The sequence below is a fragment of the Fringilla coelebs genome, assembly GCF_963513975.1.
Source record: "Fringilla coelebs genome assembly, chromosome: 13".
NCBI classification, from domain to species: Eukaryota; Metazoa; Chordata; class Aves; order Passeriformes; family Fringillidae; genus Fringilla; species Fringilla coelebs.
In genome coordinates, this window is record NC_140039.1 from 691,526 (window position 1) to 752,473 (window position 60,948).

The 60,948-nt window shown below is 42.0% G+C and overlaps 1 protein-coding gene across 3 annotated transcripts; it reads left to right on the forward strand.

Moving 5' to 3' along the window:
* The first annotated feature begins 4,462 nt into the window (after positions 1-4,462).
* Positions 4,463-57,419, forward strand: BICD2 (BICD cargo adaptor 2). Of its 3 annotated transcripts, none has more exons than XM_084214602.1 (8): positions 4,463-4,887; positions 35,977-36,189; positions 39,035-39,187; positions 42,016-42,468; positions 43,445-44,464; positions 45,528-45,679; positions 51,966-52,176; positions 55,294-57,419. In XM_084214602.1, exons 1-8 carry the CDS (start codon positions 4,648-4,650, stop codon positions 55,297-55,299), a joined length of 2,448 nt encoding a protein of 815 aa, XP_084070728.1. In that variant the 5' UTR covers positions 4,463-4,647; the 3' UTR covers positions 55,300-57,419. The 3 variants fall into 3 exon arrangements, with proteins under 3 accessions (XP_084070728.1, XP_084070729.1, XP_084070727.1); XM_084214603.1 differs by having other exon boundaries at positions 51,966-52,131; XM_084214601.1 differs by lacking the exon at positions 55,294-57,419 and having other exon boundaries at positions 51,966-53,553.
* The last annotated feature ends 3,529 nt before the right edge of the window (positions 57,420-60,948 follow it).

The window sequence follows — 60,948 nt, forward strand, 5'->3', positions numbered from 1 at the left end:
ATGCTTTCCTGAAGGTAAAATAAGAAGCTCTTAAACTCCATGTTCAAGGCGACAGTAACTTACCAGACAATCATCACACATACCAGAGAAAAAAGGGCCAGGAATTCCAGTGGATTCTATTAATTCTTTGCCATCACTATTTACCTCAGTTTAGCCTTTTTCCTGGTGGTTTTGTTTTGTTTTGTATTGTTTTGGGGTTTTTTCTGTTCAGCCCATGTGTGAACTAGTAGCATGCTTATTTTACCTGGCAGCTAGAATTACAGCCCCATATACCATATCACCTTCCACCAGCTCAGACCCACGTCCCTGGTTCATACAGCTCTCTTGGAATATTTCCTCGGCTACAGCTTATTTTAGCTTCACTTTTGCTACCCACTCCCAACGGTCTGTAGTGGGACTGCGGTTCCTGTGAATCTGTGCTTGTGGAAGTGGGTTGTGTCTGATGTTTTCAAGGTATTTTTCCCCAGACCTAAAGGCAGCATCATGTGGAATGGCAGAGAGATGGATGGAGGTACAGCAGTTCTGCCATGGAAGCCTGGGACCAAGGGCTCTTGCCACTGGAGGTGACAGTTTGCCACCTGGAAGTTGCCTTTCCTTTCTCACGCTGTTGGCAAGAGCAACTGCTGTCTGTGAAGGGAAGAGCAGCATTTCAACTGGCAGTGAGCAAAACTGAAGGCAGTAGCAGCTCTAGCAACTGTAATTTAGAGGGCAACACAGATGGACTTGAATACCAGAGTAAAGCTGAATCTGAAGATATCTCTCTCTCATTTCTCCCTCTCCCTCAGCCAGAGCAATCTGATCACTTGAGCTAATTCATCAGCTGATTCAGCTCTTTGCTTGGAAATTTTGTTGTAGATGACAGAGGTTGCCTTAAGTCAACAATTGGAGTCCCTGTGATAATAGCCTGAGGATGGAGATATCAGTTCCCTTTCAGTACTGGGATCTGGTTTCCTTCATGCTACTTGTCTTTTGGCAGGGTAGATTTTTATTTTGGTGGGTTTTTGTGTTTTGGGATTTTTAAAAATTTCTTTGACCATCTATGTATGAAGACCTCAACCAAAGAGAAATACATACTGCACTGAACAATAGTATGTTAAATGTCAATCCTCACAGCTGTGATAAACAGGGAAAGAGCATTCAAGTCATTACACCAATCTTCATTAAGTATCTTGGTCCTGACAGACTATTTCTTTGGAATTTACTTGTTGTGTAAAAGAGAAGGAAAAAACTTTTCTTGTCTTAAATCCCCCTTTGAGTATTTCCAAGGTGATTATGCAGTTCCTTTTTTTCCCTCCAGAATGACTTTTAATACTTTGAAAAATAAAGGGGTATTTTTATCTGACATAGGCTACATATACTGAACAGTCTAGAGGATTTTAATTTCATTTTCACCTTGGGTCATTACCATACCTTTACCAAACATGTAAGCAGTCCCAAAGTCTTATGCCTAAAGTTGGTTTTTTTCCTGTAGAAAATAAGATGAGAAATTTGGAACAGCTTGCTAGGGTTTCTTATGGCTGTTTCAGGGCCAACTTAAAGACTTTATTGTTCGGGTGTTTGCTATAGCTAAGCTGTACACAAATGCAGTGGATAAAAAAAGAGACTGAAATTTTGACGTGCTAATTGTGGTACACTTGGAACTTATCCAAAGTAATGTATGAAAAGAAAGACATCTAGAAGGAGTTTCCTGTCTGTAGTGACCCCAGTTTTAACCACAGGTTAGATTGGTTTACACATTCAAATACCTGAATGTTTTCCAGCATTGGATTATAGTGCCTACCTGCTCTGGGATTTGGACTGAGGTTAAATAAAATTAGCATTGCAGGGCTTTGCCTTTGCTGTGACTTTTCTACTAGGGAAAATTTTTTTCTGCAGGTTAATTTCCACAAGAAACACTACCCAAATTTATTTTAGCATTCAAGATGGTTTTTGTATAATTCTACTGCTTTGTTCTCAGCGGATAGCTTTGAAATCTCAACAGAAAAAAGAAGAGCAACAATCTCCAGCTGTCGTGTAAGTCTGTATCACCAAAGTACATTTGGCCATGACACCTTGAATCAATGGGGTGGCAGCTAAGCCTTTGCATTGATGGAGTTTGGGGACAGTGACCTGGGGAAATGGGCAATGGTCTCTGGCTTTGCTCAGGAGCAGGTGATGGGGACTAGCCAGGCTGTACTCCTCCACTCATTATACAAGCTTTTACTATCCTGCATCATTACTTTGAAGGATAATGGGAACCTTAATTTTGACAAGTTACTCCAGTTTTCTGAAAATGGGCAGGAATGCTTTCAAATCAGCTATTGCAGTATTTATAATTTCTTCCTTTTCATCTTGGGAGTTTATAAAATAATAAAGTTTGAAACCTAGAAAAAAGCAATAGTTCTAGATATGACTAGAAAACAAATTACCCAGTGAATTTGTGCTATGATGAGTCGATCAGCTCATCTCTATTAACCACTCAAACTAGTCAGATCTCACAATTCACTTGTAATCCCAGAAATATTCAGGATGTGAACAGAAGCTCTGTGTCCTGAGAGCAAGTCATTACATGTAGGCTTCAGTTTAGGAGAGGGAGGAGCACTGAAGGGTAGCTAATAAGCTTGAGCACAGAGCTGCAGAGAAAACCTGGAATGAAGGCTCAGAAAATATGAGGTACAAGGAAACAAGCCAGTATTTTTTATTAAAAAGATCTTAATGATGAATCAGTTGTGAATGGGTGGGACTAGCAATGCTACCTGCTTGGGCAGACAGAAGAAAAACATAAAAGGCCATCAAGAAATCCTAATCTGAAAAACAGTGTGTGGAGGAGAGGTAATGCTGTTATTTTCCTCACTTGTCTTTATCAAAGAATCAGAATGTTTAAACCCCTAAAAACATTCTGTGACAGTCATGATGGGACAGAGGCACACAAGAGTGAAAATGCCTTCTACTGAGAAAGTAAAAAACTTAAGGAATTTCACATGCACACTCTAAGCTGAGGACATTGATTTACTGCTTCTGAGGTCTGGGTGACTGAGTGTCACATCAGTGCTCACAGACAAATGCATACCTGCACTTGATGCACAGGGAGCTCCAGACAGTGTCAGGACCCTGACACTGGGTCAGAAAAATTGACCAAGGCAGCTTCATGACTAACAGGTAGCATTCAGCCATGACACAGCTTATTAAAGGAATAAGCTCACAGGCAGAAGTTCAAAGTAGCTTGAAAAACCCCTGCAGCTGTGAGTAATACATTGCTTTATGTTTGAGACCTTGTGGAGTGCTCAAACATGTTATTGTTTTTATTATGCTTGCTATTTGCTCACCAGTTCATTACCGATTGTTTTTGACACTGGAAGAAAATCCAAGCCGCAGTTGCTCTATGAAGGGATGATGAAGCTGTAGGGCTCCTGACAATGAGAGTGAAGCATCTCCCCACCTCACAGGGACACACACACATCACCTTTATGGGGCTGCTTAGGAATTGCAATGGTCTAACTAATAGAGGTTTCTCTCTGTTCAGTCATCACTGTGCTTCAGAAATTAGTTCTACCCGTGGTGCCCCAATGAGTGTCCCAATCCCTGTGCTTTTGCCACCAAACATGCCCAATGAGTGTAACCTGGGGCAAAGACTGATGCCCTTTTCCTCACAAGCTGGCAAATCCTTTTCAGGCAGCACATTACAGCTGCCCTAGCGTCACTATCCCATGGCTGGTCGCGGCACTGGCTCTTGATGCAACCTATCCCTCCTTTCATCAGGTAGCTCGGCCATAGGGGAACACCTAGTCCCGTGGTCGTGGTTATCCTCCGGATGACTCGGGGGACACGGTTTGGCCCCGGTCGGTGAACAGAGAACGCCTTGTAGCAGACATTCCACCTCTAGACGCAGAACACTGGGAACAGTGAGATGCTGGAAGCTGTCGTGTGGGGCCGGCTGGTATGGGGCTGGCGCCAGTCTTCTGTGATCCTCTGTCTTCTCCGTGCTGCTGTGGCACCGCCCGCCGCACCGGAACGTCTTCCCCCACGCACACATTGTGGTGCACCGGCCTCATCTTTCATACCCAGCCGATCCCGAAGCTTTCTCAAACCCGCCATGAAAGCCCTCCTGAGCGTGGTCCGGGCCTGTGCACGGGGTATGTGCCCGTGGTCCTGGGCCCGTGCCCGTGCCCGAATTTGTATCCTGGGTCACTAGGGGGGCCCGGGGTGCGTTCGCTGTCCGGCCAGGCCGTCGCCGGGTACCGCCGGCCCTACGCTCTCTCCGTCGCGCTACCCCGCGCCGCCCGGCAGAGGTCGCTCTCCTCGCCCCCACCCCCCTCCACCACCCTCGCTTGTCGCGGTGCTTAACGGGAGCTGTAGTCCGGCGAGCCTCGTGGTGCGCGGCGCGGCGAGTACTGAGGACTCTCACTCCCAACGTCCCGCGGGGCGCCTGCCCGGCCGTGCCTTTTGAATGATTTCACTGCGTTCGGCGCTTGCGGCGAATGCAGCCGCGGCGGGCGGGATCCAGGGAGGATCCGCGGCGGGTGCGGCGCCCCCCTGGCCCGTCGATGGCGGCCCAAGCGGGCCCTGCCGTGGCCGCCTGCGAGCCGTGCCGCTGTTAGGAGTGGTAAACGGGCTGCGCGTTCACCACTTCGCCCATCCGCCTCGGCGGCCGGCGGTCCCTCCGCCGACATGTCGCTGGCCATGGAGGAGGAGGAATACGCCCGGCTGGTGATGGAGTCGGAGCCCGAGTGGCTGCGGAGCGAGATCAAGCGTCTTTTCCAGGAGCTGGGCGAGACCACCCGGGAGAAGATCCAGGCGGCGGAGTACGGGCTGGCAGTGCTGGAAGAGAAGCAGCAGTTGAAGCAGCAGTATGAGGAGCTGGAGCTGGAGTACGAGACCATCCGCGCCGAGATGGAGCAGCTGAAGGAGGTGAGGCAGATGGGCGGCCTGGTCCTGAGCGCGGCCGTGGCGGGTGGAAGGGCGAAGGCAGCGCGGAGCGGTAGGAGCAGGGCCGCTTTAGAATCGGGGGGCGGCAGGTTGAGGGTCCGCGGGGCTGCTGTGGGGCGACTGGCGGGTTCCCAAGCTTCGGCCGGCTCCGGCAGGGCGGTTGCCCCTTCCCCAAAATGACAGTTCCGAGGTGCCTTGCTGCAGGCCGGCCCAGAAGAGGGAAGGGATGGGACAAAAAGGCCTTTCTGCTCTAACCCCTGCTCCTGTGGAAGGGGAGGGAAGCGGGTAGACGCTTTTCTTTCTCTTTCCGTCCCATTCCGCCTCGGTATCCGGTAGGTCGGCCGCCCCCAGGGCTGCTGTAGGGCGAGAAGCCAGGTTGGGGTTGCCCCTCCCCGGGGTTGGAGCTGCCGCCACCGCGCCCCCGGGCAAAACCCAAGCAGGCGGCGGGGGGCGAGGGCCGGGGCCAAGGTGCGGTGGCGATGCTGTCATATTCCTGCTTTTGTGTGGAAGTAGAAATCTTACGTTGGTGTTAGTCAATTACTCAGTGGGGACCACCACGAAAATAATACAGCAGACTTCAGTTCGTATAGCTTTGTTTTGGTGCAGGTCCTGCCGTTGGCATATTTTTTATTACTTTCTATTTTAAGGGAAATTCCAGACCTAATCTGTACAGGAGAGTAAAGTTTGTCAGTAGAAATGCTGTATTAGGCAATTTGCACAATAAGTTTTTCTCATGCATGATCTCCTCTAAGTATGTAATGTAGGAAAAGTACTGTCCGGGGAACAGTCAGAGAATGCATAGTGGTGGTTTGTGCTCCTTATGAGCTGATCCTGTCAACTCACTGTACAGCATGGCCCATGGGAACTTGTCTGCATATAGCTTTGTTTGGTTCAGTGATTTGGCATGCAGGCAAACCTTGTGCTGCTTTTCAGCTGATTTAGGCCTTGCCTTGTGATACAGCCTAAGAGGTGAATATAGGTGGATTTGACCTGTACAAATTTTGCATCCAATGGGGCTTAGCTTTAGTTTATTCAGTTGGAGATGGATTTAAAGTAAAATCAGAATACAGTATTTCAAAGGAAAAATAAATGCTTGTAACAGACTGGTACAAAATCAGCTGAATTGGTGAATGCCCTCCCTTCCTGCTTACTATATATCTCTTGGTCTTGTAAATAAAGCTTTATTTTGCTTTTATTGCATTAAACAACTATAAGCAAAGAGGCTAATTGCTTTGAATTATATGACTATAAACTTGTTAACTAAATATGCAAGCTGAACAGATATGCTGCTGTTCCTAAAGCCACTTGAGACCAGCACAGTTACAGCAGCATACAAGAGCAGAAACTTGGAAGTCAAGGGCAGAGGCAGATGTAGAGTTGAGCTCAAGGGAGAGAAAAGTCTTTAAACCCAGTTGGTAGGTGGAATGCGAGACATAGTGTGGAGAGGTTACGGGACTGGCCCAACCTCATTCAGCAAGGCAGTGCCTGACGCCAGTGGGAGCCAGGATGCTTCCATCCCAGGTAGTGCTTTAGTCACTGGGCTGTGCTGTGTGTGTTTGAGCATTACATGTTTTGACTTGCAGATGGAAAAAAGCTTGATGATACTGTCTTTTCATTCATTTAGGGCTGTACCAATTGAGAAGCTTGTAAAAGAGTTTAAAAAGAAGAGAAAAAAAAAGGCAGAATCAGCAATGATTCACTCTTTTTTGCTTTTAACGTTTTGAAGGATTTGCTTGGTGTGTTCATGTCCTGCTCTAATTAAGTCAAAACCTGGGAAGCAGACAATTCTGGGAGCAGCTTGAGGACTCTGATAGCCTGCTCAGAGAAAGAGCATTGCTCCTCTAGCTTTCTTGTGATGCTGTGCAGGAATCTGGTTTGCTGTAGATTTTGTAAACTTTTAGCAGATGTATGAAGCATATGCTTGGAGAAGGAATTTATCATCTTTGCTGTTTTATGCAACTTCTTGTTTTTCCCCACACTCAGAGAGCGCTGCGTACGAGACTTACTACCTGTCACGCTCCAGCCTAAAGGGACTCCACCTTGGGTTACTTAAGTTATTCTTGGGGAATGTGGGAGATTGATGAGCAACTAGAACAGTATTGCTTTCCATCTCTTTCTTCTTAACTGTGACTTCATGCAGCCTTTTAAGATACAGCCCTTTGAGTCTCTATAGAGCTTACTTTGTTCATCTGTGTTGAGAGCGCTAAGAGCATAAGGCCATGTTAGGCAGGGTGCGGAGCAAGCATGTGGTGGTTTTCTGTCCTGCTGGGTATTGTAGATTTGGATATGCTTTAATTAGCTTAATATTATGAATTACTCCTATATCATGGCCCTATTCATACCATAGGTAAATGGGTTCAGAGTGTAGGAACTTTATGATGCAGTTTATTGAAAATACAGGCTTTTCTGCTATAGTCATCAGATCCTTCTGGCCAGATTCTCCTCCCTGCCACCCAGTCCCCAGTGTGTCAGAAATTCAGAGCCTTAACCTCCACTGTTGTATCCCTTTGGTGAGTGTGAATGGCATTGTCAGAGCGGTATCTCGTTTGGGAAAGGTGCCAGTTTAATAGTAATACTTACTCTCAGTATTTGCAATCCAAGTTGTCCTGGTGAAAATGGGGAGCTGCTCTGTCCTTGCACTGCTGAGTCTTCACACCAACCCCTTTTTAACTGGGGTCAGGTTTTCTCTAAGTTCTTTTACTTGTATGTGTGCTGACTTGATTTCATATATCTTTTAAGGTACTTTCTGCTGCATTTCTTCTGTCATTTTTTTTGACAGAACAAAACTGAAATACAAACTGTCTTCCCAGGAAGACTTTCTGTTATTTGCAGTACCACCTTTGCTTTTGTAAAAAGGAATTCATTTTAAACTGTAGTTAAGATTATGATAAATGTTTTCCCTAGTTCAGAGAAATAATATACTGGGCTTTCTTGTAGTAAAATACTACATTGTGTTGTGAACATATAATTTTATTCATTTTTTTACTCCCTCTAGGAGGTGAAGTAACTAAGTTTTTTCTGTAGGCTTTGTTTCAGCTGGTAAGTCACCCTGCAAGCCTTTGTGATATTACCAATTATATAAATGACAGGGCTGACTACATGCCTGAGCTGGGACACTTTTCTTACATGGATAATACATATGATCACGCCTTTGTGCACTCCAGCTCACAAAGTGATTGTCTGAGAATTCAGTTATTGTCTTCCTGATGATTTGTGGGAGAATGTGGCGTGGAAGGTTTGCTTGAAAAAGAGGTTATCTGCTTTACTCAGTACTTCAGGGTTGCTTTGAGATGTTAGATTCATAACCAGCTACTAGCTCAGCCATGAAACTGGCTGCTGTCCAAAGCACCTTTCTGATTAAGAGGTTATGTTGTATTGGTGATTGTAGAATTGTGTTTAAACCCTTGGAAAACATGGGTGTTATGATTAATTGTTTCTGTAACAATGCAAAAATTCATAAGTGGACTATGTCTATCCCTAAAGTCTAAAAGCACATGTCAGTATGTCACAGTTAGTGTAATGTGGATGGTTTGTGGTTTTTAAGGGGGGAACAAGCTTACGAGAGTACTGGCAATGATCTCCACAGGGCTCTTAATTTCTTTGTATGGTAACGGTGGCCCTTGTTTCCGTTTTTTGCCTTTAAGAATCATGTATTGACTTTAACGCCATTTTATGACTTCTGTGTAGATGATTGCTGGGTAATCTTGCAAGCTGACTTTGAAAGAAACACTCAGATAACACCTTGCTGCTTCATTTCCCATGAAGCCCAAGTGAGGTGTATGATTCAGCTGAGGTGATGTGTCCCAGGATGTAATATTTCTGCTGTTTGAGTTTATATTGAGGTGGGGTGTAGAAGATCTTGATTGCTGACAGAAGTTTTGCTTAATTGACTTATATATGTACTAATTAATTTGGTACGTTATATTTCATCCAGGCTGGTTTAACATTGCATTATGTTACATTTTATTAATGTAACGTTTAACTGTGCTTCTTCAGAAGTGAAGGAGAAATCATTGCCTTTCCTGTCTACCTCATGTAGTGCTGTGTACCTTGTAGATGGACATTGTAAACTGCTTGCTGAAGTAGCAGTGATTTTCCTCACTGGATTTATCAGAGCGTTTTGCCAGTTTGTACTGCTGTGCTCATTTAGTGTGTAAGAACATAAAGGCAAGGAGGGAAGAAACAGCTAGGCTAAAGGTACCTAACAAACCCATGACAGGCTGGGATTAGACCCTCTGTGCACATGAATCAATGCTGGATTGACCAAGTCTTTGTATTTAATCGTGGTAAATAATGATGTTCTGTTTCAGTACTTTTAAGGCTTCAGGTACACATTTGCAGCCTCTTCCAATTAAATATTCAGGTGATATATTGATTCCTGCTGAAAGGAAAGGATGTTAATATTTTTGAGATGACCTCTAACTTTGCAGCACTGTTAAAATCAAAGGATTTAATGCATAAAATAAATGTTTATTTAAATGGACCAGCTTAGGTGAAATTTAATTCTGGTTATACAGATATAAATCTGGAGTAGGAAACGTACCACTGCAAATTTAATTTAGGAAACTGATAGCGATTTTTCACATGCTAAGTGAAAATCATTATGCTTTGGTGAATCTGTCTTGGGGACTTAGTGGTGATTGTTACTTGGACTTCAACACCTGCCACACTTGAAATGTTAGAACACAATTGCTGTCTCTACTGTTCAATCAGACTGAAAGCTGTGGGTGGGGTAAGCAAAATATTCCTGTGTAAATTAAGCCTCTTATATTTTGATAAATCATAGTTGCTTTATATGAAGAATAGAGGCACCCCTGATATTAATCTGATGTTTGCAGTGATATAGACACTTAGCACCATGTTTTGGAAAAGCTACTTTTCTCGCATATTCTTATTTAGGAAAAAGCAAAATGTGAAAAATTAAATGTTCGAATTCTTCCTGGTGTACTAGAAATAGTAACCTGTAATGTTTCATGTTACTAAATTAATTTACTTTTCCAGTGTTCCTTGAACTGTCTTTCTTAAAAATAATAAAAAAATATTCTTGAAATGATGATTTCAGATTATTTAATGAAATTGCTGGATGTTCTTCTTGGTCTTTTTCTGAAAAAATTAACTATACCTTATGTATTAGAACAACCATAAGTATTTGGATGAATAGTAAGGAACTTCAGGTGGAATTATTTTAAAAACCCCCATGTTTCTGCAGAAGTGGTTTTCCCTAAATTGCTGTAGTCTCAGCTGAGAGCTGGGTCTTGGGGAAAAGTCATGTTTTAGTTTTGTGTTGCGGTGCTTGTCTGTGCCTCGGCCCAAAATTAGGTCTGTCCCCCACTACTAGCAAACATTAGATAATTTGTTTCTAAGTTTCTTCTTTAAGTTTAACCCAAGGTTTCCATGTTTGGCAGCAGTAGTGCAACTTGCTATCTATTTTTTCCCTGGAGGTGTGGCAGCATTGAGTGTTTGCTGTCCTGTGGAGGGGATACAGTAAAATTACACTGTGTTGTTATTTTTCTTTCTTTTGGTTTTATTCTTAAATTAGGTCAGTACCCCAGTTTGGGTCACAGGCATGTTGTATATGGCTGTGCAGGAACCACCTCACCTAGAGTGTGTTAAAGCAGCAGCAAACGAGGAATGAGAAGAGCAGCTTCAGCTAGTCTTTCTGCTGAGCTTGGCAGTGAAGCTGCTGCCTTAACAGCACAGACAGCAGCTGCACAGTGAGTGGGATCTGTCTGGCCTGGCTGCTGGAAATTAGCAGTCCTGGGGATGCTGCAGTGGCAGTGCTGTTCAGGCTGGTGGCTTTGGTTGAGGTCTGTCCTGGAATGTAGTCTCTCTTGTAGCATTTCTTGTATTTGAACAAATAAATTGCTCATTAGAGCCTTGCATTTGATGTCCTTCAATGTGCAGTCCGATGAGGGTACCTGGGAGCTGGGGCTTGAAGGCAGGATGGGAGGCTGCCCAGGTATTCAGAGAACAGGGGCAGACCATCTTCACATGAGAAACACTAGACCAAATGCTGCACGTTTGTGGCTTCTTTGCACAGGCGCTGCAGGGGAAGATTCCTTCCAAACAGTATTGCTGAGGACTGGAGTGAACTCAGAGGGCTTCAGAGTGGGGGATATCCATGTGTTCTCATACCCCTGAAGCAGAAGTTTGTGCAACCCCTGATGTGGCAGGCGTCCTGCCTGGAAACTGAAAGTCTTAGACCTAGAGTCACTGATGTTTCGTCACATGGGCTGTTGTGGTTTCCTCATTTCAAATCTTGATTCATCCTTTCAAAATCTGTAGAAACATGCTTGCTAGTTTCAGGGGTATTAATACCCAATATATCCCTTTGACTTAATACCCAAAATATCCCTTTGACCAGGCTTTCTTCTAGTCTGCAAGAGAATTCTAATGATTTGGAAAATTGCCTGATTTTACTAGGAGGAGGTAGGAGGGTGGGAACAGCAGTTCTCAAGTCTATGCACTGCCCCCAGACTGAATAAGGTTCACCATTTCCTCTTTCACTCTATGGTATGTGAGCTTGTGACTAATCTGTAGCAGCTTCGGGCTGTAAGATGGCTTCCAGAGGGTGATGCATACTCCAGGCATTCATTTGCTTTCTTTCTCTGCTTTTGGCAGACTGCAGAGAATTGTTTGTTCAGATTTGGTAACCCAGCAACAGAGGAATATAGTGTGGGTTTGAAATATGGTCTACAAAACCTCAGCAGAGGGAAATGACATAGATCAACTTTGCCATCCAAATGATTGGAGGACCCTCCATTTCAGGGAAGAGGCAAAGTTTTAGGTATAATAGCTGTAAACTTTGGCTTTTTTTCTTAGTTTCCCCATTCTCCACCTCATCTTCCTTCCTTCTACCTCCTACTTTCCTCCCCCTCCTCTCTCTTCAGCTGTTTTCTGGCTGAAATGTACACCAGGCAGCTAATGTCAGGCTCAGCTCACTTGGGAGTGGGGACTTACCTGAGGAGTCTTCTAAAGGGTGTGGTCTGTCTTGTCCACAGACGTGTTTGCCACTGGGGCTCTGAGCAAGCAGGAAAATGGGGCTAATTTGGAGTGTTTGGCCCCAGCGTAGTTGAAGCTCAGTGTGGGAATGGATATGGATTCTCTGCAGTCCTGTGTCCATGTTTGGAAAGCAGCTGTGCCATACGAGGCCCTGTACAGGTCTTGCTGAAACAAGTGGTATGTTTGGTGGGGTGCTGAGTCGTGCTGGATGGCCCAGACTCTGCAGCATGCTGCAGTCCTTGGTCTCCTTAAATGATTTTTTTTCACCCCTCAGTCATTGCCAATGTGCAGCGTGGGGCTTGGCAAGCTCCCAGCATGGTGCAGAGTGCTATGCTGTAGGCAGTGAGACAGTATTTAGTAAGTTCATTAGGAAGTTCTGCATGTTTGCTGTCAGTGCTGTACAGACCTGGGCCTGTAGTTCAGCTCTGGCTCCAAGGCAGAGAAGTATACTGACCTAATACCATAACTGGGATCCAACCTGCCCAAACCAAACAAGATTCATTGCTTCCTGTGCACAGAGAATTTGCTACATCTGATTTTCCAAGGTCAGAATCCACTGTATTTTCTGATGATGAAGATTAGCATTTGTTTGGAGCTTGTTCTGTTGTATGAATGGGTAATTCTAAACCAGAAGGGATTTTTTTTGCATCTTGCTGCACAAGGCTGTGCGTGTTTTGAGGTAGAAATTTGGTTGTGATGCCCAAAGTGGCTGAGTAGCATGACATATCTGTAGTCCACTCAGCCCTCTAGCTCTTGGCAGCTGTGGGTGAAGCTTCTCAACAATGTGATACTAGGAAGGAAATGAAAAAATGCATTTTCAAGCAGTCAGTATATAATTATTTAGTGGTTTTCTACGATGTCATTTGGAGAGAGCATTTGGCCTTTGAAATAGGAATTGGCTATTGTTGGATGAGTGTGACTGTCTCAAACAGGTCACAAGCAGTAACAAGCGTGTCATGTAGCATGTGCCCTCACCTTTGGTACATACTATCAAAAGAAGACAGGTCATCTTGCCAAAACACACTTCCCTAATAAATGCAGGTCTCCGATTCAGCAGAAATCATCCAGCAGCAGTCTGGATTTGAATTTTTCTCTGGCTCAGTTTAATACAGTAGCTTTATGAGACTTGTATCCATGTGAATAAAAGCTTCTGTCTAACTTGTATCTTGGTTCACTGTGGTCAACAGCTGTGCAAAGCAATTCACTTGGCTCCCTTTTGGGGATGCTTTCAGAAAGTATATGGCTTTAACCAAGAAATGGCTAGCCAGCCTCACATGAAAGTTTGATTTTGCAGACAGATAAGTCAAGTCTGTCAGTGGTGGAGAGCTGATGTTGGTCTTACACTGGATTTGCTTGTTAATAGCTTGGTGTTCTCCTGCTCAAGGTGGTTTACTTGGGCAAGCATGCTAGGTGCTGTGACAGTAAGCAGCACGTTCCCTGGGACATTCCCTGGGAAGGTGCCACACTGCAGCATGTAGCTGACTTAGAAAGTGATGAAAGATCGTATTTTTTGGGTGAGATTCATGTTACAGTGGTTGGCATAGATGAAAAGGGCTCAGGATGTGCTGATGAGGAGCATCTGCTGGTAAGAAGGTTCATATGGATGCACTAGACACTTCTGGCTCTTGGTGTAGTTTACAGGGTTGCTTCCACCTGAAGCTCTGTCAGGTTGCCTTTCAGACACCTTTGACTCAGAGACAAAATGCAAAATAGAGGGCATTTTTGCAAGTTTCTTCTTTTGGGGTTATTGATACCTCCTTTTTTTGCATGTATGTTTTACACTAATTTAGTCCAATTCAGGAAGCTACTTAAAGGTGGGCTGAAGCCAAGATATCCAAACTATTGCCTGGGAAACAAGACCACTTGCACTTAATGGCTAAATTAGAGCAGTGTTTGGGAAGTAGGATTGTTTTAAAACATTTCCCCCTCCCCACAGTGGATACAACAAAGTCTTTTTCTAAGATCATTCAGTAATCATAGAAATATTTTAAGACCAGATTTGAGTCACTTGGAAGAAATCAAGCTGAGGATTTGTTCAGCTCTAGCCTCCAGTATTATTTGTGTTGCTGCAGGGCAGTCCATAAAAACTAAAGACTGAGTCTTAGCACATACATAAGTGACTAAAACAGAATGTGCCATATGTAATTTATTTTCTATTCTTTGCCCATAGGCTATGAGGCCTTCTTCTTGGGAGTCCCTGAAATCCCAGCTAGACAATGTCCTGAGCATGTTTTTAGTGGTGACCCTGATTTTAAGCAGGAAGGTTGGAGTATATAACCTTCAAGAGCTCCCTTCCAGTCTTCAGTATCTACAATTCTGCTACTTTGTTGCTTACATATGTATGTTTTTTACATACTGTGCTTTAAAATATGCCCCATAATACAAATTCTGAAGTTTGAACTAATTTTTGTGGTTCATCCCTTCCTGCTCTATTTAGTCAGTGAATACACACTGAAGGATTGAGTAGCTGAATCTACATTTTACCAAGTGGGGCACGTGAGATATATTAGTTGTGTGTCTGGACTTCAAGAGGGCTGACGGAATGCTGTCTACTGTGATACTTGCAGTATTACCCCTTAGGAAAGGAATGCAGAGAAGAGTTAATCATCTGTCATTGTCAGGCATTTCATGGGTTTTATATTTTTATTCCTGCATGTAGATTTCTGCAGTGATCCTGTTAATCACTCTGATGTTTGGCAGTTTTGAAGCCGTCCTCTCACCTCTGCATGTATTCTGCATCATTCAATTCTTTACACTTGTAAACTGCTAATGTAACTCCTTAAACAATGTGAATGAATTGTGGTTACCTTTAACTTCTATGAGGGTCTGGGGTGGGAAAAATCCTGTATTTCAGGACTAATTTTCACTCTTGTGAGCTGTATCACTTTTCTGTCCTTTAGGGTTCACAGTGGAGGTAAGCATAGTAGTGAATTGGAGTGAAACCATAGCTAGGACTCTTCATGGCTTGACTGAGGCTTAAGTACATACCTTGTGATCTCTTCTTTCTGAAATCTGGGAGGGTTTTAGGAAGTAGAGAGGGCCTCTGAGGGCTGAGTTGTAGACTTTTTGTCAAGGCTGCTGGGATAGTGGACTTGAGCATTGTCTGTCCTGGAAGTTTGGAGGAAAACTTTCCCATTGAAATATTCTGTTTTCGAGGCACGCATGGAAAGGAAGAGTGCAGCTTTCCCGGCAGTGTTATGTTTCAGACAGCTTTTCCATCTGGGCACTTAATAATAAGTCAGCTTACTCTTATTTTCTCTCTGTAGAAGGAGACAGGGAGAAATGCCTACTCATTTCACTTGGGAAACAGGTAGAAGCCAAACAATAAGAGTACAGTAAAGAAATGTTGTGGGATAGAGTGACTATTATATTCAGACTCTCTCTCTCTCACACACACACACACACATATATACCTACATACATATAAGAAATAGCTACTCCACTGGTTTGTAGCTGGTTGTTCTAATGTAGCCTGTGTGGCCAGGTGCCCTAAAATATTAATGCCTTATTGGGACTGAAGCAAATGGACCCTTTTAATGTGACACAGAGTCCCTTAACATTAAAATTGATCTGATGTTCCCTTTTACCTCCCTTTTGTTAGGGTTTTTGGGAAGGATAGTAAATCATAAATTCCTTTCATGCTCCTCAGTGTGAGAGACTACAGCTGGGGAGCATCTTGGAATCTGGCTCATCCAGGGAGGCTTTTGGGGCTGGCGAAGCCTCTGTGAGGCATCTGTTTGCTTTTAAGGTTCTTGGCTCTGGGAGTTGTGAGAACAGGCCTCAAAGAGCATTTATCAGCCCTGTGATCTGCTGCTCTCAATGTAGCTGTGTATGCTCTTTTTCCCATAATAGACCTGAAAGAGCATTAAGGTTGGCACTGTATTTCTATGTGTACTTTATAAGAAATGTATTTCCTTGTTTTATTATCACTGTTCTCTGTGGCAGGGGTCATCTCCATAGAAAATGATTAATCTGATGAAAGTATTTTTCTTGCCCTAAGCTGCATTTGTTGCCTGGTACCATGCTGTGCTAGTCATGTGTTAGTTTTGTCTTACTGCACATATGTACATAACATTAGGCTTTGTATGAAGAGTGTGGCCTTAATCATCAGTAGGCACTGCTGAACAAGGGAACAGAGCCTCCATGAGATGTGGAGTTCATGCAGATCCAAGTTTTATTGCATTACCTCTAAGTTCAATGAGGCTCTAAAGCTAGATTTTACTTCTAAAGGATTCCAGAGCTGTCAGGAACAGCCTAGTACTTGGTGTCTGTGTACCCAGGAATGCTCTCCAGTGCTCAGGCTTAGGTTGTTTAACTCTTGAATTGTTTAACTTCTGTTGTGTTTAAAGAACTGTCTTGATGCTGCCTTTGGTGATGCTGCAGGGTGTAGTTGTAGTGTTTTCCTATTGGATTACTGATCTAATATCTTGAGATTTCAGGTCTGTAGATAATAGGTATATGTAGCGGACACTGAGATGGCTAGGGCGCCGTGGAGGATGTAAGCCTGAGATAAGCATTTGCTGAGTCAGAATAGCTAAGCCTGGAGTCTTCACTTAGGTCCTCTGGCCTAGCTTATCTCTCTGTGACCCTATAGTTTAGTTTTCCCTAACCCTTACAATTGGTCAGTTTTCAATCCCCCCTAACCCTATATAAGTAGCCATCCTGGCCCATTCTGGGTAGAAGAGCCGCCATCGGAACCCTTCGCGAACCCCCTGCAAATAAACCATCATGGAATCTCTGAGGCTGCCTTCTCCTCTCTCTTTGTCTGCTGTGTGGATGCCACTGAGGCCGCATCTCAGCGAGCAAAGAGCTGAAATTATAAAAGAGCTGAAAATCACTAAGAGCTGATAATCACTGAGCTCGCTGAGGTGTCAGGCTAAAGGGCACTTAGGGCTCGGACACTCGGCCTGCTGAAGGCTGAGCTGCCCGGCCCGAGACTGCTCGCCTGAGGAGCCCTGGACCCGTCTCGCTATCCGGCTAGAAGAGGCCCAGTGGCGGAACACAGGTATATATCTGTTTCTCTTTGTATTTGTAGTGCAGAAGACTGCAGTAATAATGGAAAAGTTATGTTGGAGGAATTTGAATAACATCTGTGGAGATGGCTAGAGTTCCTCTTACTCAATTTCTTTCATTTTTTCTTTAAGTTTGTGACCTTCAGGTGCCCAAAACTAGTGTCTGTTTATAATGCAACAAATCAGCTTGCTGAAATTCAAGCTCTAAATATGAAATGAACTTCTGGAGAGACAGAATTCTCCCTTGTATTCTTAAAAAGTAAGACTGGTCTGCTTCAGTGTGTCATAGAGTACAAAATGCAACTCTCAGTTCTATGTTGGGATCAGAATTTTATTTTGGATTAATTGTGCTTTAGACATCAGTCCTCTATGGATGTATCATTTGAGAGTGTTTCATTTGAGAATGAGCAGCAAGGGTAGCAGTGGCAGTGAATGCAAAGTGTAATAACGTCCAAGGATAACTAAATAATATACTCTTGAGTTTTTTCTAAGGTGTTCGTGAGTGCAATTCCAGGCTGCTTGGTGTTGAACTTTCAAAACTTGAAAAGTTTTTTAGAAAGAATGCCCTGAGAAAATTACACAGTTAATGGTCAGGTTTTCTTCCAGGGTAGGAGACAAACTTCAGCCATAGGCTAAGAAACTGGAAGCAGTTAAGGCACAAAGAGGATGAGGCTGCCCTTTCATATCTGAAGTGGACAAGCAGCTTACAGGCTCATGTCTCTTCTTCCCACTCTTACTTCATCCTACGCTTGGTTTTGTTCCTCTTCCTTGGTTTCCTGTTTAATTCCATTGCAGTCGCTGATCATCCTGCTGCTGTTACCCTGTGCCACTGTCTTGACTGTCATATCTTATCTTTTCCCTTGGTTGGGCACATGCTCTTTGCCTCTTCCTTTTCCTCTTCCATGCTCTTCCTCTTTCTCTTAAAAGACCTGCTTTCTCCCTTGACACTAGTACTTCTCATGACTCCTCATCTAATCAGTCACACAGTTTTCTTCTCCAGCTTCCGTGCCACAGAGCTCTTTCTCCCCTCACTGGTTCCCAGTAAGCTGAGATGGCTCAGCCAGCTGGACAGTGGCTTCATCTTTTAGGCCTGAGGCTGTCAGAAATGCCAGGCACTGCCTAGCATGGGTAAGAAGTGGAGAGGAGGGGGGTTAAACCTTGATTTAAGGCCTTGTCTATGCATAGAAATTGTTACTTTTCACTGAACCTTTAAAAACAAAGCCGGCCTGAGTTAAACTGCTGTAGGCTTTGGGATGTCCTATGCCAGCCTGAACTTGGATTAATCCAGCACAGATGTAAAACACACGTTAACTGCTGCAACAAAATCTGTTTGAACAAGAATTACATTTTCCTGGGTGCCAATTTGGAAGAGCATTTAGCTTTGCTCCAAATCAGAAGACATTTGTAACAGGCTCCTGAGTAGCAATGGGCTACTGGGAACCCTTGGCAGGGATCTGGCAACCTTCCACCTGAGGCGTGTCAGGTATCTGCTTTAGCAGAGTTCTCGGTGCCAGAAAATACAGCTTGACACCTTTCTTGCCCTGTCACCAGAGAATAGCAGAGCTGAGGTCAGTGGGGATCTTCCTCTGCTAACTGGGCCAGACTGATAGCAGGAAGCAGGAAGTGGGCATATCCCCAGTACTGGATCTTTGCCCAAGCCAGCTGGGTCCCACCGGGCAGAGCTCTGGGTGGTACTGGCAGCTGAGCCCTTCTGACGGCTTTGGCTCCTCTGTGCACTGTGGCAGCCCCACATGCCCTACCCAATGAATGCCAATGAATGAGGGGTTTGTCTCTGCAGTTGTAATGCAGCTCTGTGGCCCTCGCATTCTGCCCCCATCAGTCCAGTGGCCTTGAGCAGCTGGCCGGGGACAACATGGGCTGGCTCTCTGCTGCTGGCCTGGGAGCTGTCACTGACTGCCTGGAAGCTTTGCAGGATAAAGGCTTTTCATTGCTGCCAGTGTCTGCCAACTCCTATTGCAATTAAAGGGTAATCTTTTCTAAATGGTGCTAAATTAAGGCTTAATCCCTCCCTCATGCCACATAAGAGGATGAATCCCTGGTTTTCTGAAAACAGCTTATTGTTTGGGCCACTGTCCAACCAACCTGTACAACAATGGTCCTGGATGGTTTGTGTGTGGAGAGACTTATGCTTTTTTATCGGTCTGCCTGTAGATGCAACTCCAAAGTCCCCTATGAAGTGTATGGAGAAGTAGTTATTTACCACTTCCTTGTATGTCTCATACTGTATGAAACTTGGGAGGTACCTGTTGCTGAAGTCCTAACCTTGGATGCTGTCTGTGGTGATGGGAGATGACTTTGCCTGTGACTGTGTGTGCTGGGTCCATGCTGTTGGCTGTCCACTCACTAGCCACCAGCCATGCACTGTGTAAGAGTTGCATGAAAGCAAACAGTCCTGGAAGTATGGATTGGTTTGTTTTAATCAAGGCAGCTGTGTGCATAAAACTGTAGTTTAAATTACTGTTGTAACTTGAGGCTACTGCCACAACATAAATCAATGAAGGGGGGTTAACTTTTCACTGCTCTTGGAATTGCTGATCTGGATTAATAAACAACAAATTTCACCTTTGGGGACAGGAGGAGACTGCCTTTTGAGCCCGTGTTAAGACTAGGCTTTTATGCCTCTCCTTAGGGGAACTACTGTGTAGAGCAAGATGCAGTCAAAATGTTTATTTGCTCATAAATATGTGGATTTGTTTAAAGAAATGTAGTCAAATAGGATGGAGGGAGGGAGCAGTAATGGGGACACAAGTTTGTGGGCAGCTCGTGAGTGAAACATACCCAGAAGCTTGCTTTGATTCCATATTTTTACGCAAGTACCTTGAGGGGAAAAAAGTAATTTGGAGATCTTCAGTGGGATTCTAGCAATAGGATCTGAAGTATACTATTATATAAAATTCTCTTAAAATCCTTATTATGTAAGACTTTTTTTCCCCATCCTGTTCACTTATGATTCTATATAGCAGTGTCTGTAGCCTTAATACAAAGATGAGACCTGGTGTGGGCCTTCTTGATCTGTCTGTGGCCTAGGAGTAGATGGCTCCTGAATAGTGTGGTCCTCACCCAAGTGCAAGAGTGAGTGGTCCTGGCAGAGGGGTTCACCCGTATGTGAACCCCTCTGGTTTGTGACCTTCATAGAATTGGGCAAGTGAGCCTTCATAGAGATGTTTAAATTATTAATAGAGGCAACAAAACCTGCATTGCGTTCCTACTGAACATGAGGTCAGAACTTAAGATGTGTTTATTCAGACATGAATGTGACATTCCCCATCTAAGAAAACAAAAACATAGGCAAAACAGAAGAGCTGGTGGAACAGCTGTTGTGGCAGTCTTTGAATTAATGTTTGGAACAGTTAGAGTGATAGTCCCTTTCATGTCCAAAATTCCTAATGAGATTTTCTGTATCCATTTTTTAAAAAGACGATAATAACGTTGATTTCTTTTCAGTGGATCTGGCACTGAGAGCGCTGCTCAGGAATGTAAACATTCCTCCTGCTTCCTGCTGTTCAGCTGTGCTTTGCTGCACTGTCCTGCCCTGCTGAAATCAGGGGTGTGATGAAATTATGAGCACGAAATAAAATCAGATCCATTATTTGGAAAAAAAATGCTTCCTTTTTATTTTTGAGTAATACTTTGTTGTCTCTTCATTAGTACTCCTTATAAAAAGAGAGTCTGAACTTAGCCCTTACCTCTGTGTATGCAGTTCTGTCTTGTGTTGTTGCAATCTGAGATCTGCTATTCATGGTCAGGATTTTGTGTTTCTCGTGGTGGTTGCATTTATTTCCTACCACACAAACCACATAGTTCTGCACACCTTTACACAGGTGGTGTGAAATCATATGGGATGTGCATCAGTAGCACTTCATACCTGAGTTTGCAGTTGGAAGTGAATAACCGTGGAGATTCTTGTCTCCTAAGATGATGAAGAACATGTAATTATTTTTAAATTTGTCTGGAGGGGGGAGAAAATCATCATCAATCCCTTATGTGTACCTACGAAGTCTCAATATTATTAGTTGGAAATTAATTCTTTAATGAAATATAAGATTTATTTATGGTTTAACTTAGCTGTGTAAAGCTATTTTAGGAGCTCTATGGTCTCTGTCTTGGTTTGAGAGGAAGTGAGTTTTTCAGGGTGCTGTGGTCAAACCAATAGGTGCTCAGATTTGAATATTGGCACCTGGTGTGGCCACTGAGGACATGGATACCCCTCTGAGAACACAGGGGGTTAAAAGCAGAGAACTCCCGGGGGAAGCTCTCTTGAGTTCCGTCTGGGAAAGAGCTCAGAGCTGCCCTGCCCGCCCCGGGCTGGGCGGCGGAGGGGAAGCCACGCAGCCGGGTGAGGTAGACCGGGCCTTGGACAGAGAAGGGAGGTAAAGGCCCCTGGAGGATGGAAGAGTAGAGGAACCCTGAGAGACATCGGGCAGCCCCCCCACCCCCCCAGGAGAGAGAGAGAGAAAGCTTGTGTCTGTGCCTGTGCCACCTTGAGATTTGATAGCACGGCCAGCCGAGAAGGAGAAGGGGGGTGCGGTGAGAAGGTGCCCGGCAGGGCAGCTGGGAGCTCTGCACAGGCAGAGCTCAAGATTTTTAACCCTTTTCTTGGATGATGGGAACCTTACAAATACTGATCCTCCTGGAGTTGAATGAGAAGAGCAATAGAGATGGAATAGCAGGAAATGGGCAAGTGTGATGCAAATTTGTGCAAGTGAAAGATGTCAGAAGAGTTGAGAAGAATCCTAGGTGGGAGGAGATGATGGAGTAGCCTTTAGCTAGACTTTTCTTGTATAGCCATAGACAGAACCATTTTTCCTGTGACACAGAGACTGCATTTAAGAGGGAGGCAATAGCTTGGAGCCAAGAGAGTGCAGTGATGTTATGTGGAAGAGTGCGTGAACAAAGATGACAGGTGAGGAGGGTGGTGGTGGTGCCCTCCATCTTCAGGGAAGAAGAAGATCTCTGTTCTCAAGACCCCTCAGCCCCAGGGGGTGAAATTTGGGGAGGACAAGTGTCCCAAAAGTGAGAGACTGTGCTTTTTTTTGGAACTAGGCAAAGCACCCTTAAAAAAGAAAACCCTAGAAGCAGCTCTGGTCCATGCTCAGTGGTAAGAGCACTGCACATAGAAAGATGTCACGATAGCAAATGTTCTCTGGGCGGTGCCACGTGTGACATGGAAACACACGAAGTTTCAACTGTGTTTCCAGGGGAAGCCCATGGTACAAGAGAGACTCCTCTCTCCTTGATGAACTGAAAATCGATCATCTTAAAAAGTAGTGATAGACTGAAACTTGATGATTTGAGAGGTAGATGTATTAGAAATTTAGTGGGGCGGAGGAAAAATGTTTCTAGAAGGTTTTCATTCCGAGTTCTGTGTGTTCCTCTTTATGTATAGTTGTAAGTTAATAAAGTTTTTTTCCCTTTTATTCCTAAGCTGGAGCCTGCTTTGCTCTATTTCTGGTCTAATCTCACAGCAGACACCAAGAAGAAAGTATTTTCATGAGAGCACTAGCATTGTGCCAAAGTCAAACCATGACAGTCTGCTTTCAAAGTCTCCAAATTCACGGACTTAATTTACTGCCCTTTAATTCTGAATGTCCAAGGCCTTAGGGTAAAATAAAAATGTAGATTATTCAAGTTTCTTGTCTTTGACAATTTCCTTTCTAATGGTTTTGGCAGTTTGTCACTATGTGTGAATCCATCATGCTCTTCCAACTCTTCCTTGTTTTTCACTGGATCCTCTGAAGCACTGCTGTCATTTCAGGTTTCAGACCTCGGCCTTGGACTCCCAAAACAGAGCTTTTTCAAGACATCCTTTGGAACTTGTAATAATCCATATTTTTGTTAATTTCTAACTGTAGTTAACTGCTCTTTGTGTGTAGTTAATGTTTGCTGTGCAATTTTCTGAAGAGTTTGGTAATTCCATCTTTTCTATGTTGAGTCCTGTGAGTTTTTATGCATCTTTTAACTTTGAAGAGTTTTTAATATGTTTTTTTTCTCTGACAAGGTGCTATACAGTTCAGCCAATAATTTAAAAATCTACACAACTTCTCTTTACAGTCTTGTAATTAACAAAAAAAGACCAACAAAAAAAGACCACCCTTTGCCATGTCCAATAATAATCAGGCTCTTGTCCTGTTATTACTCAGTCATTTATTTTAACTAATTCTGCTCCCTTTTCAGTAGCCAGCAATTGTGTTCGATTAATTTGAAATCTGAGGACAGCTTTTTCTTGACCCTTTGCTATTGCTTGCTTGCTTCTGCATTCCTGGCAAGGACAGAACATTGTGGGCTTTGTTTGGGTGTTTTCTGAAGCTCCATTTTGGTTTCTGGTGGGGATTTTAAATTTTTTTTTTTTTTTTAATTACAGTTTCTGTGAAAGTTTTCTGAAGTCAGGAACAGACTGTGTTCACAAGCTATCTGTGGGTTTCTCAGATTGCATCCAATTTAGAGAATTCCCAAAGTGTATCTTGATTTTGGACATTGGGCCTTGCTGAGGCAAGGTCTCCCATTGTAATTGGCAGCTCTGTCTTGCAAGCAATGAGACTCATTGACTTCCCATAGTACCATCAGGCCTGAACTTTGGAGACTGTGGGTTTGCTCATAAGGTAGAAAATGAAGCTAAACTTAAATAATGAAAAGTATTTGAATGTTTGGAGAGACAAGGCACTTGCTTTGCAGCTGGTAGTGTCATGGTGATGTAGGACCTCTCAGATGGCCATAGAGCAGTGACACATTCCAGGATAACCTGCAGTCTCTTTAGGCGTGCTGGATGCTGCTAGAATGGGCTTGAACAAAGGGGCAGGATCCATAACATCTTCAGCATGTATGTGATGGTGTGCAGATCTCTGTGTTGGGCTGTCTGTTTTAGCCAAAACTCCTGCTCTTGCCAGCAAGGACAGTGCCTCTTATTGCTCTGTTTTTGACAGGTATTCTGCTCCAAAATGAGCAGTGACTGCTGTAATCCTTACAGGGCCCTGTAAAAATAGCTGCCAGCATTCTTGTACTGTCGTGCTGAGGGGCTTTCTCCCTTCCTGTGCAGTGCTGCTGGTACCCTACAGGGATGGGGCCCTAAGGGAGGCCTCTGTTTCCTGTTTGCTGGTGTTTGTCATGCACCGGTGCTTCACTTCCTCTTGTATTTTGTATCTCTCTTTCCTAATCCTCCCTTTTACTCCAGAAAGTGTCTCATGGAGTTGAGCAGATGGAAATGCACTTGTCCTCCCTTTTTTAAGCGATGGTAAAACCCCATCCTTGAATTGTTTTTGACACTGACACTACTGTCAGACAGACATCTGAGGGCACTGGGCAGTATCTCACCAGCCACATCAAGTATCGATTGAGCTGTGTGCTCCAGATTAACTGGTGCACACCAGTGACTTGGCCATGTGGCTGTTGCAGCTGGCAGTTGCTCTCTACAGGATGTTTGTAGAAATTGCATTGCGAGAAGGCCGGGTTTTGTCCCTCTCCCTTCTTGCTTTTTAACCCAAGCCTTTAAATAGAGGCTCAAATATGTCTGATGTTCCTGGATGTAGGTTGCAAGCAGAACATGTCAGAAGGAATCGAGAGACTCCTCTGGAGTTTGTTGAAAATGCTGTGCTAGTAGGACACAACAGATGATGCAGTTGTATTTGGGTTAAACTGTCTGGACCTTTGCTTAAGTTCTAGGGGAGAAATAAATTTGTTATTCAGGTGTAATGAGTTCTTAATGAAAGGGCAATTAGATAACAAGAAAATATCTGCTTTTGCCATGCAGAACTAGCTGCCAATGGTACATTGGATGAAGTGCCTTGTGCAGTTGTGCACGTGTATGTGTGCACATCTCTGTGAGAATGATTGAAAACAACTAAAACCAGAAAGCCTTACTAGTAGTTTTGGTTTTTATAAAGCTCTCTGTGTAAAAGTACATGAACAACAGAGCTCACATGAGCACAGGTAACTGTGACATATGCAGGAAGTGATTCCACACTTAGCATTAGTCTCCTTTAATACGTTGGTATTTGAAAATCTGCTTAGGTATTTTAAATAATTAGTAGGAGATTTTAAAAATCTTTTTCCCCCCAAAGTGCCTCATGCTCTGGTTCATTCTGGTAGCAACAACTAGTAGGCTTTTATATGTACTGGGCTATGTTTATGCAGCCATATTTCTGACTCCTTGTGGAGCAGGGTTTGTTCCTGGAAGCTTCTGTTATTGTCACAGCCAGGGGAAGCCACTATGCTGGTAAATAAGCAGCAGCATGTAATAAGCTCCACATTACATATGTTTTGCAGGATGCAACTTACTTCCTTGTGTTATTTCTAGTGTAGGCATGCCTGCGCAGCAGGCAAGCATTGTTCTTAGGAGGAGTCCTCTTGCAATGAGAGCTGTGTGCTATTAGCTATTGTATTTGAAAAAAAAAAAAAAGAAAACATTTACTTGAGTATCCCTGGAGGATTTCATGCTTACTGTTTTCCATACAGATAAAACATCCTTGGTTGGGAAACAAAGCCAGTGAAGAGGATGGAAAGTGTTTTCTATCACCACTCTGTGTGTGTGTGCTCCTTTGGTTACCAATAATTAAAGAGTGAGTGGAAGCTGTGTCTTCTCATCCTGAACCTCTTAATCTTGCTCCCAGTTAAAACAATTATCTTCTTTGTTCTCTAATTTCAAGTGCTGGGTTGGGATAGAGGAGGTGGGAGAGGTTAAACTTAATTTCTTAGCACTGTCTGCTGAGCCAGGGAGCAGTTCCTTTGGTGCCACCTTAAACTCTTGGTTGACCTTGTAGAAGCCTGCACTTCAACATTGGTTGTATAAGTGGATTGTGCTCATATGTAATAAGTAATCTTTCTTGTGTGGGAACAAGGATGTTATATCTTGTGCTTTATTTTTATATTTCTTTTATAGAAAAGTTGTTCATAATCTTGCAGCAGCTTTTTGAATTCTGGAGTTAATCATGTTGCGGCACGTTCAGCAGGCTTTGACAGCCATAGATGGGGAGCCTGATTCTCCAAATTTCTACAATGTCACTTTGTTCCTTACACTGTATTACTTCACTGGTACCTAAGGGGAACTGAGCTGCTCTGCTGTAGGGTTGCACTGCTAGGACACTCTGGAAGGTATACTCCTTCTCCATCTCACACCACAATATTTTATGGAAGGCAGTCTAGAATTATTTTGTGTGTTAACTGGGCTTTCTCCAAAGAAAGTGTAAACCATTATTTTAACAAAATGAAAGCCAGATCAAGGACTGGACTCTCTCCTGGAGCGTGCACAAATCTTCACCGTTGCATGATGTTTTGGAAGATGCTTGATGTCAGTATGGAGTGGGCTGACACGGTGGGAAGTGATGTAATGTTTTGAAAAGCCTCACAACTTCACTGAAGGTAACAGATCTCCTTCCAGCCCTTGTTTGTCAATCTATGCCTGCTGTGTGGTTTATGTTTGCATTTGGCCCCTGGGGATATTTGTGTGTGGGAGAAAGAGCCTACTCCCAAACTCTTGGAAATGTGAGAGCTTTTGCGATGGTGAGGAGCAGATGAGGAGCTGAGATCTGTGTGGCTGTACTGGTGCCCAAGTGGTGGCTGGCCGCAGTCTATGTCTGGGCTGGGCTGTGGATGAAGGAGGTAGTGGTGCTGGTCTGGAGATCCAAGGTTGCCAAGAGGAACTCAGTCACACCTGCTACTTGCAAGGCCACACACATTCCCAGTGCATATGTCTGACAGACTGCAGGCAAATTGTTGTGTTCAAATAGAAAAAGAAAGGTTTTTCCTAAAAGTGTGTGGGGCAGTTAAACTATTTCCATTTTGTTCTAATGTGAAGGACAGAATGCATATACTGGCTTTGTTAAGTATAAGATGGTTTTAGTAAGTTTATGAGATGCTTTTGGTAGGTATAACTCCTCCTAACTTTAAATACAGACACATACATGTTTAGAGGACTGAGATCTCACTTGATTTTTCTTTCATGCTGTTGTGGGACCTTTTAGTGGAAATGTTGTGTTTTAACTCTCTTCAGCCTCCAAGCCCCACACAGCCACAAGATAGGTTAAGGTGGTACCAAAATTTGCCAGATGGAAACTTTTGAACACGGTTTTGAGTATTAGAAAGCAGGCATTCTCTATTGCAGCTGTGGTCACTTGGAGGATCCCACCTCTGATTGAGTTCCCTGGTAAACAGAGATTTTATGGTACACTCTGGTTACAGATTCATTAGCTGGGCCTGCTTAGTTGATGTGTATGTGATACTTTCTTTTACGTAGTTGCCCCCCTTTATTGGAAGTGTTTATGTGTTCTTTGGGGTCTTCTTAGGTGGTCTTCAATTTCTGGTGTCCTCTTTAGGTAACTGTTTTTCAACCCCCATTTTTGAGGACGTGTAATATCATTATTTTTCATGGCTCCTGCTTTGTCAGCCATATCTATTTCTCCAAGGTTGCATTGTTTCCTTTTTTTGATAAGAGTAAAAAAAGTATTGTTCTATTCTACTATCCTTATCAAAGGTGAAGATGAGAAGGAAGGCAAAAGTATGTCAGCAGAGGTACTCCGTGATGCATTTGCTCAGTTTCCAGTGATTTATTGATCAGGCACTTTCTGAACAGCAATGAGTATCATTTGATTATTAACACTAGGTGAAAGTTTTATTTCTATGAATTATTACAATAAAGGCTCTGTGAGGCACCCTCCATTGCACCCTCTGAAGGTTCGTAACATCTTCTCAGGACTAATTATGGGCTTTTTTGAAATTATTCTTTGAGGTCAGCTGCTAGAGATCTAGTGTAATGCTTACAGATCACTGTGCCTGGTTTTCAGTTTCTAAAAATTATTTCATTGTCGAAAATACCCACATCAGGTTCCTGCACTATCATTTGTAATGCATGTCCCGGCTGGTGCTTAGCTCAAGTGCCTGCAGAGGAGAGATAGTCTTAACAAGACACTACTGCACAGAGTCCATTTGCAGTCACTTCTCCTTTCATATGCAAGGGAAGATGACTCAATGACCTGCTTAACAGGATCAGCCAACATTGTGAACTGGCCTGTACAAATAAATAATTTCATCAAATTTAGCAGAAGGGTTTAAAAATGAGCAATTGATGATCAAATTTCCTGCAGTGTGTCTTCTGGGAAGAGTGAGTTTCAGCTTTGTTTCAATACCACAGTGGGCAGGTAAGGGGACCCTTTGCACTTGTAAGTAGAAATCTCTAGTCTTCTCTGCTGTCTAGCTCCTAATTAGTGCTGATGTTCAGCAGCATCAGCTCCTTCTCTCACATATTTCCATCTTTCTTTGTTTTGAGGCTTGGTCTGGGGCTGTGTAAATGTTCCTGGCAGTAGTTCATTGATCTGTTATGATGCACAGCAGAGAAAGATGCCTCAGGATAGCTTATGTTCTTCCTTAACCCATCAGACCTAAAATTATCCTGAAAGGAGTACTTTTTTTCTGTTGACTTGTGTGTCATTCTGTCATTCCACCTCACCTTTCTCCCCTCTCATGCACCTTTTCTTTATTTATAAGAAAGCAGAAATGAATGCTCACTACAACTTCCATTCCTCTCTAGTTTAAACTCAGTAGAATGCAATTGGGTTCTTTTTAATTCTACTTCCCTGTTACAATTATAGGAATTTTTCTTAAAACAAATAAACAAACAAAAACACACCAAGAAAAACCCCAGAAAACAAACAAACAAAAAACAAAACCACCAAAACTAACAAAACCAAAACCCCAGGCTTTGGCTGAGTGCCCATTGAAGTTGCTGACAACAGCTGGACTTGCTGATGGGCTGTGCAGGGGGCTGCTGGTTGTGTGACTTTCCTGGGAAAGTGACTAATGATGAAGGCAGCAGCAGGTTCTGAGGTGGCCATGGGGACACAATCCTGCCCACTGTCTTCAGAGCAGGACACAGGGGATGAGGAAATGCTCCACAATGTCAGGAAATGTACTTTTGATGTCAGTAGTTACATGTCTTTGTAAGTGACAGACACCACATTTTGGGAGGATATGTATTTAGCTATTTTATAGCACGAGCTTTGAAACAAAAGTAGCATTCACATCTTCAAGAGCAGCAATGCCCACGATCTTTCATGGCAGTGATGAATGACAGTGGTGAATGAAATACTTTGTGACTAATGTCCTTGGCTTTTAACTCCAAGCTTTCCAGGACCTGTGCTTGGAAGTCATGGTGGACAGTGATGACTCCTGGCAGGGCTGGCTTTGTTCCCTTACACCAGAGGGAGAGAGCATGTGTACCTTGGTCACATTTTGGTGCCTGTTGCTAGAGGAGGGGAAGGATGAGCGGTGATCTCTGTTAATTGGTAGAAAGCCTCCTGAAAAAATGACTTGAATCTCTCTTGAGTAGTGGTAGAGAGCAACTGAAGGAAAATGTCTTGTTTGATGTTTAGTCTCGTGACTTTTATCCCTATTTTTTTTAAAAAGCGCATCTTGATTAAGAGCGCCTTTTTTTATTGGGGGCTTGGGTTCTGTTTAATTTTTATGGGTAAACCATTCTTTCACTGCAAAAGTAGCTAATGATAGCCTTCTAAAAGGGGCAGTTTCTGCAAATCTTGATTTTCAGTACAAAAGAAACAGAAACACATCTACTAGAGTGCTCTCAAACCTCACCACAAAGGTGAATAGGCACCACTGTGTGTATCCTCTGGTGGTGGATGTACATGGTACTGCTCTTCTGGTGCATGCATGCACATGGGCATCACTCTGCTTTTCCAAATTTTATTGAGAAAGGTGAAGGACTCTTTTCAGACAAGCTCTCCTTTATTGCCTTTCTCCTGTGTTTATGTCAGCTTTTCTTGTCAATGAGTTTGAAATTAATTCCTCTTCTTCCTAATATGCTTCTTGGAGGAACTTGTGCATGTTCGGGCCTGTTTGTGGTGGTGCAGCAGCTATGTTAATGTCACTGTGATAGCAAAAATGGCTGAAGCATCAATTAAACATCACTGTGTGAGTGAAGGAAAGGGTTAGTGCCTCATGCTGCTTCATCTGAGGATGGCTAGCATCATATAGCAGCGTTTCACTGCAGAGAAAAGGCTAGTGTGACATTTACTAAGGACTGCCCTTGCTGCTTGACATTTTCTGCATCATGTGTGACTGGATGCCAGCCTGGAAAATGGGGAGAAATGAGGTGCACAGGCAAAGGAGTCTTCATTGGAGAAAAATTAGCATGGGGATCAGTGATGTCCAGAAGTTGATTTTTATTGTGGAGTTCTGTGCTCTTTTAAGATTTTTCTCCCTCCTTACTATTTTTTCCATCTTGTGTATGAGCAATTGTCTCTTTCTGCTCCCTCCCTACTCCTTTAAATGGAGAACACAAGTTCAGGTTTAGATGACAAATGAATTTTTAAGCAACTTATTTTATGAAACTCCTTCACTGAAATATTTGTGTTGTTTTCTGTTTGTTTGGGTGTATTTGTGCATGGCCCAGGAACCTCCCTGTGATACTGGCTGAGTATGAGTGGGATGTCGCTTCCTCTGTTCATCTCTGTCATCTCAAGGCCAGCGGGCTGTGACTTTCCTTGTCAGTATGTCTGCTTTTAGCATCCATGAGACTCTCTTTCTGCCCTTTCCTAGTTGCTGTGTTTCGATGTGTGTAAAAAGACAGGTACAGGGTGAAGGTAGTGCCCTAGAAACAGTGCAGGGCAGCCTCCAGAGCCTCTAACAGTCCCTGTGCAGCACCTGAATTCTGATCAGCTCTTGACAGGCCTTTTGGAACTTTGGCTCTTTACAGAGGTTAGTAGAGGGTTTGAGATCATACAGGGTTTGTTCAGAAAAAGCCCTTTCCAGCATCCCTTTGGGAGGTTTTATTTGTTAGTGGCATCCCAGTATTTTGTGTTACTCTTGTTTTTAACAGTCTATTTCAGGATCCCAGAAAATATGGAAGCACAACCGGCATACTTTGGATGAATTTTGGGCTAAATAGAGGTCTGGAGTGACAGATTATAGAGGCAAATAAGGCAGAACTGTTTTGATTTTCCTGAAGGTCTGAGAGTCTTGTTTTGAGCGTGACTGAGATCAATCTGTGCATTGCCCATATCTCAGCAGCTGTTCTGAGAGAAGCATTTGGAATTCTCTGAGAAGCGTGTTTCAGAGATTCTTGACATTTCATGTGTTCTGTGAACAGCTGCATTGTGATAAAGAACTTCTTTCAAAAGATCATGTTTAAAATTTTAACAATGTTTTGAAGAACTTAATATGTTAGCAGTACACTAAACTTCACAGAATTGGGAAAACTTTCTTCTCAAAGCTTGGAGTTTTGTATGAAAGCTTCCTTCAGTGCACTGGGTTTCATGCAGAAAACTTATCTGCATCTGCATGATTGGGATCTTGTTCCTCCTGCAACATAAACAGATGAATATGTATGATCATCAAACCTAGAGAAAGCGTCGCCTTTTTTTAAGTCTGTCTTTTGGAAATCAGTGCTTTAAACTCAATCTATATGTAGCTTGATCCAGGGCTTCATTTGAAGTCAACTGGGTTTGACCATTTTATAAAACATTGCAGTTTTGGATGAGTCTGCCTCATCCATTTGCTGTCCAGATTCTTTTTTCCATTCATAATTGTTGTGGAGAGCTTTAAATTCTTGAGATTTAAGACATTATTGTCTGAAATTTGTAGTAGTCTCCTTAATTTAGCAACGATATTTTCTGGGCTATTTAAGAATATGATAGCATGTATTTTCTACATGTCTTGAGTCTGCTGATGTAAGTAATTCTGTAAACATGAAAGTTCATTTAATAGCATTTTTGGTACTAATTTTGGTAAACCTTCACCAGCAAATTATGGTAAATTTTCTGTATGTGTCAGGGATGTTGTAATTGGCCTTTGGGCAACGCTGTGGTAGTGTATTGGAAGAGAGGAGAAGGACCTCACCGACTGGCGTAGCTGGTAGGGGATGGCAGCTTGACCAAAGGAAACCTGTCAGGGTTTCAGTTGATCCACAGCTTTGGCAGCAGGTTATGAACAAGGACCAAAAATTAGCACCTGAATGATTCAGTGCACTTGTACCATGTAACTGTGAGTCCCCAGTGGGAAATGTTCCGTGTTTGCCTGGTCAAGAGGTAAATGGCTGTACAAAATTTGGAGTTGTGTATGACAGAATTTGAGGTTGTGTCTTGGGGGTAGAGGTTCATTTCTGTTGGTTTCAGATGGTGTTATACCCAAGGAGGGCTTTTGATGTGTGTCCCTTGCAGCTTTCTGAAGAGATGGTTGTGAGTGAATTGTACCTTTGTCCAGAAAAGTGCTTTCCAGTGCACTGACAAGCACAGCTGAGCAAATAGTAAGACAGCATTTTGGTTCATGAGCTCTTTGATTTAGCTTTTGCCCTGACCTTGGGAATCTGGAAGATAAGAATTTTGATAGTCCCTTAACATTAATGTCTTTTAATTCCTAGAGGCAGCTGTTGAGCAGAACATGTTTTGCAGCCCTCCCATCAGAAACTTTTATTTTGTGAAGAGATACTCCAAAGTCTGTCATTCCAGTATAACTGTGAACAGTTTTCTTCCCTAGTAGATGGAAGTAGAGGTTTTGGAAGAGGAGGAAGAGCAGGGTAACTTTGACTTCTGCTCCTGTGTTTTAGATAATGTTAAAGCAAAAGTAGATGGGTAGATGCTGGACTCCAGCATGTATGAAAATTTAGGAGTTTCATGCATAGCAGTAAAAAGTCAGTTTTCCTAGCTTGATTTAAGACAGGTCTGGGCTGTAGCTATGGCTGGTAATTGCATTGCCCTGTAATTTTGCACAGTTTTGTTAAAAGTTACATTTCCTGTTCTCCACAGGAATTATGAAAACGGCTTGTAACAGTGATGTCTGAGGTTGTTTCTAAGTACATAGAAGAGAGCTAACAAAGCTTGGTTGGAATGGAAGTGCTTTTCAAGTGTCGTCTTGTAAGTGCACGCAGCTTGTATAGTTCCAGGCTGTCTGTCCTGATGACCATGACTCTAAAGGAGGTTTCTCATGTTCTGTGTGTGTCAGAGGCTGTTTACTCACAGTTCTGTACTCCAGGCAGCAATACTCAAGCTAACCGCATGCTTTCTGCTGACACTTCACAAGCATGCTGACTGAGAGCAAATAACAGCCTTACTGTGCAGAAATAACTGGAGCCCACAACGAGCAGCAGCATCCTTTGGTAGGAGTGACTATGAGCTTGCTTCTGCAGTTAGTGTGGGTGAGGACACACACTAACTGCAGAAACAGTGGGTTGGGTTGGCTGTGCCAGCTGGGACATGCCATAATAAAAGACAGTTTCTGAAAAAGGAGTCTGACTGCTGTAGTGAATGGAAAAACCTCTCGCATATAAAAGTAGTGATAACTTACTGAACTTCACCTTGCCATCACCAGACACTAGAGACTTGTGATCTTGTGATTTATGTCTCAAAAATAGTGAATGATTAACAGCTGACCATGGGGTTAACACCACCCCTTCAAGCCTCTGAACAAAAATATGCATTCTTTTATGGAAATGTGGAAAACTTGTAAACTGATGAAAAGCTGTCATGTAAGAGTAAGATTTTATATATAGAATTCGTTGTTGTAGGATTTTACTGAGGCCTAAGATAAGCATAAACCTCTGAAAAATAAGGAGGTATTTTACATGGGTAACTCAAAGTTAGTAGCTCTCCCAAATTTACATTAGGCATTCTCCATTGATGTTTAAGGTCATCCCCAGCTTGAAGAGATTATGCGGTTTCTTGCACCTTTCTCTGAAGCATCTGGCATCAGGCTCTGTAGAAGACCGGATATTGGATTTTTAAAAAAGTCTCATCCTCTATGGCAGTTTCTGTGTTTAAATACTCCCTGTCAATTGTGACTTGGCAAAATGATGACATTTTCTTTCCAGGTATTAAAGAAACCCATGGCCTTGCATCTGCCTTAGAACTTTCACAAGCAAATTAGTCATTATTTGTTGCAGCCAGAATTGCTGCTAATGAAGTCCAGGGTAAGGAAGCAAAAAGGGCCTTTGCATGGTATCCACAGATGTTTCCTTCAGCCACCTGGTAAGATGTTCGGGTCCCAGGCGCGCACACAGGGAAGGTCCACGTTTCTCTCTCCCAAGGGACCCCGGGGGTGACCCTGGTCTCGGGGCAGTACAAAGATAAGGGCCAATCAGGGAATAGGGAGGGAGTGGCTCAGGGACATAGGAACAAGGGAAGGAGACAATGGGGTCTTAATAGCTTTTTGAGGGAAGCTTCTTGTGTGTCCCTAAACCAGGGAATGCCTTCCAGGGTCTCCACAATTATTCTTAAGAATCCCTCCTTTAGTGACATTACTGAGCTCCTTGATTGAATCATGCCTGGACTCTGAGGTCTGGCTGATCAGCTGTGGCTTTAAGCGTCCTGAACTTCCATTTGCTGTTTTGGCATCCTGCAGCTGAGCAAATGGTGGTACTTCACTGGGCAAAGAGATATGCATTGTCCCTTTCTCTGTGCCAGAAATTTGTCATACATACTGGTCTCTAAAGGTGGTTCTTAGTTTGTTACTGGAAAAAAATAGTATATTTGAGGTGCTAGTGTGCTTTTTGTTTTCCCTTTAACATTTATGGAGATCTTGGGTATTAGGCTTTTAAGCTGCTTTGTTAAAATTCATTTGACAAGGACTTGACAGCACCAGATGGTGCTTTTTGTCTGAAATATGGCACTTTTTAGTTTCCCTTAGGTTATCTTGATGAATCTGGCTAGAATTTGTCCAATGGATATTTGTCTCCTATATCTCTGACTTGCTTATTTGAAATAAAATATAGTCTGATAGGAGCAATATCTGTGTGCCTTTAATCATAGGCAGAGCTAGCATACTTGATCAGCTGTTTCAGCCCTGGTATTATCAGTAGTTTCTATGCTATTAATGTGCCTGCTGCAATATACAGAAGTAATAAAACACTTAAATCTGTTTCTCTTCCAAGCAGACTTTTTTTTCTTCTCTGACAGTATTTTTCTGAAGAGCTAGCACCAATTGAAAATGCATGACTTGATAAGGAGTTTCATGGGATGCTTCTCTGTCCTCGACTTGGCCTGATATTAACATTGACTAGGAAAATCTGCCATGTTTTGGCATCCCAAAAAGATATTGTGGCACCTGAAAGCTCCAATATGCCTTGGGTTGGATTGTGGTGCAAGCGTGTGCAACACTTAAAAGATCACATTTTTAATGTTGTTGAATATGGCTGATCTGCCAGGCTGTGTATTACCAATAGAACTACTGGAAGCGGCCAGCTCTGCTCTCCGACACGTGCCAGTGACAGCCGCCGGCTGTTCTGTACCGCAGCAGCTGGGGTGTCTGTGTGGGCTGGGGGCACGTGTGGAAAACACTACCACAGGGACCATCACCCGCAAGGGTTTCAAGTAAAATTAAGACCCCCAAAAGAAATGTGAGGAGGCAAAATAATGCCAATGTCAGGACTAGCCGGAGGCATGCTGTGCCAAGTGGGTTGGACTTCTGACCTGCCTCTGAGTACCTTTGCTGACACACTGCTGGGGATTGATGTCTCGAGCTGGCTGGGGGATTGTCCACTGACCTACTTCAGCCAGTGTGACCCCACTGGCTTAGCCTGGATCTGGAGCAGCCTGGCCAACATCTCCAAGACCAAGGGAGGGGGCTGTAATCTACCAGCCAGGAGCAGCTGCTGGGAGCTCCTGGCCTGGGAAAGGGAACAGGCTGCTAATGCCAGATGTGTTCTCAGTGATTCTGGTTTTGCAGAAGTGAATCAAACCCCACTATAGAGAATATGCATGTGCAGCAGTGTCTGGTCGTCTTGCAGTCATCTGGCTGAAAGCCAGTCGTGTTTCAACAGCGGAGTCACTACATTGTTGTTCCCTCCCACAAGAGTTTATATGAGGTTCTACTTAAGCGTTCTGCATCAAAAACCATTGTTTTGGTGCTGTGGTTTACTTTCAAGAGCGCAGTGTTGGCCACTTACTAGGATTTGTAAATCTGAATTGGAGGATGTAGGAAAAGGTTACATTCCTTTGCCTTGAAGAGCTATATGAGGGTAAATATTTTCAACTACTTAAAATTGAATTTACTTATGCAGAATTATAGGTTTACTGATAAAAAATGTGTTTTCTGACTTTCCTAGGCTTTTGGACAGGCCCATACCAACCACAAAAAAGTAGCAGCAGATGGAGAGAGCAGAGAGGAAACCTTGATTCAAGAATCAGCTACCAAAGAAGAATACTACATGAAGAAGGTTATGGAGTTGCAGACAGAGTTGAAACAGATAAGAAATGTCCTTGCCAACACACAGTCTGAAAATGAACGCCTTAATTCTGTTGCGCAGGAACTGAAAGAGGTGAGTAAAGATGCATGGGGTTCACTGCAGGTTGGATTTATTACATTTTCTGGTGCTATGTAGCCAAAAGAAAGGAAGATTCCTGAGCTGAAAGGCGATTTGACACATGGCTGCATGTTTGGTCATGCTGGTCCTGTGGGTACTGCACATCAGTTCCCTCAGTTCCAGAATTGCTGCCTTAAAATGCATTGGAACCTGTTTAGGCCAAGCACAGAGACCCTTGGATGTACTTTGCTGCTTCATTCCCAATGCAGATTTTCTGGCTGTGAGATATTTGTGGCATAATTTCCCTTTTTATCCCTTTTTCCTCCCTGATTTCTGAAGGTGTGGGATTTTAACAAAATACTGAAATGAACAAAGAGAGGGATAGTAAAGTTTATAGTCTTGTGTTTTCTCTCATGAAGCGGTGACTTTTACATTTATGTAGGTTGCTTAACATAATCGCTTCGACCTTTTATTGTTTTGCTATTGAAACCACATATTTTTAAGGGAAAATAATTGCTGAGGAGTTACTTAAAGAGTTTAATTATTTATAAAATCCGTAGTTCAGCAGAAATCTCTGTGGTACTGGTGCAGAAATGATTGTTTTGAGTGGTCAAATTATTGCTTAAATCCAGTCTGATAAAACTACAGAGACTGTAAACCACAGATGGATGGATAAAACAGTCAGCAGTTATTACTCCTGAGTTTTCTTGCACCTTCCTTTGAAGCACTGGGGTCTAGTCCTAAGCTAATCAACTGGCCTCCCCTGCCAGGAGGGAAGGCTATCCAAGAGCCCACATCTGAATCTCAGCTTAGTCCGTGTGACCTCAGCTGCAAGTGTCTCATGTAATTTCTTTAGGACGTAGTAACAAATATGGGGATAATATTTGGTGGTAAAGTCAATGAGGAAATGTGGGTTTCTTTTCTGGAGATGTGGGGATTCACTGCTGCCTCTTGTTGGGATATGACAGAGAAGATTTGTGGTACAAGCGGTCACAAGCGATCAAACATGCCAGTCAACTTCTCCTTTAACTTTGTGGAACAGAGTTGGAATCAAACCTTCTCCTTAGACAGGGAAACAGTTCTAGAAACACAGACACAAGTCTTTGTCTATATTTCCTAACCTTTAAGACTAGCTTAATGAAAAAACTGCCCACCCCAGAGGCAGCCCGGTGTCTGTGAGGGATTCTGGTCTCTTCTCAAAGTGTGCTGAGCAGCAGGTTTCTGGTCTGCTTCCAGTGTCACTGCAACTGGAGGTGATTATTCTTTCCAGGTACTGCCACATTCCAGTCACCTTTTAAGGAGACATAAAAATGTGAATTCATTTCCCTTTGGCCCTGAGTTTGTGCAAGGATAGAGACACAGCACTTACTCAGGCATGGAATATGGACTATAGCAACTTGTAATTTGTATTGGTGTACTGTAGTGTCTGATTGCAGCAATTTTGATTTCTTGGTGTGCTGTGAAGTTGTGCTCTCTTTGCGGCTAGAACCAGACAATTTTATATAGTCTAATCTTTACCTGATGTGTGAGGGAATTGTAATTTAAGTATATTAGTCTTAACAGTTGCAGGTGATTCAGTGTTTGTATTCAAAACATGCCAGATTCAGTTCTTGGCACATCCTCCAGCTGCAAACATTTCCCTTATCTCAGTGTGCTGTGTGTGCCTGTTGGTACCTGTGTGGTTACTCAGTGGAACCCTGCTGCACACTCTCAGGGGCTGAGAGCGTATTTAGTCATCACTGACATGCCTGTGTCTGGCCAGGAGTGGAGAGCTCGGAGGGAATCTGAGTTTGTAGGCCTGAGGCTGAAGCTTGCTTGGGCTGCAGGACAGGTGAGACCGGGCAGCAGGTCCCATATGCCAGCTGAAGTGACAGGCTGCCTCTGTCAGCAGCTAGCAGTGGTTTTGGAAACCACTCCGTCCTATCATGCGCACAGCTACAAAAATACTATTTTTTTAGGCAACTGTATTCCCTGTTTGCCTATATCTGAAGCTGATTCTGTTAATGTTTTAGAACATACTTTTTCACTTTGTATGAATTAAGTGTTTGAAGATAGGACTTGAAGGAAAATAATATTGGAAAAAATAAACAGTAAGTGCAGTGAGCCATTTCTATAGCTCTGTATGTCCCAGCTCAATTTATCCAAGTGTCTGTGTATATTCATGAAAGATCCCAAGGTCATACTACACCAATATATTGGTTTTTACTTCTTATTTTTCAAAACAATGCTAACTTTTTCTTTGAAGTCTTTTGTTAAGTCCTGCATAAGTCTTGGGGCTAAGGGAAGGGAGTATTTTATGTCAACTAGTTTCTATTTTTTCTCAACCTGAGATCTTAGGTTTCATGGGTTTTAACGCAGTGTTTTTTTCCAAAAGGATTAATTGTATCGTGTTTTCAACTTTTTGCTCTGGTTATAAAGAAAATGTCTGTTGAAAAGCAGCAGCAAATACATGTCCAAATAAGAACATCTGGAGTCATCTGAATCTGTCTTTCTCTTGTGAAAAGGCCCTTCTTGTTAAAGTTGAAACAGATTTGGGTACTGACTTCTGATCTGGAAAACTTTTGCTGGTTGCTACAGCCAGTGAAACAACACGGGTGTAAATGCTGCTTTTCCTGCTTGTTTCTTGACTTTTTTTGAGTCAATGGTGAGAATTTGTAAGAAAATCAAGAATACAAAATCTCATTATTGTGTAAATGACGGTTTTCTGTAATTACAGAGGGTGAGGGGAAGATATATAATTTCAATATATTTCAATATAATTCAATTAATTCGTGCATATAAAAAAGATACAAAATTTTGCAATTTCATTGTAGTTGATCCAGGTGCCACCATTTTTGTTTTGCTTTCTTTGTTTTTCCAGGTTAACCAAAATGTGGAGATCCAAAGGGCCCGCCTGCGAGACGATATTAAAGAATATAAATTCCGAGAAGCACGTTTGCTGCAAGACTATACTGAACTTGAAGAGGAAAACATCTGTCTCCAGAAACAAGTGTCTGTCCTGAAGCAAAGTCAGGCAAGTTTTCCAACTAGTGGGCATTGCTTTGGTAGCACCAGTTAATTCCTGTGTTACAGTATGGTTCTGTCTCATTTGAACATCCAGCTACTTATTTTCTATCTTTGTACTACTTTTGAGACTATAAGCTCTATATTTTAGCACCAGGACTTGTCCTTTCTGACTCTATTTATACACAGTCATAATACTCCATTGCTTCTTCTTTGACTTCCAAGTCCTTCCATTGCCTTCTCTTTCTCTGATGAAAGAAAAGTCTCTATCATTCTGCTTTGTTACTTGTTTTAGTCCTTTAGTAGTTTTTCAGTGTCTCTTTACAATGCCATCCATCCACACACCCATCCATCTTCTATCCTTCCCCTTCTACAGTATCTGGAAATAGGAGTGTTTCTGAACATGTTTCTGAAACATGTTTTAATTGCTACTTTGTCCTTACTTGCTCTCTCCATTTCTATGCTACTCTTCTAGCTGCTTTCAATAAGCTTGGAATGCCGTTATAGTTGCTCTACACTGTTACATCTGTGTAACTGCTTGTCTAAAAGGTCACGTTTAATTGTGCACTTCCAGCTATTTCCAGAGTTTCAGAAAACTGCATTCTTGGAACTTCTTAAGAGCTTCCCTGAGTTATCATTTGTGGAGCTAATTAAGATAGATGTGGTCTTTGGCATGGTTCACTTATCTTCACCTATCAGTGTGGGACTTGCTATTTTTATTCTTCAGGTAGCTGTCAGTCCCATTGCATAATTAAAGCTCAGTTGGGAAAGTGAAGGACATAGATGTTGCCAGGGCTGGAGCCCCTCTGCTCTGGAAACAGATTGGGAGAGCTAGGGGTGTTCTGCCTGAAGAAGAGAAGGCTCCAGGGAGACCTTCCAGTACCTAAAGGGACTCCAAGAAAGCTGGAAAGGAAACTTGGTCAAGGGAGAATGGCTTCCCACTGCAGGAGGGCAGGGATAGATAGGATATTAAGTAGAAATTTTTGGCTGGGAGGGTGGTAAGGCCCTGGCACAGGTTGCCCAGAGCAGCTGCAGCTGCCCCATCTCTGGAAATGTTCAAGGCCAGGTTGTGCAGGGCTTGGAGGAGCAACTTGGTCTAGATAAAGGTGTTCCTGCCCATGACAGGGGAAGGAAGGAGATTAACTGCCCAAACTATTCTCTGATTCTACAATTCCATGAAAATATTCCTAAAATCAAAGTTCTTTAGAAAACTCAATGTTAATACCATCTGTTGTGGTCAGCATATAGTAAAATCTCTGTAGAATTTGCTGCAGAACTCCTTCAGTGTAATGAATGAAAGCTGCCCTGTCAGGCTAGATATCGAATATCGAATGTGGGATATTGAATGTATTTTACTTATGTCCAAGTGAAACTCTGTGTCTCTGTTTATTACTTTGGGCCTCACTGTGCAAAACAGAATTCCAGGTTGGACCTGTTCTCATCTGCATATATTTGGTTTAATTATACTGGTTTGGGCACTCTGACATTCTGTACTAGGGACAAAAGGGGCTGATGTGGTTGCGATGAAGGCTGGAAGAGAGTGGGAACAGTTAAAATTAAACCTATGTAGTTGGTTACTTATGGATTCTACCTTTTTTTCTCATTCATCATATTCAGAGCAGCAGGTGAAAGTTCCCAGCTCCATGTTCACACTCTAGAATAACAATACTGGAGAATGCTGCCATTCTGGCCTGAGCTAAATTTAACCTCAGATGCTATCTCAATATTTGCTAGTAGTTATTGACTGCTGTACTTTTATTCTGGAAACTTTGAAAATAGACTACAATCTGAAGTATTTTATCTTAGTGGAAGTATACATAACTAAGAGCTTATTCTTTTCATGGCAGTGGATTAATTTTCTACCTTGTCCTAATTCTACTTGATGAACTTTTAATTATTCTAGTTTTTAATTATTCTGGTTACTCATGCAACTAGAAGCAGCTGTCAAGTTTTCCCAGGCAACCCTGAATTAAAAGACTTGATTCCTGGTTTGTAAGTTGGGTGTGGTTCCACACTCCCAGGTTGCTCTATGTTGACATCTAAAATTTATTTAGCAATTGGCAAAAAAAAAAAAAAGTGACATATCATATAGTATGAGTTCCTTTCTTTCAGAGTAAAGAAGAATATTCTTTGTTTGCTTCCTCCCTGCTACTGATTAAATTTTACATGAATTGTTTGTGTACATAATTTCAGTCAAGAGAGGTTTAAAAAAGTGCAGTACTAGACATGATAGAGAGCATGCCTTCAAACTAATCAATGTGGATCTCAAGTGTAGAATCAGAATTGTAGCCCTTTCAAGATGTGCTGAAATGATGGTGAGAGAAATGCTAAAGCATTTTAGTTTGAATGTATCAAAGCAGAGCTTGATCACAGTTTTAACCCAGTGGTGTGTATTTGAATGGCAGTAAAACAGAGCGTCAAAGTGTACCTTTATCATACCAGTTTTGGAAATGTGAAGTTTAACTTTGTGAGAAGGCTAGCCAGTGAATTTTTAAATAGAACAAATGTTTGCATGCAGAGCTAGAAAAGACTGTTTTCGGATGCTTCTGTATCAGACACACTGTATCTCCCACCAGTCCTGATCGAGCTGGAATAGATGATCTCATTTGACAGTTCGCTTAGTGAATTTATTCTGTAGTATCTGTGAAGGTAAATTACATAAGCCATGTTTACAGTCATAATGCTAAAACTAGACTCCAGAAACGAAAAAAGTATTCTATTTCTGCAATATTTAAGTGACATCAAACATTCAAAAGCAAAATGACTTGGTGCCTTGCAGGCAGACATTTTCATTCGAGATTTCCTCCCTCCCCCCCACCCCGCTTTGTATATCTCCAGGTGGAGTTTGAAGGCTTGAAACATGAAATCAAAAGGCTGGAAGAGGAAACCGAGTTTCTCAATAGCCAGCTGGAAGATGCCATCCGGCTGAAGGAGATCTCTGAGCGCCAACTTGAGGAGGCCTTGGAAACACTGAAGACAGAGCGGGAGCAGAAGAACAACCTTCGGAAGGAGCTGTCTCACTACATGAACATCAATGATTCCATGTACAACAGCCACTTAAACATCTCTTTGGATGGGCTGAAGTTCAGCGATGAAGCCACAGAGCCCAATAACGATGAAATCATGAATGGATTTGAACAAAACTGCCTCAGCAAACTCAGCAATGGCAAAAACAGTACTTCAACACCCAAGAAAAATGAAAGCTTCCCTCCAGCCCCAAGTGTGGTTTCAGATCTTCTCAGTGAGCTAAACATTTCTGAAATCCAGAAGCTGAAACAGCAGCTTGTGCAGGTAAATGGGTTTCCTAAAGAGCTGTGCACTTCCAAATAGCTCCTAAAGTTTGTTTGGGATGTAATTTCAGTCTTTTCGGTGTCTCACATGGTACTGTTTATACTGTATTTTTAAAGGCTTTAATTGATTTAGAATTTGAGGATGCTAAATATTTGTCAGTGAAAAGCACAGCTTTTTTCCTTTTCCTTTCTTTTTTTTTTTAATGCAATGGAATTGGCAGTTATGTCCTTTCCTTGGTGGAAAGTTCTAATGCATCTCTTGTGCAATAGTTGCTGTGTCTACATCATTACATCACTACCAAGAACAATAGTGGTTTGTTCCAAAATTTAAAGTTACTCCAATCACCTTCATCAAAAGAAGTTTTGTACTCATATTTTCTGTAATTAGTTCAAAGAGCATAAAGTCTTAATCAGCACCAAGCATTTCTATGCTACATTTGTGCAGTTAGGAGGTTGGAGAGCAAGGTGCACCTTTCCATTTCCTACTAATATTTTGTCAGATGTGTTTTAAATTATGTTGCGTAAGAAAATGCCCTTATGCTAAAAGCTGTCAGAATTTTTAAAAATAAGAAATTTAAGAGGAGAAACTTGAAAAAGTTTTGGTGCTTCTGAGTCTTTCATGAAGTTCCAAGCTTTTACCATAGAGTGTGTGTTTTCTAGAATTTACCTGATAATTTAGAAGATAGCAATAAACTTTAGCTTATCGTTAGCTGAAAGGAAGTTTTCGCAATGAGAACATCACCTAGGGAGTAAATGTGTAAAAATGTGCATTTTAACGAGGAGATATGAAAGAATTGGCAATGAACACTGTAACTTGAGGTAATTTTAGAATTCATTGGGGAGACTTTCCTATAATATGCAAGCAATTGAATTTCTGTAACCATATGGACTGTTGGCTAAGTCGCTGTCTCTTAGAGTTAAAACCATTTAAGTGATACAATTCTCTTAACATTGATGTCTGTGTTCCTGCATTTCAGATGGAAAGAGAGAAGGTTAACTTGTTAACAACACTGCAGGAATCTCAGAAGCAGCTGGAAAATACACGGGGGGCCCTCTCAGAGCAGCATGAGAAAATTGGCAGACTCACTGAAAATTTGAACGCCATGAAGAAGCTCCAGGCCGGTAAGGAGCGTCAGTCTGCCCTTGATAACGAGAAGGACCGAGATAGCCATGAAGATGGAGACTATTATGAAGTTGACATCAATGGGCCAGAGATCCTGGAATGCAAGTACAAAGTGGCTGTGGCAGAAATTACTGACCTGAAGGAAGAGCTCAAAAATTTGAAAGCAAAATACAAAGAATGTGAGTCTAAGTATGAGGAAGAGAAGAGTAGATATGAGACTGAGAGCCAAGCTCTCACTGAAAAGATCACCTCACTGGAAAAGTCCAGTAGGCATGATAGAGAACAGATGGCCAGGCTGGAGAAGGAGCTGAAGAAAGTCAGTGATGTCGCTGGAGAAACACAGGGCAGCCTCAGCGTGGCTCAAGATGAACTAGTCACCTTCAGTGAAGAGCTGGCCAATTTGTACCACCATGTCTGCATGTGCAACAATGAAACTCCAAACAGAGTCATGCTGGACTACTACAAGGAAGGCAAAGGTGGACGCAGTAGTCCAGAGGCCAAGGGAAGAAGGTCTCCCATTCTTCTTTCTAAAGGGCTGTTAACTATTGAGCTGGGAAAGGCAGAGAGTGGAAGTGGTGACAGCAGCCCATCCCCGGTGTCATCTCTGCCGTCCCCTGTGTCAGATCCTCGGAAGGAACCGATGAACATTTATAACTTGATTGCTATAATTCGGGATCAGATCAAACACCTGCAAGCTGCTGTGGACAGAACAACTGAGCTGTCCAGGCAGCGCGTTGCTACTCAAGAGCTTGGGCCAGTGGTGGACAAAGACAAGGAAGCTCTTATGGAAGAAATCCTGAAGCTGAAGTCCTTGCTGAGCACCAAGAGGGAACAGATAGCAACTCTGAGAACTGTGCTGAAAGCCAACAAACAGGTAACCAGGTCTTAGAGGTTTGAAGGTTACAATGTTAGGTAACTAGGTCATAAGCACAAGAGAATTTTTCTTTGAATTCATTCTGCCATTCTCTCAGTTCTGTGGGGCTTTCATTGCTGTTATTTCACTAGTCTGAAGCTGAAACTGGGAGTTCCATTAGAGGCATCCATGTAAAGATGAGCACTGGGGCTGTAACTGACTTCAGCTTCTCATGTACTCCTGAGACTTTATTAAGGTTAAGGTAGTTTCAATCTACTGTCTGTCTGAATTAGATCAGGTTATATTTAATGTAGAACACCTAAAATGAAGAGGTAATGTTATTTTCTACTTGAAAGAATTCTAGTTGTTATCCTTAAAAGAATTCTGAAATTTAGGTATTGTTCTCTCTCAAACTACAAAATAAAAGAGAGCCTTCCAAAATGAGAATGTGATATAAGAATGTGGTCAAAATAACAGAGGTGAAAGGTAAAAATAGTCTTTGGGGATTGAGCATTCAACAACATTAGCAGTGCAGGAAGTGAAAATAACTGCCGTTGAAGCACCACATGACATGCTTCATCTTCTTCTCTACTGTTAATTTTAAATTGTCTTAAAAAAAAAGTAGTTTCATCTACTAAACTACTAGTGGTGTTGTTTAAGAATGAAATAAACACATTAAGTTTTCTTTTGCACATTTTAATAAAAGTGTCCCAAATGTAAGATAGGTAAAATGCTAGAAGAGAGAACTGTGCTAGTGATTGTCAAATGCATTTAAGTATTGAGATACTAAGTAGATTGTTTTGTTCCTTTGTGTTGCTTGTAGATAGGTTTCACTACATCTATATTCTGTAACTTCCTTCATGCTGCTGCATGGTTAATGGGAGTAGGAGATGGCTATGTCTGTTCCCAGTGTTCAGAAATGACATTTTATTTTATCTGTACAAGACAGGTTGACCACAAGTTTAACATTCCAGTAAAAAGTAAATGTTTCATTATGTGAATAGTGATTGAAAATCTTTTAGCCAGCCATTTGATGAAGAGTTTAGTTGAATGTTATGTTTCTGTTCTCCCTGGTAACCAACAGACTGCAGAAGTTGCCCTTGCCAACTTAAAAAGCAAGTATGAGAATGAGAAAGCAATGGTTACAGAGACCATGATGAAGCTGCGAAATGAGCTGAAGGCTTTGAAGGAAGATGCTGCCACCTTCTCTTCCCTGAGAGCTATGTTTGCTACGAGGTAACAAATATCATGAACTACACAAAATTTAATTCCTTGCTTATGTGTGGAAGAGTTGAACATCCTTCCCATCCACCATGCAGAGAGTGAAGCAGTAGGTGCTTTTTCCCAAGATCATTGCTTGCAATGTGTGTGTGTGTCTGTGATACGCTCCTATTTGTGAGGAACTTGTGTGGATATAGTGTGCTGCTACAAAACATAAAGCTGTTGTTGCAGTATTTATTCAAGTTGCCTGGGAGATTACCTGTTTTCCCTGGTTCTTGAGGCCATTAGCTCTGAGAAGGGGGGGACATTTAACAATGCAAAATGAGCATTTATTGTACACTGAAGATGGGACTCTGCTTTACCTTGATGATCTAGGAAAAGGTAAAGATGTTGCAAACTTCCTGGTATTCTTAGGCTGTCCATCCTGCAGTTGGCATCTGTCGTTTCAGTGACCTGTGTCAGCTGATTTGATTGCTTTGTCTTTGGAACTTGCTTCTGCTTCTTAGTTGTGCTTTGTGGTGTGATACATGGAATCACTAAATCATCAAGTTTGGGAGAGATCTTTAAGATCATCAAGTCCAACTGTCAACCCAGCACTACCACTTAACCTCTAACCAACATCACCCAGCACTGCATCCAGATGGTTTTTGAACACCTCCAGGGAGGATGACTCCACGACCTTCCTGGGCAGCCTATTCCAATGCCTGGTCACCTGAACAGTGCAAACATTTTTTTAATAACTACTTTGAATCTCCCCTGTCTCAGCTCAAGGCCATTTCCTGTGATCCTCTCACTGCAGGCATGGCAGAAGAAACTGGCTCCACTTCACTACCACCTCTCCAGCAGTTGTAGAGAGCGCCAAGATCCCCCCGAGCCTCCTCTTGACAGGACTAAATAAACCCAGCTCCCTCAGCTATTCCTCATTAATATTCAGAAAAGCTAGACACACAAGATGTGACTTTGAGCATTTCCAGAAAGGGATTCCCAGATGGGAATAACAGCATTTACCTCCTATTCCTGGTGCTAGATCTAGAGGTGATGAATGGCATCTAGAGACTAAAATAGGTCTGGGCTGTCAGCATCCCTGTGAAAGCAAGGAGATGTCCAGGCAGGACAAAGGCATTTCACTATCTAATGGGCATGCTACAGAACCCCATAAATAATCTTGTGCACACACTCACATTTACAGCACTGAAGTGCCTGCTCTAGACTCTGTGTCTGAGAACTAAAATGTAGTGCTGCGTATGTTGATATTCAACCTTGGTGAAGGTACCTCTTGTAGATAGGACCTAGGTTGTAACAGTATTCTCCCAGAGATTTGTTGAAGTGCCTATGTCCACACCACCTTCCCATTCCTGGTGCTCTGCTTGAACACTGCTGCTAAGAGATTGAACCACAGGATGCATTCCTGTGAAATAATAATGGTGCAGAGAGCTCCTCACAGTACACTGTGCCAGCTCTTGTTCGGCAGTTTGTCTGCCCTTATGGTTTTAGTCAAAGTGGAAAGTGAGTTACTTTAAAATACAGGAGATTACTGCAGCAGCAATTATTTGTCTCCATGGTTTAGATTCACAAGTCCTGATTATGTTTGACAATTGATAGAAAGTGTCAGTGCTTGTCTGATGTAAAAAGCAAAGCACATGCACGGCTTGGGAGGCGTGGGGTGGGGAGAGCTGAAGAGCTTGGAATTAGAGCCTGGGGTAAGAAAAAGGTGGGGGGAAGGTGTTAAAAATCTGTCTTTAGTATTAATTTCTAATATAAAGATTGAGTTAGAAACAGCAGGTGGCTGATCTCTTACAGCTGAATGCAGTCAGTGCTCATTTTCATCTCATTTTAACTGTGTCTTTGCTAATATGTTTTCCAGTTTTTAATAAAGCTGAGAAATTGTGATTTTAATCCTGCATGTTGGAATTTCCTTAGTGAGTTGACAGTTTAATCTCTCGAGGTAGAAGTAGTTGATGCTTCTCTCTAGTACCTCTTTCAGTCACAGTTTAGTCACCTGTCTTGTTCCCTTAGAAGTTGTAATGTGGTCTTCATTGATTGCAGGGAAGAGGGGGAAAATATGGGTATGCCCAGGTGCATTTGGTTATATCACTTTTTCTTTTCTTTTTTATTTTTCCGGGACTGAGCTTGATTCACTAATGAATTTACATATAAATGGTATTAAAACTATTACATGCTGACCCTTACATAAACTGGTCTGTAGAACTAAGGCCAAACCAGAGTTTGTGGGAAGCAGCGCTATGCAGCTTTGGAAAATGCCAAGTTAGGTTTTTCAATGGTTTGGCTTCAGAGAATTTTAGAAGAATTAGTTTTCATTTCTCATCATTATATTTAACACTCAGGATGTTTATTTTCTTGGTGTAGATATTTGTATATACCTGGTGTTGTTTTCAAAAATCTAGTTGATGTTTCTTTAAGCTTCTTTTTTTGTTGTTGTTAATTACTAGTACTAAGAAAATGGGCAGCATCAGAGCCTTGTGTTCACTATCTACTTAAAGCTGCAAATGTGTGAAAGTACAGCAGGCTGATACTAATTTCACATTCTTCCTAAAAGGGTGAAAGCTAAATGATCTTCTTTCAAAGTTGTTTTTAAAAGAAAGACATCTTCTTTTCTGATTTTATTTAATATATAGCTGGGAAGTAGCCTAGCACATGACAAATGGAATGGTAAAAGGGAAGGAGCCTTTATTGTTCTGTCAAAGCAGTAAAAATACACAGAGCACAAAGATATGCTGCCACAGCTGCTCCTGCTGCCAACTAAAGCAGGTCCAGAGCCTGTGTCGTCCTAGACGGTTAGGGAGGCAACATTTCTGGGTTTTGGTTTGGGGGTTTATTGAGAAAATTAAATTGAGATTCAGTGAGCAGCATGAAGGAAGAAAGTGGTGCAGATCCACCCCACCTCTGTGTGCAACATCTCTACAGGCACTTCTAGGAAACTTCTTGTCCCATCGTTCCAGTGAATGATTGCTGTGCTGTGTACAGTGTGATGTTCCTTGGCCCAGGACAGCCATGCTTGCACCAGGACAAGGGTTGAGTTGGAGGCTATATGATTCCTTTTGGATTAAAGGATCAGGAAAGCAGGTTCAGGGTGCAGGATGGTGTGTAGGCAGAGTAGTTAACACTCCTGCTTCTCCCCAGTTGTCTCTTCTATTGAAGAAAACCGTCACTCAGGTACAGTTACAAACTGCAGCTGCACATATGCTACTGACAACACTTCCCTTTTTGTGGGGAAGAAAGGAAAAACTCCCCGAATAGAGTTCTATGGAAAACAAAAAAACCAAACAACCAATTTAGGTATTTGAAATAGTGAATACCTTGTCATTTCTAGGGGCAGTAAATTGATGTTGTAAACTTCTGTGCTATCAGGAAGCTCTGTGAGATAATGACTTGCTACAATAATCTTTTGGAGTCAAAATCCTAGCTTTAATTACAGCTTGGCTCATATGGGAAAGACTTCACTGCTTTCTGGGCTAGATGCCAGGCCTAGAAAGGCCAGTCAGCTATTGACTTTGGCACAACTGGCTGTACTTGGTCAAGAGGCAGGAGTGATACCAGAACATAAGTAAGATGGTGTGGGAAGTCCCTGCTCTGCTTTACTGCAATGGTTTGGTTTTCTCTTCCTTATCTCTTTTTGTTCCAAATGGGTTGGCGGTGGAGAGATCTGTTCCCCTTGCTTCAGCTGGCCTGGATTAACACTTCTCTGCTGCATGACAAATCAAGACAGCAGTGATCATGGCGCTGTTTCACTGAGCTGCAAATTCTGGGGCAACATTAACTTCATGTTCTCTACAAAAATGTGGATATGCTTTGATTCACAAGAAAAAGCTGGAAGAGGGCGGGGGGAACCTCTGCATATTTTTTACACATCCCAAATCTTTTGGGACTATAATACTGAGCATGAACAAGGGGAACAGGGACAGGTCACCCCAGTGCCAGATCATATTTTGCTGAAGCAATCACATTTCATTTCTCCAGGAATTGGTAATGCTATTCTGGACATCCCCCTGGTTTGCAATAGTGGAGCTTGGAAGGAATCAGATTTGAGGTGCGCACAGAAAAGAAAGCAGAAAGGTCACTTCTAATATAACCAGACCTTGCTTTTCACCTCAGATATCATGAGTGTGTTTGAAAGCTAGGGCGAAACCCCACAGCCTCTCTCTATCCTCCCAGAAATCTTTAGCTTGTGTCTTGCTCCCACCCCCAGGGAGAGAAAACACCTCTCTGATGCTCTGGAGCAGCCGGGCCCAGGTTCAGTAAGATGCTGGGAGCTCTTAAGTTTTGTGACCACACCCTCCTTCTGGTGCTGGTGATACCTTCCCTCAGAGGGGAGGACTCTTACACTTTTGAGATTATTTTAGTCTTTTCAGACTTCCCAGGGCTGTTTCAATCTCACTTCATCTCTAGAGCTGAAATGGGTCAATGGGACAAGATCTGGCCCAGAGTCTGGTTTCCACTCCCTGCAGTGTAGCAGTTGGTATAAGTCCATCTGACCACGCTAAGAATGGCAGGTGTTGGTGTTCCAACAAGTTTAAGATTCCTGGGTTTGTTTTTTTTTTTTTTTTTAAGAAAGACCCTGCACATACTGGTTTCTCCTGGGCTGCACAGCGTAGGAGAGGCTGTGAGGAACTCCAGAGCAGGATGCCCAGGGATGCGAGGGGACAGATTCCTGTGCATGTGGGGGCCCCAGACTTCCTGGTCTGTAAAGCTGCAGTGCAGTTATAGTTCATGCAGTTTTATATTTATATTACTGAGTTGCTGTTTAGCGTCTCTATGTGGGGAGATGGACTTTAGGAAAATAGTGCAGCAGGCAGTCTCACCTGCAGAACTAATCACCCAAGATTAGGAATAGGCCACAGCTGAGTCCAATAAGAAGAGTGCTACAAAAGAGCAGGTTGGCTAGCTAGTTATGAAGAGAGGGCTGCAGTTTGCTAGCTAGCTGTTAAGAGAGAGCTGCAGTTTGCTAGCTGGCTGTGAAGAGTGATGGCATTTGTTGGCTGCACTGTGAAGCGAGATGGATGTATTGGCTGTGAAGAAGAGGAGTCAGATGACTGCTGCAAGGACCAGGGACAGGCAGCGCATAGAGCAGCTGTGTTGAGAAAGAAACTTCAAGGACGTATGAGGCCCTGGAGATATAAAATCCCTTGTGCTATAATGACGCTAGAAGTCGTGATAAGACGACATCTCTATGTATTCAAAAAGAATTTTTTTAAATTTTTCCTATTTATATTTCCAAGCAAATATAATTAGGAATATAGGCCTAATCCTGCTATTTAAAGTCAGGGAGACTAGAGTTTGAGGCTTGATAGCATAATCACAGCTGATGAATCTGCATATCTATGCAGTTTTGTTTTGCGGTGGGCTTTTTTCTGCTTTATATTACCTAATGATAAATGTCCCTTTAAGTCAGGGGCTTTTCCATTTCAAAATTTAAAGGAACTTCTCTGCTGATAGTTGTGCTTTTATGAAGAAGATGTATTTTGCAGATGGTAAATTCCACCTGGAACCTATGAATATTTACTTCTCTATCCATATGCATAAATATTGTCTCTGTATACACCTAAAGATAGACTTTAATTTTTTAAATTAAGCAGCTTCCAGACTCAGTGACAATGACTGTAGATGGAACTGCTTGAGGCATTCATATAGCTTTACCACAGCCTTCCCACTAACACAGTTCCTTTAATTGTTCTAAAATTGATTTCGATGGTGAGAACAATTAAATAAAGGCCACTTGCTATTGAGACAACAGCCACTATTTATAGCATAATCAGAGCAGGTTAAAGTAGAATTCTGAAGGATGCTTGTTCTTAATAGTGCTGTTCAGTCACCACTGAAGATTTGTTACTTGTACTTTGTGTAAAGTAACAAACTGCTCAGTTCAGGTGGCCATTTCACAACGCTCCTGTTGCTGCCCTCAGGCCCTTTCCAGCCTGAAGCTTAGAACCACTCTGTAAGCACAGACAAAAGTAGTATGACTGCATGGGATCTACTTGCTATGGGAGGATATCTCACTGACATTCAGACATGACTACAGTTACTTCAGGCTCCACACTTCCTCTCTCCAAGGAGGCTGTTAGTTATACGCTGTCTTGAAAACCACAAACGTGAAGTGCTGAGTGTGGGATTCTAAGAACCCCAGTGAGAAGTAGTTCAACTTTTAGTTGAAGTTCCTGTTTAAGAGTGTGTATATAAGCAGCTGCAAAGCTATCACTGCTGTATAGGCTGGACACAAGGGCTTATGTTGGAAGGTGTTTATAATGGAGCCAGGATTGCTAAAGATCGATGTATTTCATTGCAGATGCGATGAGTATGTCACACAGCTGGATGAAATGCAGCGGCAACTTGCAGCAGCTGAGGATGAGAAGAAGACTCTGAACTCCTTGCTTCGAATGGCTATCCAACAGAAACTGGCCTTGACCCAGCGCCTGGAACATTTGGAACTGGACCATGAGCAGTCCAAAAGGGTGCGCACAAAGTCTGCCTCCAAAGCCAAGGGCAGTAACCCCAGTGTAAGTCCCATTCGGTCCTGTGGAGACAGGTCTGAAGGATCTGTCCTGAACAACCAGGTGTTTTGTGGTGAGAAATATAAAATCTGTTGTGACTAGGACACGTCTAGAAAAACCATAATCTGCATCTTATTTTATGCTGTAACTGTCAGCGTAAATCCCCACTATCTAACGTCACGATGAGTTGACTTGTACTAGTATGTTGTTGAACCAGGTAATACAGATGTATTACTAGTGGTCCTAACTGTAGCTAATGCATAAGTATGGGGATACTATTAACAAGTTAATAGTGGAAACCAGTTAGCTTTTTCCACAATTGACATGTCTGGGGTTTGCTGTTTATGGTAAGTGTTAAGAGTACGCCTGATAGAGTATGTATCTGGTGTTACTGTAGTTTGTATAGCACAAATGTGATCCTTTCTCCAGGGTTGCAGTATACTTCAATAAATGCTTTCATAGACAGAAACAAACAGAAAACCTTCTTTGTTACTGTGGCTTAAGTGGGGAAAAACAAAGGTTAAAATTGGAGCTGTCTCCAGAATTTATACCATTTGGAAACTGGAGTCAAACTTAATTTGCCTGTTGTAGCGGATGTTAAATACTTGCTGTTGTATCACCACTAACCAAAGTCCTAAAGCTTTTATAGGCTATAAAAGCTAAAACAAAACCTGGTACATTATTTACACTCTGCGTCCCTCTCTTCAGAGGGATAATCAGAAGAAACTTGCACATTTATATTAAAAATATGCAATATTAACTCTATCTGATACAAAATTCAAAGTGTTAATTGGGATTCTACCTGGTAGACAGTTCCACTTTAAGAAGTTACGTCCTGAAAGGTTCTGTGTGGTCTTAGGTTGCTCCTTGCAAGCATAACACTTTGGAAAGAACCCGTCTGAGATATCCTTTACAGGAAAGTAGCCACACAATATGTATGTGTAGAATTAGTGTGACTATGGTCTAGCATTGTCAGTCACAAACAGTTTTTCTCAGCTCTCAGTATTAACCTAAATAGGTAGCATTTCAGAGCTCTGATCATTTTTTAAGTACACGGAAGGTACTGCATTCCATATGCAAGCCATGTGTTTCACAGGGCTCTACATTAGAGGCACAGGAAATTGATCCAGATTATCCTGCTAATAATGATTTATGAAGTAGCTTAGTGCACATATTAATCTTTAAAAACTAATAAACCTTTGTTTGATATTGAACTTTTAAGGGGCCTTTCTACCCACTTAATTACAATAAGTTTGACAGTATAGAAGTGTACTTTCTAATTGGTGCCTACATAAGAAAAAAAGATTTAAAATGTTGCTTCTAAAATTGTGGAAAATTTGTGGAGCACAGAAAGGCACAGGTCTTTGTTTAACCCGGAGTTTGAAGTGCCTAGCCTCAGACTTTATTTTAATGTAAAGCCCTGTTCATTTTGTACTCTTTCAAATACTTTTGTACGCCTGTAGTGTTACTAAAAGAAATGCAAGCCTGTGCTGGTGAGTGCTCGATAGCATGGTTCCCAAAGCCATTCTAACCCTGTGCTGTGCTTGTGCTCCGCTGCCTGTGCTTGTCCTTACTCCCAGCTTGCTCTGTGAGCTGCCCGTGCGCACGCAGGAGATATCCCAGTGCTAACAGAAGCTAATGAGAGCATGGCTGGTTTTCCCGCTGAGGGGAAACCATGGGAAATTTTGGCTTCCCAGATATTTTTAGACATGTTGGGGGAAAGTTTAAATTACTACAGTGAGATTTTAAACAAATGGAACTTTGATATAAAGCTGGGAACCATGGAAATGCTGCAGCCCAGAGCCAGAATTTCATTTATTGATCTTGAGAAGAATCAAAAAACCTCAAGTGATTCAATTCTAATACATTTCTAAAACATGACTGTTTGGGGTTTAAACAAATTTCAGTTCTGGTTTTAGAAACTAGGCCCTGCGTGTCTGTTACTACTTCTTTTAGAAAATACTGAATTCACCTGAATTTGAGCTTTAATATTGCTAAATAGCAGGCTTGATATTTTAGAAGAGATATATTTTATAATTTTCAATCCTGCTTTTCTCTTTGCTGCACAATCTTCCAAAAGGCCTTTATTCTTCTCATTCCTACATTAAGTACAATTTAAAAATACATGGTGAAAGCAGGCTTTTGAATGCTAACTTTCTCTGCTCTAATAGACTCAGTAAAAATTCTGCTTCCACCATAGTAGGGAGCTTTAACACAGTTTTCACTGCTTCCATGTCTCTAGTGACAGTACTTTTGCGAAATACTCATGGCAAAAAGGTAAACTGGAGAAATTAATTGAATGCATTGTTAGGTTTTTCTTCAAATTAGTTGGAATTTTCTGTAACAATTCTAGTGTTACCAGACAGTGGCTATTGCTTTTAGGCTTGGCTCCTTCTTTCAGTTCCAAGTGTGAGCAATTTTGCTATTAGCCCAATAGCCTTGGTGATCATTTGCATCTTCAGTCATTTCTGCAAATATTTAAAAAGCCCTAACAGCCAGCCTGACTGCTGTTTGAGTCTATCACCGTTATGGTTTATCCTGTCAGAAAAAGAACTGAGGAATGGTGTAAAGTTACTTGACCCTGCCGTTTGTATTTTTAGGTAATATTTAAGACTGAGTCTTTTTAATTCTTGATTAACAATTTCTTGAGAAGTTCATTTACTGTAAGTCTTTCTTATCAGTCTCAATGGGTTGGGGTAAAGCATGGAAAATTCCTTAAGCCATCACCTACCTCTTCAAGCAGGCTCTTCTGAATGATTCTCTGCATAGGCCTGCATGATATTCTGACTTGCATGTTTCTGGAGAACCTAAAGCTTCACTGAAAACATTTCTTGCACACTCACTGCTTTTAACTTATGCTTGAATAGCAAAGCTGTATTCAGTACTTGTAAGAATCCTTCTTTCTGCAAAGCTGTTGCTTCCAGGCTGAGCCCACAAAGCCTTGTTCACCCACTGGAAAGGCATCTGCAAGCTGGAGTGGCTGCTGTTCCCCCAGCCAGCTAACAGACCCTCAGCCAACTAACCTGCCTGTGCAGCACATGGGTGGGGTTAAGTTTTCAGTTGATTGAGAAATAAACACTGATTTTTTTTTTTCTAATGCTATTTTATTTTTCCATTTTTCAGCTGTAGAGTAGTCCCTGGAGAAGGCCTTTCCAACAGTGCAACACATTTCTTAGCCCTCCTCACTCTGGTTCAAAGTGGTGGCTCATTGCACACAGAATGGAAACCACTGACCTGATCCTAACTTTTGAAAACACCTTTTCCTATATATTACCTGAAACCTTCCCTTTCTTCCTGAAGCTATAAAACAAACAAGCTTTACCTATAAGTGCTGCTGCAGTAAGAAACCTTACAAGTGCTGAAGAAACCTACTTCAAATGTAATCCTCACCATATTAGTCTGTGCTCTCCTAGAAATGTTGGTTGGGGGAATTTACTTAATTGCAGATGCTCATTTTTTACCTGATTGTTAAACCTGTGCACTTTTGATATTTTTCTTTAGCTTCTTTAATTCCTTATGTAGAAGAGTTTATATAAATGCAGTGGTTTGTGCTCATAGTCTCTCTCCAATTTGAAACTTGTGACTTATGAATTATATATCAGCATGTGGCAGAGATTTTGGGGGGGCTCTAGATTGTGATTAGAAAAGAGTTTCAACAAAAAGCAGGAGCTCTGCTAAACTATGTGCTGTGCTTCAGTATCTTTTTTTTATTAAAATGTTATGCTTTATATGTTTAAATTACTGATTTTTTAACTGCCATGTTCATTAAGAAATCCAGGGTATTCCAATTCTGGGGTTTTTTTCATATCGTATTATTATTCTTAGGAATAGTTCAATGTAACAAGAAGAAAACTTGACTTTGCTCTGGTTAAAACAGTAATAGGCACTTGAAAAATATTAAATAAGGAGTATTACACATAAATTCCAGAATTCCTGGGTTTTAGGAAGTTGAAGTATTATCGATTAACAGAATTTTATACAACTATACCAGTTAAATTCCAAATTGGAATTGTTTTGTTACTTTTTCATTTTATTGTGCCAAATTATGGTACATTTAGAAAGAAAAATTCTAAAGTGGTCAGTGATAGGGTGTTATCTGTCAGCGCCTTTCTGTCACTCATTATTGCCAGTAGTGCCTTTGATAATTTGAAAGGAGACTCATAGAGTAGTGTAGGCTAAGTCCTGTCACTTAGGAGGAATGGAATGGCTGGTTTGGAATTTGTTAAAGATGTGGAGCAATAAGTGCAAAGTGAACTCCCATTTCGCACATTTTTAATGGTAGGCTTACTATAGAGTTTATATATTCAATTGTAAAAAATTCTGTTAGTCAATGATATTTCATCATGCAAATCCTTTCAAATTCGGGGTATAGAGGGGAAAAAATCAAAACCACAAACCTGAACAAACATGACTACACTTTGGGAGCCAGATGGACTCATCTTGAACAGATGAGCAGTATATGGCCACATTTATGGTATCAGTCTGGGAATGTGTCAGGAATGTCGCTGACTGTGAGCGGTGGTGGGGGCAGGAGCCACGGCACTGTGTGCAGATGTGAACCGCAGCGCATTGGGATCTCCTTTGCATGTTGTATCTAATTGTGATTTCAGCAAACAGAAAGAGAGAAGCTCATCAACAAGCCGTGCCGGGTTCTCCATGGCTTGGTGAGGCTCATGTGGATGATTAAATTGGTACTTGCCGGAGGGGAGCCCTCCCACTTCTCAAAAAAAGTACAAATTGAATTAATATTGACAGTGCAGAAAGGATTTCTGTTTGCTGGAAAAAGCATTATTATTCCTAGATGTGGGGACTTATATTTCCATCTTCTGTTACGCTATTGGTTCATAAGAAATATTGTTGCATTTAAAATTACTACATTTGTATGTGGGTATTTATTTGAAATGATGTCAAAGTACTGTATTATGTTCTATGTGCATTACCTTTTAGTGGTGGGTTGGTCTCCATTTAATGTCCTGTGCATGTTTTCTTGCCAAGTAACCTTTACACAGATCTGAAAAACAAAAAAGTTATGCTTCTTAAAATGATAACTATGTTAATTGGATAACCTTAGGCGGAGGGGTGGAGGTCAAAACACTGCTTCCAGATTAATAAAATGGTTTTTAATCTAGGAAAGCAATGTGCCTGCGTAAAGGTAGTCACATTGGCAGGAGCAATAAAAGACAAAAGGAATTGCGTGTTCTGCCTCTTGGTTTTGTGGTTTAAGAAGGTGCTGGTTTAAGTAGTTGGCTGAGGAGATTTTCAGCCGGGTGCCAAATAAATACTAATTTTTATCTGAAAGAAACTGAATACCTCACATGAAGTTTTCTGCAGAACTAGAAAATTAATTATTTGTGCTCACGTTCAGGAAGCACCATCCTGTCCTATTCCATGACATCTTCATGGATTAGTTTTGGCCTGGATCCGACTGCTTTAATGTGTCTGCTTTCACTGAACAGCCTTGCAAACACTTGTACAGGGAAACTAAGGGTAGGACTAAGACTGTGGTATTAGTGTTGACAATTCATCCTGAAATTGCATCTTAATTTCTCATGTACTCTCCAACATACTCACATACTGTTAGGGCCCCATCCAGCCTGGCCCTGAACACTTCCCTGGAAGTATTTCCTGGCTTTTTAAAGTCCCTTCCAACCAGTCAGGGGTTCTTTGAAAATCCATTAAGTTGATGTTTGTCCAGTAGAATTAGCAAACAAACTCACAAAAAGACCCTGAAAAAGAATGCCAAAATTCTGAGGGCAAGGCTGAGGTTTGCCCCATCAATACAAAGATATTCCTGGAGCAGTGACTTCAAGTTGTCCCCTAGAGACATCCAATGTAGTTTTATACTCTAGTTTAACAGCTCTTGTGCCCCCAGGTAGGTTTCTCAGAACCGTTCTGCTGGTTGTTTCTCTATCTGGTAGCAGTCAGCTGCATAACACCAGCTCATCAACGTTATTTATAGCTGGAATGCAAGATGCCAGTTTTTCCTTGGGCATTGAAAACACTTGTTCAGGGGTATGCAGTGAATCAGCAGAGCGTGTGTGCTGGGACACTTGCCCTGCTTGTAGACGTCTGCATTTTCTATAACAGGAGTTTTACCTGCAGGATGATCTGCAGAAGAAACATGTAAATCCATCTGCATGCACGTGAGAGCAGACCTGTGAAACAGTAAAACAGGATTCAAAAATGCTTTGGTAAGAAAGAAAATGAGAAAACTGTCGAAGTATTTACATTAAAAGGAGAGTATTTACATTAAAAGGTTGTCTAGTGAATGGCTATTAATGAAAACATTCATTTCTTTGACTCTTTTCTGTGTAGAAAAATCCCCTCCCTAAGCCCTGGGGGAAATGTTGCCTCAGCAGAGATGGAGGGTGGGTTCAGCATTCCAGCTGCAGATGTGGCTGGCGTTAAGTTTGTAGGAGAGGAATCTGCCAGCAAATGTCGCACTCCTGCCTCCTGTGGAGTCAGTAATCCAGCAGTGATTCTTTGTTTCTTGCAAGTGAGGCTTGAAAACAAGTTGCTCACTTCCCAAAAGAGGAACAGATCAGATTTCTGGATGTACCGAGACACCTGAAGATCAGAGACCTGGAAGTTCCCAGGTACCTGGTTTTGTGGGATGAAGGCAATGAACATTGAGGTGCTTTTTGGAGATCCCACTAGATAACATTAAAAAATCAGGCTAGACAAATTATTACAGTAGTTAGAGTTTAAAAAATATATTCACATTCTTGTGATTTTTAAAGGCTGATGTAGTAGATGGACCTACAGGATCAGGAAAAGGTGTTTTTGCATCCAAGAACTTTGAAGAAGCAATTAAAACCAAAAAAGATCACCTCTGGGAGCTCATAACTAAGCAAAGGGCTAGTTAATGTGATTATTCTGAGTGTGTTATTGAGTGTTATTTTGAATGTTTATCTATAAAAGTTTCAAGCAAACATTCGTTAGTCATTGTTGGGAAAATTGCTCATACTCAAACTACGCAAAAGATAGCTTCATCTGTCCTTTTCCAGGAAAAGAGGGGAGAATACTGCTTCCCAGTGCAAATGCAAGTTTCCCCAAGAAGGAAGTAATCACAGCTAAGGAGGGGATGTTTTTCTTTATCCTTACTGGTATCTCAGAGGTAACCTGCGAGCTGATCTGCCCCTTATCTTACCCAGCCCTGTCACTTTGGGACACGCTGCTCCTGAACTAAGCAGGCGGGTTTGATAGTTATCAAGTGAAAGGGTTGTAAAATGCTCTAGGTCCAGCAACTGTTTAAAAAACTCAAAAAGCCCAGGAAAGCAAACTAAAAAGCTGGATCTGGTTCTAGAATTTAGAGTACTTCTGAAGCAGAGGTTATACACTGAGTGGGAGCAGTGTAATGAAAGCTGATTTTTGTGACTGTGCTGGAGAAAACCTGGGAAAAAATTTAAAATTTAGACCAAATCTATACTGATATCTAACTAGGACAATGTATGTAATGTGTTACTTGCAGTTGAAAGTTACACACATGAGCAAAGCTCGAGTTAGCTAGATGTAAATGAAGTGAGTTTAAGGCAGGCTGAAGTGAGTTAGTGCATGTCCAGACCTCCCATCAGCCTCATGAGAATAAGAATTTAACTAAGCTGAAAATTACTTTCAGGGTAGAACCCTCAAATACTGTGGCTTTTCACTGAATCGTGTCATGGTAGAAGTACACTGTATGTAGCCAAATATCTACCCTTGTGGCTATCTTTACATTGCAAGAATTTTGAACAATTTTATATATTTGAAGCATCTCTGATGTTACTTTTAAAAGAAATATAAGCAGGTGGACATTTGGGCTCTGAATGTTCTAGGCTAAAATACTGTAGCAGGCTTAACAGGCAGGAGAAACTTCCATACTGATGTTTTAATATATGGTTTTAAAGCAATCATAAGAGGAAGAAAAAACATTAAAAGAGTGAAACTTGTAAAAATAAATTCTCACTAGCAATTACATGATCCGTCCTCAATAACAACATTAAGGGGTTTTTTGAAACAGATCATTTCTGCTTTTCAAACAGTAATCTATTTGAGGAATTACAATCCTTCATTTTTAAGGAGAGAATAAGAAATAATTCATTTAACTATATGTTTCTTCATATTGCTTGACATCATTTCTTTTTTATCTTCTCCATAAAACTTTGCTCCCTATTTTGTACACAGAAATTTTCAGTTCAACATTGTCTCAGCATTCAGACGCATGCTAACTCACATTTAGCGAAAAAACTCAGTTTGGCAGTTCTGTAATAACAAACAATTTCCCTTTAATTTCTGGTGGTGAGACTGCTACTAACTATGACAGTTATTTTTAATTATATTGACTAAACATTCAGGCAGCTTCTACCAATCTCAAATGTTGCTTAGCTTTTTTTTCCTCTGTGGCTTCTACCCTGGAATTCAAATTAATGCAGCTCAAAGCTTTATCAAGGGATAAAGAATTAAATATTTGATCCAGCAGTGAATCATCAGCTTCCTTCTGTTGCCAGATGAACAACAAACCTTTATTGAGCTATGTATCAGAGCCCTGGAGCTGGAGCAGAAACCTCTCTCCTGTTTAGCAGTCGGATGTCTCCATCAGGGAGCAGAGTGCTGACATGCCATGCATAGTGTTGGAGGGAGGCTGTAGCATGTGATCTTACCTGGCTCTAAGGAGTATCCTAAAATTACCCTGCCTTATTAAGATGGGAAAAGCATTAATTCTTTTTAGCTGGTAATCAAAAGGTTGTTTAGTAACAGGTCTCAAAAATAAGATTCAGTTTGTAAGAGTAAGTTCCCAGC

What these genes read in the sequence shown, in the direction of transcription:
- BICD2 (XM_084214601.1), top strand. Translation starts at nt 4,648, where the DNA reads ATGTCGCTGGCCATGGAGGAGGAGGAATACGCCCGGCTGGTGATGGAG. An exon ending in TGAAACAGCAGCTTGTGCAG is followed by an intron (nt 42,469 to 43,444) that starts GTAAATGGGTTT and finishes CCTGCATTTCAG; the next exon opens with ATGGAAAGAGAGAAGGTTAA. An exon ending in TGCTGAAAGCCAACAAACAG is followed by an intron (nt 44,465 to 45,527) that starts GTAACCAGGTCT and finishes GGTAACCAACAG; the next exon opens with ACTGCAGAAGTTGCCCTTGC.